This window comes from Theropithecus gelada, chromosome X, assembly GCF_003255815.1.
Source record: "Theropithecus gelada isolate Dixy chromosome X, Tgel_1.0, whole genome shotgun sequence".
In the NCBI taxonomy this organism is placed as follows: domain Eukaryota; kingdom Metazoa; phylum Chordata; class Mammalia; order Primates; family Cercopithecidae; genus Theropithecus; species Theropithecus gelada.
The window spans coordinates 148,854,429-148,926,517 of record NC_037689.1 but is presented as its reverse complement, the minus strand read 5'-3'; the positions used below and the strand labels follow the sequence as shown (position 1 = coordinate 148,926,517).

Below are 72,089 nucleotides of genomic sequence, written 5' to 3'. Positions count from 1 at the left end.
TGGAAAGAGGAGGGCATTGCAGATGGCGTGGGGTAGGTCAGCTGTGCTCCTGGCCCAGACCCTGGCAGCTTCCTTTGCAATGGCTCCAGAACTCGGGGAGTCCATTGCACAGCACCTATAGTGGTTCTCTTAGCCAGAGAACTGAACTGGTGGTATGTTATTAATTCTGTAGTTTAGTTTCAAGACAGTAGACTGACCAGCAAAGTTAATCTGAGCTTTATTTTGATAGCCTTTAGTTCTGTCCCAGGTTTCATCAATTAAATGATGGCAGGCCAAGCACTTGAGTTGAAGGAGAGATCAACTAAATTGAATTAATGTCTCAGATATGCACTGAAAATAGCACATGATCCAGTATCCCAGCTGGCTCCATTATCACCACCCATACAAACAGAGTAGATAATGCCATATACACAGGCTCTGAAATATGACTGCCCAGCTCTGTCAAAGCTTCTCCATTCCAAACAGTTGCAAGCAATTTAATCAAGTTATAAATGCTTTTTTCTTACTGAAAAAAATGTGGGACATTTTAATCAGGTCTTGAATTATGTTTATATTACAAAATTGAAAATGTATTATTAATGAGGAGGGATGTTCCAAGATTCTAAGCTTCCTTTCTAGAATAAATGTCACTAAATTAATCAAAGACAAAAGGACCACTGATTATTCATGCCTAGGATTCAATTCTGACTGGGTCCACATACATCAGAGCAGGGAAGTTTTTAACATCAGAAATGTGAAGCTGGCTAATGATAGCAATACTCTTCAATGGCCACCTTGGGAGCCCACCTTGGGGTGCATGGGCCTGGCTTGGAAGGCCCAGTCCAACTGTAGTTCTGGTTTGGCCAGCTGACTCAGACCTGTCCTGGGCCAGCTGAGAAGCTCCGTGCCCTCCTTTACTAGGTGAGTTTGCAATGGACTAATCTTTTTTCCAAGCTCCTCAAGGCGATGAGCTTCCCAGAAAGGGACTCAGGGGTTGCTGGTGGGATTGGTGGGTGTGAGAGAATATCGCTGAACCCCCAATACACATGTGCGTGCACGCACATATACACAAACAGGCATGTGTGCTTGCATTTCAGCCAGGGTAGCTGTGCTCACTAAACTTTCCCATAACAACCTGTGGGTTTTTTTTGTTTTGTTTTGTTTTGTGACAGGGTCATGCTCTGTCACCCAGGCTAGAGTGTAGTGGCAAGATCTCAGCTCACTGCAACCTCTGCCTCCAGAGCTCAAGCCTCCCAAGTAGCTGGAACTACAGGCATGTGCCACCACACTCAGCTAATTTTTGTTATTTGTTTTGGTAGAGACAGGGTTTTTCCATGTTGCCCAGGCTGATCTCGAACTCCTGGGCTCAGGCAATCCTCCCACCTTGGTCTCCCAAAATGTTGCATTAAGTTTGTAAGGAAAAGAGGTTCTCTTTAAAAGGAGAAAAAACAATAGTTGAGAAACTTCTAGATTCATCAAGCTCTAAGATTATGTGATCTCTTCTGCAGCTTTGTTGGTTCCAGCTTTGTTGATAAGAAGTCAGTGAACATACAGCCATCTAATAAGAATTTGGGAAGCAGCTGTTTTTTGTTTGGTTTTGATTTTGATTTTTGGTCTTGTTTTCCCAATTGCCAAATGCCTCCAAGGTGCCTTCGTACAGAACCAAAACAAACTGCTCAGGTAAATGACAGCCTGACACTTTCATATTTCTGATTCATTTGATGTTAGTCATATCTTTCCCCATTGGGAAGATCCATATTTTTGTGACAAGAGTTTCATATTAATTTTAAAAGTAGATTCAGTGATGTCATAATTTCTCATTTTGTTAAGTCCTGAAGCAGTCATTCCCTGTAGAGAAGGGGGATGCATTTCACCAGATAATTACTGATTTTTATTATGCAGGCAGGAAGAATAATAATATCTTCTTTTTTAGCATATGCCCCTAGTTCATAAAGGAGATGAATAAAAGATTAAGGAATAATGAGGGGGTAGTCGTTATTATATTATGAATCATTCTTTTATTTACTGTTTGCAGGTACTTGGTAGGAAAGAATGTTATACTCAGAAAGATGAGAAGGCCTTCCCGAGACTTTTGCAGCTAATCCCTAATATTCAGCAGCAGTTATGTATCGACGGCCTGGGGGGGCAGTGAGGTTCACTTCTCAAATTCACTAGGTGAAGAACCAATGTCAGGCTTTCTTTTGGATTTCTTTTAGAGTTTGCTTGAGGAATGACCAATGGAAATGATGAGAGGTTTCTGCTGTACTATCTGAGTGTCGGGCCTGGTAAAGTGATGTGACTTGGATCTGTCTGTCTATTCCCAGGCCTGTGGTTAATAAGCATTGTCAGCAAACAGCTTGGGAGGTAATTGTGCTGTGGTTGGAAGGGTAATGAAATGGGTGCAGACTCAAAGGTAGTTGTATTAGAGGCTCATATTCTTAGATTGCAGTTGTTTTCTGTAGAATGTAGCCGTTGAGTGAAAGCTGTCATCTCCAAAAGTGTACTATGCTAGCACTGAGAAAGGATTTTCATTTTGTTTGGGGACTTTTCCAGAATTGATTTTAAAATAAGAACCATTAATCAGCAAATAGAATAATTCAAATAAAGGCACCTTGAATTCACCCTTGCAGCATACAAAGCAACTCCCACATGTCATCTGGCTGACCTTTGTACAAATCCGTGTGCAACACATGGGTGTTGTCTCCACTCACCCATGAGGACTGTAAAGGACAGAGTGATTATGAGAATTAGCCAAAAGCATCCTTTGGGACCTGTAACACTGTATACTTCTTAATACTTTTCCATCAGACATGCCCCTTGAAAATGGAAAAAAATAAAAAGTGGCAGATGCAGGGATTGGAAGAGACTGTCAGGGTTATGGGGCAGTTAGGAAGGGAATGGCAATATATTTCAGTAGATCCACTTTGATGGCTTTCTGGAAAAATAAAACAAAAGGGCTACTTGGACATCCCCTGAAACCTACTTCGACTAGAAGACCCCAGTGAAATGCTCACTTGGCCCATACACAACTCAGAAAACAAAACCACAATGTTCACATTAGTGAATGCAGGCTCCAAGTTTCCCTTAGTTCAAAGCCAACCTTCCCAAATCCATGAAAAGGCATCCTGAATCCCTCCCATGGCTCTTCCTTCCACCCCTGTCTGTCATGCTGGTGTCCATTCATTCAGCCATTCTTCCTGTCCCTAATCCTGCAGGTGTGCATTCAGCAAACATTCATTGCCTGTCTACTGTGTGGTTCCCAACTGCCAAAAAGTTTCTAAGTATAAAATAATAAATGTTTGACAAAATGACAACTTAATTCAGGATATTGTTTCTACTCAGGAAACTCCATCATCCTGCCACACCTTACTACCCAACTTTACCCTCCCCTAGTCTCCCACCATTCAGGCTGGCTGGGCTCCTTCCTATTCCTTCAATATGCCAGGACCCATGCATTGCTAAATAAAGAGTCCTTTAGGGTATCTTCCCTATCCCAACACCACCAAGCAACCTTCTCTGTCAGAGAATCACACCCATGCATTAGGGAGCTCAATGCCACCCAAGCCAGCTGGTACCACCACTGGGCATCTCAGAGAATCAGTGTTTCTTCAGGTTGAGCCAAAATCCGCCTTCCCTGCACCATTTATACAACCCGGGGCACAAAGATGCCAGTTTTCAATGCCTCTGTCAACAAGAATGTTTGGGCACCAAAAGAAACATGGCGGCTCTCTCCTATCTAACTCCACATCCAGAATAACTTGTTAAAGACGTAAGCAAGGGGTAATTTTCTTCATTTGTTTTCTTTTTTCTTTTTTTTCCTTTCTGTATAAATCACATTTAAATTACCTGCTGGGGAGGAATATAAATGAGACTCAGTCAGACCTCATGAGTCATCTTGCAGTGGGAAACAAAGCAGCCTTGCTTCAAAAAGCAATTTAATTAACTTTGTTATGTGCTGTGGAAATAAGCTTTTAAAGATGAATCGAAACAGTTGCATGCAATTGTTTAAAAAATAAGTGAACAGCACAAATTACTGTCTGGTTTTTAGGTATGAAAATAATAAAAGAAATGAAAGATATTTTAAAATGTGAAATAACGTGAAGTTTGCATGCAATATTAAAGAAGAAAAAAACAAAGAGGGCTCTTACCTGAGTATACGTCAAAGAAAAACAAAAGTAAACATGTCAACCTTTAAAGACAGTGCTCTTCTGTAGGGACAGCCCTGTTCTGACCTAGGAGGAGAGGACACAAAGTTCCAGTCTAGCCTTTGACTGTCCCCTCTGTGTCCCAGTGTTTTCATGTGTCAAATGCAGATGAATCCAGTTGTACCTATTTCCCAGAGTTGAGGGTCAAATGAAATAGTGGATATGAAAGCACATTGTAAACTGCAAAACAATGGACCCATATATGACATTGTTCTTGCTCACGAATAACTCCATTTCTTCAGAGTAGGGAAAAAAAACAAAAACAAAAAACAAAAAACAAAAAACAAACAAAAACACTAGGAGTTATAGCTCTTTTAAACATAAACACTCAACTTACTTTTCTTCCCTCAATATTATACATGTCGAAACACAAAGAATTGGTGCATCACTTTTGTGGATTATGAAGGGCAAACAGCCACATGAGTAGGCCATAGTTCATCCCATTGTTCCTCTCCTGGGAGGGAAGTGGGTTGTTTTTCTATGGTTTCCCTCATGCCCAAGGAGAAAGTTCACTGCAGCACAGTTTGTAGTGTCACTTCTTGCTCTTGGTAAGGAAGCTTTCTGAGAGTACAGGTTTGATCTTGTCCCTCTCCTGCTGAAAACTTTTCGCTGGAAACCTGTTGTCTACTTTCCTGCCCCTTAGCCCTGCACTTCTGCCCTGGCCTCTCTGTCCTTCCAGCTCTGCTCTGGCCATTTCGAAGTTCTTTCCCTTTGGCCAAGCACAGCATCCACAGGGTCCTCTGTATCCTGGTCCTGTCACCTCCCCAATCCCAGTCCTTCTCACCCTTTCCTACCCTGGTATCACACCTCCTCCTCTGCTCTGGACCTGAAATGCCCTTTCCCAGATCCTATCCTACCCCTACCTCCCACTGCCAACTCCATTACTTTCTCCAAGCAACTAAGTGTCATCTCACCTATAAAGCTTTTAGTGAACTTCCTCTGATCCTAGGGAAATTGATTCCTGTGTGTTCCCCATAGAATTGATTCCCATCTGCCTATCACTTGCATATATCAATTGGAACCCCTCAAAAAAGGGGGTATCCCCACTTACTTCTCATTTTCCCTCTCCAGTCCGGGAGCTATTCATGTTCAAGCACCACATCTTTCACGCCTCTCTGTACCCCAGCACATGGCACATGGAATATACTCACTAAATATTTCACAAATTAATATCTGGATGAATGAATAAAAAGTCTGACCTCTACAGCATCAGCCCCAGAGAAATGAATTCAAGAATGACACAGACTAGGGTGAGACTGATGGAATTCAATCTAATCAACTCCTCCCCATAGATATTGAAACCAGTAAAAGTACTGCTATTCGTAGCCTCCGAAGTTTTACTCTAGTTGGATGATTCAACCAATTATTGTATTGCCCTAAGTTTTCTTAAAATTCATTTAGAACTATTCTGAAACATAGTCAACTTATTTATCTTTAGTTCAGGCACACTTCTTGTGAAAGTATGTAAACTTCTAGAGAAAAGAAAATCCATATCTACTAGGAAATGAATTTATGAAAAGGATGAACAGACAATAACTAGTAGCCTAGCCCAGGGATCCAAGAGTTAATGTTACCTCCAAAAAGTGTTAATTGGCTCCTTATTCAGCAGAAGGATCCAAGGATCCATTCTAATCACTCATTAGTGATTTTGTTTCTACCAACTCTGAGGAAAAGCCTTTCTTAGTACTTTATGCCACAGCAGAAGTCCATATGTGGTGTTCCATGAAGTTATAACATTAAATTTGTGTATCTTGTAGAAATCAACCTTGCTGATTTATATAATCTAAAAGCGTCTCATTTACTGAGGACCAAGAAGGGACATATAAGTAAAGTTTTAAAATATTTTAATTTACTCCCTTTAAATCCAAGGGCTTATACAGTCAGACCATTTGTGATAGCAATGTTTTTAAATGTTTTGTACATTTCGTAAGCAGATGAGACAGAATATTTAACATTCTCGTGAACACTCAACATTATCGCCAAGAACTCTGATGCCAAGGGGCTCCTGAGATACCAAGAGAGCTGGTCTGGGAGTTGGAGAACTAAGTTGTCATCCTGGCTTTTTCATGACTTGATGTGTGACCCTCAACAAGCTACTTCTGCCCTCTGGGTCTTATCGGTACAATGAAGAGTGAGACTAGATGATTCTGAGATGGTTTCTTCCAATTGTGTGAGGTATTTATCAAGTTTTCAAGTACATGGAATGTTATGTTACTATTTTACAAAGGGAATATAAGCACTTCCATCCAGTGTCTTCTAGAATTTGGTAGGCTAGAGAAGTATAGATTAAACTGAACACAAGAGACAGCTATTATTAAACATTGCCATGACATATAATTTAATAAGACTAGGGTATATTGAAATAATACGCAAACTGCGTATAATGACCTGGCCATACTTTTCAGACCTAAACTCCTAGGTTTTTTTTTTCCCTGTGATGTACTCATTTGGTAAGTGGAAAAAAGTAACTTCAACACTTCTGTCACTCCAAGTATCTAATTCCACAAGCAGAGACTACAATTAATATATATGTCCATAGGGAAATCTATTTCCATAAACTACCTATGAAGACGGTTCCAGAGTGCAAAACAAGTTCCCTAAGCCCCTTCCAACTATGGAAGCAATGACGATTAACAACTGATTTGGTGGAAAATTACTTTGTGCATTCAAAGCCGGAAATGCTGCCAAAATGGGAGATAATTAGCAAAATAACATAGTCAGGCTAGATTGAATCCACAGGAAATATTATAGAAGAGGCACTTAATGAGCTGGGCAAAGGATGCTGCTTGCTCACCAGGTGAGGCTAATACAAGATCCTTTGCCCAAGCTTTCCATGAAAATGCATTGCTAATTTTCTCAAGAAGAATCTGCTCCAGTGGTGAGTCACTGCCCTTTTACTGGCATTATTTTAATGATATGGGATAGAAGAAAAGGTCACAATTTAGATCAATGCCATCTTTGGATGACGGAATAGGTGAGTCATCAAATGAAATTAACGCTGAAGCATCGTTGCCATTTTTGCTGTCTATACTCTCTCCTAATACTCTCTACAAACAAAAAAATTCAATGAGATATTTCAGGAGAGCTGGTTGCTAGGTTTCAGCCTCATTCAAAGCTCTTCATCTCAGCACGGACAAGAAACATGGAAAATTTTCACGATAACGATATTAAATGTATCATGAGGCAGTCAAAAGGCTCAGATGTTTATATGTTGACAGTGGTCACTCTGGCGACTCACATAAAATACAAAAACAAAAGAAACTCAGAGCCGCAAGAACTTTAGAAATCATCTTAGTCCTTCCCTTTACTTTACAGAAGACACCAAGATTCAGAAAGGAAAGTGACTTGCCTAAAAGATCACACACTTAGAGGCAAGATGAAATGGGAAGCCAGGTCTTTCATCTCCTTAATCAATGTGCTTCCCAAACATCAGGCATTTTTCATTCATATATTTCATTTCAGACTTTAGATTTTACAAAATGTTTCTTATTACTGGTAACAGGAAACAGCAACCAAAACAAAGAAGATGACTTTTTTAAAAGATTTGAAAAGATTCTCAGTTTTTTAAAAGTCTTGATTAAAATATTTGTTATTAAAATGTGCTGTAACACCCCTCTAAAGAAGATATACAGATGGAAACAAGCACAGGAAAAGATACTCCATATCATATGTTATCAGGAAATTATAAATTAAAACAACAATGAGATACTGCTACACACCTATTAGAATGGCCAAAATCCAGAACACCGAGAGCACTGAATACTGGTGAGGGTATGGGGGCAAGAGGAGTTCCCATTCATTGCTGGTAGAAATGCAAAATGGTACAGCCAGTCTGAAAGACAGTTTGGTGGTTTCTTATAAAACTCAACATATTCTTACCATATGATCCAGCAATCTTGCTCCTTGATATTTATCCAAATGAGTTAAGAACTTATGTCAACACAAGAACCGGTACATGAATGCTTATCCTAGCTTTATTCATAATTGCCAAAACTTGGATGCAATCAAGATGCACTTCAGCAGGTGAATGGATAAATTGTGGTACATCCAGACAGTGGAATATTACTCAGCAATAAAAATAAATGTGCTATTAAGCCACAAAAAGACATGGAAAAAGCTTAAATGTATATTGCTAAGTGAAAGAAGCCAGTCTGGAAAGGCTACATATTGTAAGATTCCAACAATATGACATTCTGGAAAAAGGCAAAACTATGTAAACAGTAAAAAGATCAGCGGTTGCTAGGGACTTGGGTGGAGGAAGGAATGAATGGGTAAAGCACAGGAGAATTTTAAGGCAGTGAAACGATTCTGTGTGATATACTATAATGGTGAATACATGTTATTATACATTTGTCAAAAATGTACAACACCAAGAATGAACCCTAATATATACTATGGAATTTAGGTGATAAAGATGTGTCAGTGTTAGGTTCATGTTGATGGTAGGGATGGCTGGGGGTGTGCGAGCAGGTGAGGAGGACATATGGAAACTCTGTACTTTCTGCTTAATTTTGCTATAAACTTAAAACTCCTCTAAAATGTAAAGTACATTAATTTTTTTTTAATGCTGTCATTTTCTTTTAGAATCTTATACAACTCAAAGATTTTGGATTAGGAAGTACAACACAGCCCACTGGGCTAGCTTACAAGGGAAAGTCTGATAGCTTCTAAGAAAATCCACTAAACATTCTTTAGAATATGAAAGATAATCACTTTATCCCAAAGAAGTTAGAAAGAAGATCTCATGAAATGCACTAAAAAAAAAAAAAAGCATATTTATTTTTATTTATTCATTTTCTTAAAAAAACAAAAACCTACATTCTGGCTGCTATAACACACATTGCATATTTATAATGAAAATGAAAAAAATTAAATATTCAATATACCAATGTTTACTTTGTTCAAATGATTATATGTATTTTATTATGTGGTCAGAGTTCAGGAAGCTTGCTCCTTGAGTTCAATGTGACAAGCAAAACATCTGTTATTTCTAGCTAGAAGGGTCCTCCTAAAACAGCCACCCCAATGGTCTATGGTTGGATTATAGATAATCATAACATTATATGAAGGTTATTATAAAGAGTCATTATTAGTAGTAATAATCAAAGCTAAATGAAACAGATAACAACCAACATTAAAATGATCACTTGATATTTTGAAATAGCTACAGATCAAACTTGTAAAACCTACTGCATTAACAGAAAGAACATACATCTTCTAAAATGAAAATGACATCGACTTCTGAGATATAAATAACTGTGTGGTCAAATGATATTAGTTATGAAGAATGTGCATTATGTAGAAAACATTGTGTTGAGGACAGAGATGGGGCCTAGTTCTGGAGGTCATTCACCACTAGTAGTCCCCTACATGTCAGGCCTAGCTGCCTTAGAGGCTTAAGAGAACAGAGCACATATTAATATGAAACTAAATAGAAAGATTTCTAAAAAGGGACATAATATGGAATGGCATCCATTCATTCACCGCATGCCTTAGACACCTATTCTGTGCCAGGCACTGGGCAGCATGAGAGGAAAATGTATTGACATGGTGCCTAACTGCATGGAAATGCATGGACCTCTAGAATTCACCCAGGCAGAAATGGGAGTAGGGGTTGAGAACCATTTCATGAGGTTCCCTCTCAAACTCTTCAGCACACCATTGTGTCGTTGGTGTTTTGAGAAGCTGGTGACCTAGCCAGAGAACTGTGATCATGGGATTCCAGCTTTTAGAGGCTGCCCACAGCCCCTGGTTTGCAGCTCTCCTCCTCCATCAGCCAAGCCAGGAATAGCAGGTTGAATCCTTCTGACATCACATCACTCTGACTTCCTCCTCAACTTCCCTCTTCCACTTTTAAGGACCCGTATTAGTTCCTTGTGGCAGCCATAACAAATTGTCACACACTTGTTGATTTAACCCATTTATCCCTAGTGTTTCACTATTGGAACGCTAAGCTTATAGGAGTTATTTATATCCTACTGCTCAAGGTCATCACCAAGGTCTGATTTTTCACACACAAAAAATCTGCAACTTCTGGCATAAATGGGTCAAAACAATAGAAATGTATTCTCTCATAGTTCTAGAGGCCAGAAATCCTAAATCAAGGCATCAAGAGAGCCACACTCCCCCGAGAGGCTCTGGGGGAGAATCCTTCCTTGCCTCTTCCAGCTTTTGGTGGTCCCAGGCTTCCTTGGCTTGTGGCTGCCTCACTCCCATCTCTGCCTCCATCTTCACATGGCTACCTCCTCTCATGGGTATGTCTCAAACTCCCTCTGCTGTCTCTTATAAGTATGCATGTGATAGCATTTAGGATTTTAAAAATTATCAAGAATTATCCCATCCAGATAATCCAGGATAAACACTCCCTCTCAACATCCTTCATCACTTTTCCCGTATAAGGTAATACTCATTCTTTTCCTACATAAGGTAATATCCACAGGTTCTAGGAAATAATAAGTGAATATATCTTTGGGGCACCATACTTTTAGCCAATCACAAGAGCCTGTGACAAATAACACTGGGCCCACCCCAAAAACTGATAATACTCTGTCTTAAAGTCAGCTGAGAGGCAGACTTAATTCCATCTACAACCTTAATTCTCCCCTGCCAGATCAAGTAACATATTTACAGGTTCTGAGGAATCAGATGAGCATATTTGATAGGTCATCATTCTGCCTAGCACACCATGTAACATAACTGTTATATACCAAATTGTGTCCCCTCTAAAAAATTTGTATGTTGAAGTCCTAACCACTAGTACCTGAGAATGTGACTATATATGGAGATAGGCTCTTTAAAGAGGTAACTAAGGTAAAACAAGGTCATTAGGATGGGCCCTAATCCAGTGTGACAGGGGTCCTTGAACACAGTGATTAGGACACAAACGCCACACAAAGGGAAGATCAAGAGAAGACACAGGGAGAAGATGGTCATCTACAAGCCAAGGAGAGAGACCTCAGAGGGAACCAGCCCTGCCTATACCTTGATCTTGGACTTCCAGCCTCCAGAACTGGGAGACAATGCATTTCTGTTGTTGAAGTCCCCCAGTCCATGGTACTCTTTTACAGCAGTCACAGGAAACTCAGTACAGTCATCTAATCAAGGAAGCTGTAGGGAAGGGGACAGGGAATGGGAATCTTGGAGCATCTTAAAATTCTGTCTACCACAGGTGACAGTCCCCACCAGACTGTTCAAGCCATTTGGAAGAACTTGTTTAACTTTTCTTGCTTATTCCATTTTCCTGGGCTTTCTATTCATTTCCCACTCAACTTTTTATCTTAATTCTAATTGGTCTGAAGTGAGTTCGGAGGGAGGGTGAGTAAAGGATGGAAGAGGACTGTGTCTCTAGCTAGCTACAGCAGAAATGGTAGAGGAAAAAATGCATGGTGCCCTTGGCCTGTCCTACACACAATTCTTATGAAAGAAATGGTAGACATGTGAACAGACTTCATTTTTCACAGCCCCCAGTTTCATTTTCTATTGTGAATATTTTTAAAGCAACAAAATCTGGCTATCCAATGTATATTTTTCTTTAAAATGTATATTTTTATAATTTACACATAGCTGAGAAAATCATATTGTTTCTACTCTAATTCATTCTGTTTATGTGCATGTTCACAGGCCAGAGCTAAACATGATAACATGGCAAATAATTGCAGAATCGCAGCAACAGAGCAAGAGAAAGAGAACTGGTGGGTCTTCCCGGACCTGTGTCTGCAGGACACATCAAGAGCATTCTATGAAACCATGCTAAATGGGAAAGCCCTGCCCCCACATCCATGAAGAGCACATCCAGCTTCCCTGCTGCTTTGCTTATGTGCAAAAAACCACAGATGTGATGGTGAGGGATGGGGTTGGGTGTGGTTGAGAAAGGGGGGTGTGTTTTAGGGCTTCAGAGCAAAATGCAGAGTCCTGGGAACAGAGAGCTACAGATACAAATGGGAGGGAAAAAATCTGATATCCCTCCAACCATTTCTTCCTGAGGCAGAGCAGGCAATTTGGCACAGGGGGCGTGTGTGGTTATCTTCCCACTTAGTAGGGGCTGGCCAAACTCTCATGCAACTCTGAGGTCCTAGGGATTCAGTGATGAATAAGACAAAGTGCCTACCTTCCTGCATTTACATCTTAGTGGAAGGAGGTGGCTAGTAAAATAATTTCATGCAGTATTAAGTGTTGTGATAGCAATGGGGGTCTCACTGCTTTAGGTTGTCAGGGGAAACCTGAGGTGGCATGAGCATTGCGACCTGGAGGGTGAGGAAGCGCCAGCTGTGAGAATATCTGGGAAGACGGTACCAGGCAGAGGGAACAGCTAATGGGACTGAGTATGGGAGGTTTGGTGAACACCAAGAAGTCCAGGAGGCTGGCGAGTGGTGAGCAAGTGGGGTGGGAATGAAATGAAGGGAAGTGGCCTGGCTTGTGGGCCACATAGGGAGTCTTAATCTTCCTGAGTGAGATGGGGAGCCATTGGGAGGATTTTGAGCAGAGGCATGGTATGCCTGATCTATTATTTTTAAAGGAAACTTCTAGTTGCTTGTGGCAGTGACCACAGGCACAAGAAAGGCAGCAGAAACCAATTTGAGGCTCCAGGCGAGGATAAAAGCTGGGCTCCAGGCGAGGGTGTGCCATTTGTAGTATCCCTTCCCTCAGGGCTGCTGGATCCTCTTTTGGAGGAAAAGCATCCCTGGGTTGCCAGGTTGCAAACAAATGTTCTCCTATATTTACCAAACATACACGGAGAGGCACAATTCTAAATCTCCACCAGTAGTTCTCAATCCAGCTTCATGTTGATCACTGCCTGTTCGAAAAAGCTTTTTTTTTTTGAGACAGAGTATTGCCAGGCTGGAGTGCAGTGGTGCGATCTCGGCTCACTGGAACCTCCACCTCCCGGGTTCAAGTGATTCTCCTGTCACAGCCACCTGAGTAGCTGGGACTACAGGCACACACCACTGTGCCCAGCTAATTTTTGTATTTTTAGTGGACTTAGGGTTTCACCACGTTGGCCAGGATGGTCTCGAACTCTTGACCTCATGATCCGCCGCCTCGGCCTCCCAAAGTGCTGGGATTACAGGCGTGAGCCACTGCGCCCAGCCCCAAAGAGCTTTCTAGGCCCCCACCCCCACAGACTCCGATTCAGAAGGTCTGGGTTGGGTTTGGGCAATCAGTTATTTTTAATAAAACCTACAAAGTGATTCCAGCAAACTTTCAGAACCGCTGTCCTGTGGTTTCTGCAATGCCATTACCTGTTTCCTGAGTTCCCTGGACATCTCATAACCTATAAAATTTTTTGATACTGAGATGTCTCAAATGTGGGAAGGAGATAATATTAATATTTATTAATAAGAATTTGCTGGAGTCCTCAGAAGCACAGGAAGGAGCTGGAGTGCAATCAACGGGTGATTAGAGGACAGAGGACACAGGACATTAGTCATGAGGGGATGGCATGTGGGCGTCGTCAGGAATTATCTACTCCCACATTTAATTAGCCATAAGTATTTCTCAACTCTCCTTTAGGGGCATTTGAAGCCCACCCCAGATGAAGTATAACCAGCCCTTTACAGCTCAACAACCCCCCCTGCCCACACTCCCAATCAGTTTGAGCATTTCTGGTTGACATTTACTGCATAAAAACTTATCCTTGACAGCTCTCTATATAATCTACATAGCACAAACAGAGGCCAACGAAAAAATTTTTAAAGTGAGCTCTGTACATAATCTACATGTTATAAAATGAGAAGCAAGCAAACAAATTTTTAAAAAGAGCGGTTAATAAAACATTAATTGAATCAGGACACATCAAAGTAGCACTATAGACACTTTTTTTTTAATGACAACAGACGGTAAATTTGTACAAATTACAGGCTACAATATAGTGAATACAAAATCCATCCAGATAATGGTTAGAAAAGCATCACTTAACAGAAGTAAATCGGATTCAAGTAGCTAAAGAACTCAAGCCCCCCATTTTGATGATTATACACGGCTTGAAATGCAGCACATCTAAATCCTCCCCCTAGTCAGGGCACTATTCAATACTACAGCATATTCAATGACTCTAGTGATTTAAAGATTCTAACACTTTTAGCATCGACGTCAAGAGACATCTCGTAACAGGTTCACTATGCAAAACTCAAATGAGAATGTGTGAACGTTCTTTGCAAACTGTAAGGTGCTGTGCAGATGTTGTTAGCTATTGCTATTATTACTGTTCAGTGAGATTACACTGAACGTGGGAAAAAGGAAGACTACTCTGTATAACTGACAAATATGACTTATAGAACATCTTAAAAGGAATGCAGATATTACTTTCAAATACACATAGCAACAACACAGGCAAGTAAAGTGTGGCCAGGAGTGATGTCGAGGAATTCCTATTTTAAGGAATATATAAAGAATTAAGCTATTCATAGATTATGTGTAATACTTATCATTAGATTCCCAAAGTCCCTGAAAATAATTTATTTTTAAGGTGACCCTTTCCCCCTGAAAAGGGAAAAAGAAATCTTGTCAGGTTACTAATGTGCTGCTTTACCAGCTCTTGTAAAAATTATCTTAAACACAGGAGTAGGGTCTGAATTAATAGTTATACTAATCTGGTGGGTGACACAGAGTGCTTGACAGCAGAGAAACCTGCCACTGATCTCAGACAAGTGACAAATTCTGTGTCAGAGTTGAACCATAAGTTTACAACTTCACTTGGGCATAAACAATAAAAATGAACTTGTCTAGAGATAAGAAATACACACTAGGTACATCTGAAATGCGATTTAAATCCTTTTTATGTACTTTTGGGTTTCATCTTTCTTTGGATATACCCTATTTAACTGATTTTAGTGGTCTCCTTGGGTATTCTAACTGTATACATAAAATTGACATGAAAATGGAAAACAAACGCCAAACAAGTCAATTGGTTGTTTCTTTTGGCAAAGCTGATGACATTTTCATGATGAAAATGTTCTAATTATTAGGCCAGGCACGGTGGCTCATACCTGTAATCCCAGCACTTTGCGAGGCAGAGGCAGGTGGATCACCTGAGGTCAGGAGTTCGAGACTAGCTTGCTAACATGGCGAAACCCCATCTCTATTAAAAATACAAAAATTAGCTGGGTGTGGTGGCACGCACCTGTCATCCGAGGTACTCAGGAGACTGAGGCAGGAGAATTGCTTGAACGCAGGAGGTGGAGGTTGCAGTGAGCTGAGATTGCACACTTGCACTTCAGCCTGGGCATGAAAAGCAAAACTCCGTCTCCAAAAAAAAAAAAAAAAAAAAGAGAGAGAGAGAAAAGAAAATGTTCTAATTATTACAATGTATTTCTGTTAGATTTCCATGAAACATGGGGTTTAATGGCAGGTTTCAATTTTTTTTCACTAACAACCCCAAACCAAATTCTACTGTTATATGTACAATGGTACCCATTTGAAGAACTAATGACATCAGATGCATTCTACAGCAGACTTTTCACTTCTCAACACAACTGAGAAAAAGGACTACATTCTCCAGAGCAAAACAGGAGGTGAGAAAGGTAATGTGTTACCGTAAATCAGGTTAAATCAGTAGTTTGGACTGGCATTTCAAGTTATATAATTGAGGTTATTCTTACAATCAGTTTTCAAACAATAGGGAACATATTTCTACCTTAAAACATGTATAAGGGCTCAACTGTAGCTTTCCTTTCTATATATCTTGAAGTATATACATTGTGTAAAAGGAAACTAGTGAGACCTTTTGAAAAGTAAATCTATTTGTCAAATACCATATGTTATTTAACATAGTCAAAAACAGCAGCGAACTAGTGAGTTAACAGTTAAAACTCTAGGAATAAACTAACTGCTTTGAAAACAAGCCTGTTTTATTATAATCCTAAATATCAACCCTAGCATTCGATTTTAACCTTCAAACATTTGGCGCTTCTTCCAAGAGGAAATTACAACTGCCTCTGCATGTGCCCCTGGTTTAAATACTTGCAGAAAAATACCCATATATAATTACCTATTCAGCAAATGCCTGAAACCAAACATAATAATCCAACACTGGACAGTAACATTTTACAAACAGCATAAGATCCCAAAAGCACAAGAAAAACCTTGGCATTATATAAAAAGAAATTAGGTGGACCATTCTAAATACAACAATACATTTTAATTAGGGACCATCTAGAAATCTACCACACACTACCCTAGACTCAAACGTCATTATACTAAAATTGTAGTCTTTAAGCAAGAATTAAACAGTTCCATAATAATCATAGCAACCTTCCACTTTTCTCAACAGTTAAACACGAATGCCTATTTGACTTTTATGACTAATCATCCCTCTATTCCTTTAGTCCAGTTTCACAACACAAAAAATAATAAATGTGAACAACAAATTGGTAATGGTTTCACATGCTTAAGCAAGAATCCTAAGTATTAGGATTATCAGTAACAGAAAATTTGAATTTTAAGAGAATAAAGATAGAATGTGCTTATTTAGAAAATGGCCAATAAGGCCAAGCGCGGTGGCTGACGCCTGTAATCCCAGCACTTTGGGAGGTCGAGGCGGGTAGATCACCGGAGGTCATGAGTTCAAGATCAGCCTGGCCAACATGGTGAAACCCCGTCTCTACTAACAGAAAAAAAATTAGCCAGGCGTGGTGGCGGGCACCTGTAGTCCCAGCTATTTGGGAGGCTGAGGTGGAGAATCCCTTGAACCCAGGAGGCGGAGGTTGCAGTGAGCCGAGATCGCACCACTGCACTCCAGCCTGGGTGACAGAGCAAAACTGTCTCAAAAAAAAAGAAAAAGAAAATGGCCAATAATCACTCATCTGAAAAAATGCAAACAGCTGTCAGGAAAAGCTGGCAGAATTTGAACTTGTAAGCTGAACTTTTAGTGTGTATCAAACTAGCATTAAGAAATGGCTTTCAAAAATGCATACGGGATATAAACCAAAATAGAGGTTATTTTCAGATGGCAACATCATGGGGAATTTTGATTTTTTTTCCTGTTTGAATATGTATTTTTCCAGTTTTCTACAAAGAACATATATTATGATTTTATAATTAAAAAACAAACATTTGGGGGAGTGTTTTTAGATTACACACAATTAGTACCAAATAACTAGAAAGAACACAGACTAAAGATACGGAAATAAAATCAAGGTTTTTTTCCATCAGATAAGCCCAAGGAGAATACTTTTTGGGTGAAAAAAAGATGCTTTCAAGATTGTTGCCACTCCTAACATATGCAAAAATGAACATATTTAAATGCAAATTCCTATCATATACACTACAATTTTTAAAAATAGTAGAAAAAACAATTTTAAATGGAGCCTCCTCGAACCTTTTAATTGAAGCCTAGCTTCAATGTTGAATGAGGAAGCAAAGTATCTCATTAAAAAGTTGGTCTGCAAAGCACAAAGCTGGCCTGCAAGGGGACTTGAAGGAAGCAGGCTGAGTGTTTGAGTAGTGAGATCTTTGCTTTGCTCTTTTGATCCTTCAGTAAGCTAAAGTCCTTTTACCTGAATGGATGTAATTTAGCCTAGTTTTCCCATAAAATAATGTGATGGAAAATTCCTATTGACTAGGGCTTACACTTCATGTGAAATTCCTTAGTGACATTCAGATTAATTCCAGTGTCCACAATTTAAGCAACTTTCCATAGGAAATTAAAATCCCAAATCCAAGGACCTGGTATTTTCATGCTAAGGAAAGCATTCCAACGTAAAGTGGAGTTTAATTTGCTTCACTGTGTGCCTCTTAATATATCCAAAGGAGTAAAAGTCAAAAGCAACCGTAAGTCAGAATACTATAAAACACGTTTTGTTGAAAGAAGATAAAATTCCTTCCAGAATATTGTGTAATTAACATATTTATTTGTAACTAATTTAACTTTTCCAAATTCTCATTTGCAAATCAGATTCATACAGTTAAAACTGAATATACAAACCAACACATTAGAAGGATCAAAATTTACACTACTCAAACGTGACTCCTTAAGCCTGACTTTAACATGTTCTTTCAACTTTATTCAAATCAGATGTCCCCCCTCCAGCATTTATCATTTTAAAAAATGAATTTAATGCTATCAAAAGGTGATGTTCACTTTAATCCTGTTTGCCTTCACGCCACTGTCGTGAGCCTTCGTTCCAGGCCACATACACAAAGAGGGCCAGGACCACATGGACGGCGACCACTGCAACAATAGCAGCGTAAAAATAGCTGTCCCTATTGGACATCCCAAGGGCGCCTATCAAGAGAAAAAAAAACAGTTTCCATTTTATTGCAAAATTTACCAAAGTACAAAAAAAACCCAAATCATCCTAATTTTTATGATATATTTATTTAACTAGTCAGGCAATTAAAAAGTAATACTTTGGGTGGTAATGAATAAAGTATTCACTAAAAGATATGAGTACCTTCTATATATTAAGAACATTATTTTAAACAAAACCATAATTATAAAGACTTCAGGCCGGGCATGGTGGCTCACACCTGTAATCCCAGCACTCTGGGAGGCCGAGGTGGGTGGATCACCTGAGGTCAGGAGTTTGAGACCAGCCTGGCCAACATGGTGAAACCCCGTCTCTACTAAAAATATCAAAAATTAGTCGGGTGTAGTGGCAGGTGCTTGTAATCCCAGGTACTCAGGAGGCTGAGACAGGAGAATCGCTTGAACATGGGAGGTGGAAGTTGCGGTGAGCCGAGATTGCACCATTGCACTCCAGCCTATGCAACAAGAGTGAAACTCTGTCTCGAAAAAAAAAAAAAAAAAAGACTTCAACATCAAAAAGGGGACTTCATTCTCTCTTCCTTCCATTATCTGACACTAGAAGTCCATTCCCCCAAATTCTTCCTCCCATGTCAGCCAATTCCTATTCTTTAAAGGGCACTAAGAGAAAGGATTTGCAAGCTATTTCACAGAAAACCGTAAGAAAACTGTCAAGCTGAAATAACAAGTTATTTCATAAAGACTCATTATGAGCAATATGATTTTTTGAAAGGCTAAACAAGAAAAAAAAATAAGAATACCCAGTTTACAGATATAAAGAGGTCATAAAAGCACAGATTCTTAAATCAGGGGAAAACGTCTTGTTTTAATGGGTCTAAGATTACCTTCAAATATATAAGATTTAGTTGTGAAATATAACCCAATAGGAACAGTGATCATTAAAGCTGTGAAGAACAGGAGCGTCTTCAGTGTAGATGCTAATGAGCTTTCATTTCTGGAATAAAGTAAACAAAGAGAAAATCAGAACCTGCATAGCCATATCCAAACACTCTTATGTCCCTAAAACTATAAACATCCACAAATGAGATGCTATATAGGAGGAAGATCACAGGCAGAGACTCGTAATCCGAAGATCCTAGAGAACCAGCTGTGGGTAGTGGGAATTTCTTGAGCTGGAACATGAAGATTATACACCACCTTCAGGGACTGTCATTCATATCCAGTGTGAGACAAAGCATCAGGGCGCCTCAGATCAACTGCCAACAAGCTGGGTGAACAAACTAAGTGAAGAAACTCAGTGCCCCGCCTCTGGAACTGGAGCTTCTACCCAGGGAAGCCACGGTGGACAGTGGCACCAGTGCCCGACCCATGCGGCAAGCGTGTCCACCAGCACCAGACACCAGACCTGGGAATGCAGTAAGCACCATGGGTGGATCAGCACGCCCTCTCTTGCTGGAATCGGAGCTTCCGTCAGGGGAAGCCACCAGCTTGCTGTCCTCCAGCATGAAACAGTAGACCAGGGAACTAAGGAGGCAGACACACCTGTGTGCCCTCCCGCACTGGAATCAGGGCTTTTGCCCAGGGAAGCCACTGTCACACTGGTCCCTGAGCCCATGCAGCAACCCTGACCACCAGCACCAGACACCAGACCAGGGAACTTGGCAGGCACCACAGGTGGATCAGTGGACCAGCAAACTAACCAGGTGGAGCTGACGCACCAGCATGCCCTGCCCCACTGGAATCGGAGCTTTGGCCCAGGGAAGCCACTGCCACACCAGTCCCTGAGTCCATGCAGCAACCCTGACCACCAGCACCAGACACCAGACCACAGAAGGAGGTAGGCAGAGCGAATGGAACAGTGCGCCCACCCCAGCTGGAATAGGAACTTCTGTTATGGGTGAAAAATCGAGCTAGAGGGAATACTTGCAAGCATGTTTTAAGAGACTCGAATCACCTTGATACCTAAGCCAGACAGACACAGCAAGAAAACTACAGGACATCATCATTGATGAACACTGGTGCAAAATTCCTCAATAACATATTTTCAAACCAAATTCAACAATAATCAGGCCAGGTGTGGTGGCTCACACCTGTAATCCCAGCACTTTGGGAGGCCAAGGCAGGCGGATCACTTGAGGCCAGGAGTTCGAGATCAGCCTGGCCAACACGGCAAAACCCAGTCTCTACTAAATATATAAAAATTAGCTGGGCGTGGTGGCATGTGCCTATAGTCCCAGCTACTTGGGAGGCCGAGGCACGAGAATCCCTTGAACCTGGGAGGCAGAGGTTGCAATGAGCCAAAACCACACTCCAGTCTGGGCAACAGAGCAAGACTCTGTAACAAACAAACAAACACAACCAATACAACATCCTGGCTAACATGGTGAAACCCCATCTGTACTAAAAATACAAAAAATTAGCTGGGTGTGGTGGCGGGCGCCTGTAGTCCCAGCTACTCGGGAGGCTGAGGCAGAAGAATGGCATGAACCCAGGAGGCAGAGCTTGCAGTAAGCCGAGATCACGCCACTGCACACCAGCCTGGGCAATACAGCGAGACTCTGTCTCAAAAAATAAAAAAATAAATAAATAATAAAAAATAAAAATAAAACCAATACATCAAAAAGATTACATATTATGACCAAGTAGGATCATCTCAGTTGATGCAGAAAGAGCACTTGACAAACTTCCGCATCCTTTTTACTGAGCTGAAAAAGAAATCAAGAAAACAATCTCATTTATAATAGCATTAAAAAAATACTTAGGGGCCAGGCTCAGTGGCTCATGCCTGTAATCCCAGTACTCTGGGAAGGCTGAGGCTTGAGGCCAGGAATTTGACACAAGCCTAGGTAACATAGCAAAAACCTACCTCTACAAAAAAAATTTTTGATAATTCGCTGGGCGTGGTGGCACGTGCCTGTAATCTCAGCTACTCAAGAGGCTGAAGTGGGAGGACTGTTTGAGCCCCAGAGTTCAAGGCTGCAGTGAGCAGTGATTGGGGCACTTTACTCCGGCCTGGGTGACAGAGCAAGACTCTATTTAAAAAAAAAAAGAAACAAACAAACAAACAAACTTAGGAATAAATTTAACCAAGGAGATGAGCGACTTGTACACTGAAAAGTATAAAACACTGATGAAAGAAATTGAAGATGACACAAATAAATGTAAAGATATCCTGTGTTCATGGATTGGAAGAATTAATACTGCTGAAATGTCCACAGTACCCAAAGCAACATACAGATACAACATAATCTCTATCAAAATTCCAGTAGCATTCTTCATTAAAATAGAAAAACAATCCTAAAATTCATCATACAGAACCACAAAAAGCCCCAAATAGCCAAAGCAACACTGAAAAAGTTGTAAGCGTCACACTTTCTGATTTAAAATATTACAGTTATGCTAATCAAAACAATATGGTATTGGCATAAAAACAGAAACATATAACAATGAAACAGAATAGAGCCCAGAAATAAATCCAAACATATATGGCCAACTAATCTTCGACAGCGGTGTTAAGAGGAACACAATGGGGAAAGGATAGTCTCTTCAATAAATGGTACTGGGAAAACAGGATTTCTATATGCAAAGAACAAAACTGGACTCTTAAACCATAAACAAAAATCAACTCAAAATGGATAAAATAATTAAAACACAAAGATATAAAGTTTTAAGACATAAAAGAACACAGAGGGAAAGGCCTCGGAAATGATTTTTTGGATATCACACCAAAAGCTCAGGCTACAAAAGAAAAAATAAATAAAAGGGCTTGCATCAAACTAAAAAGCTTCTGTACCACAAAGGAAACAATCAACAAAATGAAAAGCCAGCTTACAGACTAGGAAAACATATTTGCAAACCACCTATCTGAAAAGGGGTTAATATCCCAAAATTTATAAAGAACTCTTACAACTCAGCAGAAAAACCACCTGATTAAAATATAGACAACAGCTGGACAGACATTTCTCCAAATACATAAAAATGGCCAAGAGATAAACAAAAATGTGCTCAACATCACTAAATCATCAGGGAAATGCAAATCAACACCAGTATGAGATATAACCTCACACTTCTAAGGACAGCTATTATCAAAAAAGCAAGTGATAACAAATGTTTGTAAAAGTGTGGAGAAAAAGAAACCCTAGTACATTATGATGGAAATGCAGATTGGTATAATCATTATGGAAAACAGTTCCTAAAGAAATTAAAAATAGAACTACCACACAGCCCCGTAATCTATCTTCTGGAATATAACCAAAGGAGATGAAATCACTACCTCATAAAAATATCTGCACTTCCATGTTCACTGCAGCATTATTCACAATAGCCAAGATTTGAAAACAACCTAAGTGTATGTAGACAGACAAAATAAAGAAACAGTAATGTATATATACAAGGGAATATTTTATTCAGCCTTAAAAAAGGACATCTACCATTTGCCACAACATGGATGGACCTGGAAGACATTATTTTAAGTAAAATAAGCCAAACACAGAAAGACAAATACTACATGAGCTCACTTACATGTGGAATCTTTAAAAAAAAAAAAAAGTCAACTACACAGGGACAGAGAATAAAACAGTAGTTACTATGGGGGTGGGGGTGGGAGGCTGGAGGGGAGGAAATAGGGAGATGTACATCAAAGGACACAAAGCAGTAGATATATGGATTAACAAGCCTAGATATCTAATGTACAAGAGGACTATAGGCAATAAAGTTGCATGGTATTAGGGACTTTCGTAAATAAGATTTTAGCTGCCTCTGGTCACACACACACAAAAGTATGTGAGATGACAGATATACTAATCTGCTTCACCACAGTAATCATTTTACTATATGTATGCCATAACATCATGTTGTGAACCTCAAATACACACAATGAAATTTATTTAAAAATACCTGAACAAAAGACCCACAAAAACATTGAGTAAAATATATATTAAATATAACCTCATGCCTATTTCTTGATCACATGCTCTGCACGTGTGAGAAATTAAATGTTTATTACTGTTAAAAAAAAGGTTCTAATATTTTATTTTGGTACTTAAATGGATCATCTTTTAACAGGCCTCATTTTGATTACTGAGCTATACAACTCTCATTTAATATACATAAGCTCCCTTAAACTGTTTCCTACTAGTAAATATTTAGGGGAATTTATTGTGTAATCCTCATGAAGAATATGAGTGTCTGCAGTGCAGAATCTACAAAAAATACAGAGAGTCACTAATTGGCCAATTATTTTGTGGACCCTAAAAAAAGCACTTGACTTTGGTGTTTCTATGGTGAGTAAAGAAGTATGTTTTAGGAATCCAACTTTCAGATTATCTAACTTGTTAAAGGAAAAGAAAGGAAGTGTTAACTGATTGTTTTGTTCTTTACATGACCTCTCTTGAGTATCTATTATCTGGCCTGGCTTTTACAAAGTTTATTATTGAAAAGATGATGTAACACCATAAAAATGTTTTAAAATAAACAAAATCACTTATAATCCCACCACCCAAATATAACCTTTCTACATGTTAATTTCTAGCCCCCACACAATCTATACACAGCATACCTTAATAATTTATAGTTAATTCCTTCTCACTTCTCTCTTTACCTCAAACTTCAAAAATGTGACTACTTTTCTGTGTTGTGACCTCACTAATATGGGACTAAGCATTAAGCCAAAATGTACATACAAACTTTTGAAAACTAGCAAACTTCCTCTACTGTTTATGGGACATTTTCTCCTTGGCTTCCAGCCACAAGAGCTGTTGGTTTTGCTGACACAAGCCACCTTGGGTAAAATCAGTGGCTTATTCCAAGACAAAGCAACTAATGCTATTCAACTGCTTTATCCTATGTATCTTTGGGTGTTACTGAGCAGAGATTTGTTGGAAATGAGGAATGAGAAAGGCTGGAATTAAAGTTGTCCCCACACAAAGGAAAAAGTTCAGGATGAACCTTACTCTGCCTCCATTTATAACACCACCTAGTTTTCCCACTTCATACAAACTTCTGCAGCTAACATTGAGCAGACAGAGCCTACCACATTCCCTTCTGTAGCAAGTAAGACAACAGGAATTCTTTCTTCCACAGCCAAAATTTCACTGCAAATTCCATTAGGAAACCAGAATCAGTCTAGAAGGACTATGCTCTAAGTGTATCTAATAAAAATATGTTGGTATTCTCATAAATGAATAATTTTTTAAAATCCCACACTGAGGCTGGATAAAGAAAATGTGGTACATATACACCATGGAACACTATGCAGCCATAAAAAAGAAGGAGATCATGTCCTTTGCAGCAACATGACTGGAGCTGGAGGCCATTATCCTAAGCAAATTAAGAAAGGAAAAGAAAACCAAATACTGCATGTTCTCATAAATGGGAACTAAACAACAAGAACAGATGGACACTAGGAGAGGAACAACAGACACTGGGGCCTACTTGAGAGTGCAGGCTGGGAGGAGAGAAAGGATCAGGAAAAATGCCTATCGCGTACTACGCTTATTACCTGGGTGACAAAATTACCTGTACACCAAGCCCCCGTGACATGCAGTTTCCCTATATAAACCTGCGCATGTACTCATGAACCTAAAATAAAAGTTAAAAAAAAAAAAAAAAAAACCCACAATGACCCTGTCGGAAAGAGAAAGCATCACAGCGCTCCAAAGATCGTGGGCTTTGGAGTCAGTGAGCTTGAGCTTGCTCAAACGTTAGCTTCAATTACTAACTTTGTCGCCTAATTCTGTAATCACTCATCCTCAGTTTCAAGTCACTTACCCTCAACTGCATCCTCTTCAAAATTGGGAAATCAAGCAGTCAGATAAATTAAGAATTCAGATAATGTATCTAAAGCACGTGAAATGAGCCTGGTATACAGTAGGTCTTAACAAATGGTAGCTAACTCTCTCACCACTACCTTGCCTACTGAGGTGGGCCAGAACCACCTGCTCTCTCATACATTCCTTCAACTCAGCCACCAGCCTCTATCTTACTGATTCCCCAAGTGAAACAGTCCCACACCAGGGGGACTACTGTATACCTTATACACTGTATACCCCTCTACTCCTTCATTCATACGGCAAACATTTATTAAGCCCCGACTACGCAGGCCCCCTAGGGAACACGGAGATGAAGGAGACCGCGTTCCTGTCTCAGAAGGCTGACCCTGCAGTAATGAAAGACACTGCAATATAGACGATAGCGAGAGGAAGTGCTAGGATAGAAGCATGAGCTGAAGGCCTACTGACCTATTCCCCATGACCCCGGATCCCTTGTTCCAGAGCGAAAGGTCGGGGCCGGGCGTTTAGACATCTCAGGCCCCACCTGCTTTCCCCGCCCTGCGACCAGGTCCCCGGAGTCCAGGTCCCCGGAGTCCAGACCTCACGCCCACCCATTCAGCTAGAGCCTTCCCTCAGGCCCTGCTCCAGGCTGCAGCCAGTCCGCCTCGCGGTCCAGGCCCCGCTCAGGGCTACCTGAACTCAGGAGGCTGCAGTGCGTTCAGCGCCGCTTTATCTGGGCGCTCCATGGTGTAGCTGTGCCGGCACAGGCGCTCGGCGGTGGAACTGGGCTAGGCGGCGGAACTCGGCTCGGCGGCCGCGCTCAGTAAGCTCCGCAGGTGAACAGTCGAGGCGGTTCGCACCGGAAGTAGTGGTTCGCGCCGGAAGTGCCGGTTCGCGCCGGAAGTGCCGGTTCGCGCCGGGCGGCGGGCCACAGTACGCAGGCGCGGCGCGGCGACGCAGAGCTGTGGCAGGCGCGGGCGCGGGCGCGAGCGCCGGATACTGGGCGGGCGCTCACATGACTTACCGGCGGTGGCTCCGCGGCGTGCGCCCTGCCAGGAGGGGCCTGTGCTCGAGGAGCAGGCCTGGCGAGTAGCCCAGCCACTCCACGTTGAGCCGGGACTTGCCGCGCAGCATGGTCCTCCTGGGCGGGCGGCGGCTACGCCGCCCCCTGAGCTCGGGCAAACACTTGTCCTCGTCTGCGTCCCGGTCGCCGAGCGGGGGGCGGCAAGGAGACCCAAGCAGATGAGCCGCGAGGAGGGACTACCAGCCAGAGAGCTGTGGTGCTAGGCAACTGAGCGTATTCCGCCGACGACAACACAAAAAAGCAATGCGCATTATTTCGCCACTACTTGAGCAAATAAGTGCCTCATTAATTACTGCCCACAGTGGTAGGAAGTCCAGCCCTTGGCAGCTGGGAGGAGTTAAACACTCACCCGAGTCCGTGAAACTAGAGAATGTCAGAGTTCAAAGAGCTCTTGGTGAGAGTGACTGTTCCAGACTTGATGCCAGTGACCCCCAACTTCCACTTAAAAGTTAAAAACATATTTTGCAGCTGCTCAGAAAGCCGCCAATGAGACAACAGGGACTCAAATAGTAAGAACAGATGGGCCTCCCGGGCCTGCGCAACCCGAGAGAGGTGAAAACGAAAGGGTGGGTAAGCCTGGAGTCAGGCTTGACAAAATTAGGTTGCCACTGGCTGCTAATAAGAGGACAGCCCTTACATGGTCAGCGCCTGGAAAGGGCCGCTGATCACACAGCTATTTTCTGCACCACATGGATACAAAGACCACATCTGAAATCATGACTAAACCAGCAGCTTAGAGTGGTGGAAAGGGCAATGGACTGGGCGGCAGGAAGTCCGGGTTTTAGTTCAAACTGAATAATCCCCCTCTAGGGCTGAGTGTGCTGGCTCACGCCTGTAATCCCAACGCTTTGGGAAGCTGAGGCAGGAGGATTGCGTGAGGCCGGTAGTTCCAGAGCAGCTTGGGCAGCATAGCAAGACTCCCGTCTCCAAAAAAAAAAAAAAACTGTAAAATATTTAATAAAAATAATAGTAATCTCTCTCTGGGCCTCATCTAGACCTTTAGGTGAATAAGAACCACCTAATGTAAGAACTTGGGGTACAAATAGAATCTCGCTCTAGGGTAGGCAAACTGAGCCAGCAGACCCAATACATGGAGCCTACCACCTGTTTTTCTACAGCCCTGAGGTAGGAATGGTTTTTCCATTTTTAAATTGTTGAAAAAGTCAAAAGAATAACATGACACGTGAAATTTATATGAAATTCAAATTTCAGCATCTATTGATAAAATTTTATTGGAGCTCAGCCATTCTCATTTGTTTGTATTGCCTACAACAGCAATGTTGAGTAGTTGTGACAGAGATGGTATGATCTGCAATGCCCAAAGTGATCTGCAATACCCAAAATTCTCACCATCTGATCCTTTTATAGAAGAGTTTGCTGACCCCTGCTCTAGCTAATCAGCCTGCAGTGAGGTCCTAGGGACCCATAAATGTAGTAATCGTCGTTCTGAAGGCAGTTTTTAATATTTTTAAAAACCTAATGAATCTATTTACTTTCTATAAGGCATCCAAAGCTACTTAAAATATCACCGTTCTTTGATTTTTGGCACTTACTATATCATGATGAGGTTATCCTAGTTATCCCATAAGAAAAGACTGTTCACAAATTACTATGAAAATAAGCCACAGTATACTTAGTAGAATAAATCTTTTAAAACATAGAATGAACATAAGTAGGGGAGCGGAATTGTGACTTATTATTCCCCAATACCTAGAGTAGGGCCTGGTATATAGTAGGAACTAATAAATATTTGTTAAATACATAAATTGGGTCCACAAAAGGAAAACGAGCAAAATAGTTCTTGATGGTGAAAAAATTTGGAACCAGCTTGGCATGGTGGTACATGCCTGTAATCCCAGCTACTCAGGAGGCTGAGGCAGAAAATCGCTTGAACTCAGGAGGCGGAGGTTGCAGTGAGCCAAGATCGTGCCACTGCACTGCACTCCAGCCTAGGTGACAGAGTACGACTCTGTCCGCCCCCACAAAAAAAAATGGGAACCACCGTTGTTGTAGTTTGCCAAGGCTGCCATAACAAATGCTACAAACTAAGTGGCTTCAACAACAGAAGTGAATCATCTCCCAGTTCAGGAGGTTAGAAGTCTGAGATGGGGATGTTGGCGAGGCTAGTTCCTTCTGAAGGTTGTGAAGGAAGGACTGTTCCAGGTCCCTCTTCTATTTTCTGGTGGTTTGCTGACAATCTTTGGTATTTCTTGGCTTGTAGAAGCATCACCCTGATCTCTGCATTTTTCTTCAAATGGCCTTCTCCCTGCGTCTGTGTTTCTGTCCAAATTTCCCCTTTTTATAAGGATACCAGTCATAAAGCATTAGGGGCCCACCCTACACCTGTATGAACTTAATTATTTACATCTGCAGCGACGCTGTTTCCAAATAAAGTCACACTCTGGGGTACTGGGGGGGCTAGGATTTCAGCATATGAATTTGGGGATGGTGTGGGTGACGGGACCGGCAATTCAACCCGTAACAGTAGTCTAAACATTTCCTTGTACAGATGAGAAAACTGCAACCCAGAGAGGGGACAGGACTTGTGGGAAGTCACACATTTTTCTAGTGGGACGTAGCTTGACTCCTGACTCTCAGGCTGGCACTTTTACACTCCCACATTAACAGCCTAAGTTGCACTTGTGTGATAACTCAAACAGGAACCATTCATAAATGAGATTTGCTGTGGGACAAACTGCTCATCTAATCTAATTTACATAGTAGTGTTTTTAAATATAAACAAAAGCTCTGATATCTCTTATTTTTTTATTTATTTATATTTTTTGAGACAGAGTCTCACTCTGTCACCCAGGCCGGAGTGCAGTGGCACGATCTCGGCTCACTGGAAGTTCCGCCTCCCGGGTTCATGCCATTCTCCTGCCTCAGCCTCCCAAGTAACTGGGACTACAGGCGCCCACCACCACGCCTGACTAATTTTTTGTATTTTTTAAATAGAGATGGGGTTTCACCGTGTTAGCCAGGATGGTCTCGACCTCCTGACCTCATGATCCACCCGCCTCAGCCTCCCAAAGTGCTGGGATTACAGGCGTGAGCCACCGTGCCCAGCCATATCTCTTTTTTATGCTGACTTACACACTCTACCAATATTTACTGTGAGCTCACGGAGGTAGACAGAGAACTTTAAAAATAAACTCAGAATCTGTACGAGAAGGAAAGAATCTAGCCAGCAGTCAGCCCTCTCAACAGAGCCCTAAAACCTCCTACCTGCAGTGCTACAAAAGAATTAGAGGCAAGTGGAGCCCATACAGAGCCGTTGCCATGGGAATGAAATGGTGTGTTAGGGGGTGTGGCCACTACAGAAAAACCATAGTAGCGGTTTCCTACCACTGTTGCCCTAAAGCATGTGTCTTGTGCTTCATTTTACTGAGCATATTCACAATCCCTACAATTTATACCATCCCCACTTCATAAGTGGAAAAACTGAAGCCAGGGAAAAATTCAGAGTCTGGTGAAGACTTCCCAAAGCCCCTTAAAGTCAGAAACTGATTCTCAAACTGAAAGAGCCCCAGTTTGGCACTTTAATTTTACTTGAGAAAACTGACAGCTACAATGGGAAGTGATTTGCCCCAAATTCCCTAGGTCAGTGATAGAATTAGAGAATGTATAGTTCCTAATTCTGTCTAGCGTTTTCTCCACCATCTTGTTGTAAACGTCTGTACTACTTGTAAGGCACGTTTTCTCCACCATATTGTTAAAAATTCTGTATTAACCCAGTGACGTGAAAAGTATACACCCAAAGACATGTTTTTGCAACCCCAAATTGCTTTACTTACCTGAAAAAACTTAAGTTTCTTGAAGTTTCCTTTTGGGTGGCTGGCTGTGGGATTGGATGGAACAACCATATTGAAACACCAACTGATACTTGCCAAGGCCTATACCTGAACAGCACTGTGTTTTTAAAACTAAGACATAAGGAAAATAGAAATAAGCTCCACTGTACAATCAACAAAACTCATATTAAAAGAGAGAGAAAGAGAGAAACTCTGGCTTCTTTGTAATGTAGGCTGTGATGTCTTTTAAAAAAAATTGGTAAAATATGTCCCCTGGTGAAAAAGCATAGTTCCACTTATAGAAAAAAAAAAATATCTAAGGGGTTATTATAGTTAAAACCTTCATTGTCAGCGCCGCCCTTCACCCCAGGCGATGAATTGGGTTTTACTCAAGGGTCTTCCTTACCTCACATCAACCTCTGGTCACCACTGCTGCCCTAAAGCATGTGTCTTGTGCTTCATTTTAAATAGCGTGTTCACAATCCCTACAATTTATACCATCTCCATTTCATTTCCAGAATGAAATGAAATACTGAAATACTAGAAATACTGAAACTAAGGGAAATTTCAGTCTAGTGAGGGCCTCACAATGCTCTTTGCCTCCTGATTCTTGAATGCCCTAAAATTTACGTCAGGCTACCTCTTCCAGCTCTGTCTGCCAGATAGCTAAGCTGGAATCTCTGAGCTGGTGAAGGGACTTGCCAGTGGAGTCAGGGAATGCTCAGGGTTCATGCCTCAGGACTGTTCTCACTAACTTGACCCACCTTTGGGGCGCTAGTGGAGCCCATGGGCCTTCCGGCAAACAGAAATAGGCACTGGGGGTCAGGAAATGGGCCCCACCGCCTGACCAGCGTGGTGCCAGCTCAGCCTAGGATCCCATGTCCCCTGGCACACCAGTGGTTTGCTACAACCAGAGGATCTTCTGCCTGTGAGGGGCGGCAGCGCTCCAGTTACCAACCCCCAGGTGAAGGATCCTGGATCAAGTGCTTTCCTGATTGGCCTGCACCCAGAGGCTACCCTACCAGAAGAGCAACTGGACAAGGGCACCCTGAGGACAGATGTGACAAGGCCATGCCCCTTTTCCTCGAAAGGCCCAGGCTCTGAGGAGGCGCTTGCAACCAGTGGGCTGAATAAAAGAGCAAGTGTCGGCGCGGAGAGAGCTAGGCCTGGGCTCACCAAGACAGAGCCCTAGGGTTCTGGAAACACTGTTCACGGTGGAGCACGGGGCTCCGCAGCCAGAGACCTCGGAGTTGGGTTTCCACGAGGTTTTTCCCAGCGCCGAGTGGGCGGGGCAGGGGAGGGCGGGGCAAGGCCTGCTCCCAGCTCGGGCCACTCTGATTGGTCCGGAGAAGCATGTCTTTCCTGCCGACCGTGGGCGGGTCTGGGCAGGCGGAGCAGCCTCGCCCACCCGCAGCCCAACGCGAAGGGGCGGGACCTAGAGCTGGCTGCAGACTGAGCGCCCTGCACCTAGCAGGTGCCTGGGTAAAATCAGAGTGTCTAGTTCCTCATCCCGTGGAGGCTGGCACCCCTGGCCTGAGTTGCGCTCGTTGAGTAAATAAATACATAATTGGTGAATGCGTGAGTGGATGAGAGAAACCCAAGGGAAAACCCAAAATTCTTGCAGAATTTCAATGCGAAATAGCTATAGATTTTGTTTTGGTTGTTTTCGCTGTTCTTGGTTCTTACTTTTTCTATAATTGGGTGGAAAAAGTTAGAAACACTCGAGAGAGGAAAAAAACTGCTGCAAGAGGCAAATGAAACCCAGGAGAAGCAAGGCAAGGAGGAGCTGGTGATTCGAGCATGTATAATAAAAAGATGTAAATGATGAATAAAGTGCTCCAGGCCTGGGCATGCCTGGTCCTTGGCTTCTTGGCTTAGTGGTCCCAGGCTGCACCTCTAGCTCCTGTCCTGGGAAGAAGAAATCGCCTTCCAAGAGGGGCAGAGTGAAGGGAGTGTGTGTGCTAGCTTGTGGGGCTGTGTATATGAGTGTGTGTGCATTTGAGTATGTGAGTGTGCTTCACTGTGTGTGTGAGGGTATGTGTGACTGTGTGTGTGTGTGCATGCATGTGAGTTTGTCTACATCTTGGGGGAAATAAAAACAAAATCTTCTCCCAGCCCAGATAACCTCTCCGTAAAGGTAGAAGAGAAAGAAAACAATTTTCATGAATAAACTTTAAATCAGAATGTGATATGAATCACAGGCAACCAACTAAAAGTACTACAAGAACAGAAAGAAACCTCACACTAGGCATGCCTCAGAGATATTGCAGTTTGGTTGCAGACCGGCACAATAAAGCGAATATTGCAATAAAACAAGTCACATAATTTTTTTGGTTTCTCAGTTCATATGAAAGTTACATTTATACTATAGTATAGTCTGTTAGGTGTACAGTAACATTATGTCTACAAGCAACGTACATACCTTAATTTAAAAATATTTTATTGCTAGAAAATGCTAATGATCATCTGAGGCTTCAGGTAGTGGTAATTTTTTTGCTGGTGTAGGGTTTTGCCTCCATGTGGATGGCTGCTGACTGATCAGGGTGGTACTTGCTGAAGATTGGAGTGGCTGTGGTAATTTCTTAAAATAAGATAACTATGAAGTTTGCTGCATCGATTGACTCTTCATTTCATGAAAGATTTTTCTGTAGTTTGCAATGTTGTTTGATAGCATTTTATCCACAGAACTTCTTTCAAAACTGGAGTCAGTCCTCTCAAACACTGTTGCCACTTTATCAATTGTTTATAAAATATTCTAGGGACTTTGCTGTTATTTTAACAATATTCACAACATCTTCACCAAGAGTGGATTCCATTTCAAGAAACCCCTTCCTTTGCTCATCCATAAGAAGCAACGCCTCATCTGTTTAAGTTTGATCATGAGATTGCAGCAATTCAGTCACATCTTCAGGCTCCACTTTTAATTCCAGTTCTCTTGCTATATCCTCCACATCTGCAGCGACTTCCCCCACTGAAGTCTTGAACCCTTCAGAGTCATCCACAAGGGTTGGAATCAACTTCTTTTACTCTCCTATTATTGTTGATGTTTTGACCTCTTATGAATCATATATGTTCTCAACAACATCTAGAATGATGAGTCCTTTTCAGAGGGTTTTCAATTTACTTTACCCAGATCCATCATAGGAATCAGTATCTATGGCAGCTGTAGCCTCACGAAATGTATTTCTTAGATAATATACTAGAAAGTCAGAATTACTCCTTGATCCATAGGCAGCAGAATGGATGTGTTGACAGGCATGAAAACAACATTAATATCCTTGTACATTTCCATCAGAGCTCTTGGGTGACTAGATGCATTGTTAATGAGCAGTAATATTTTGAAAGGAATCTCTCTGGTTTCTGAGCAGAAAGTCTCAACAGTGGGCTTAAAATAGTCAGTAAACCATACTGTAAACAGATGTGCTGTCATCCAAGCTCTGTCCTTCCATTTATAGAGCACAGGCAGAGTAGATTTAGCATAGTTTTTAAAGGCCCCGGGATGTTTGGAATGGTAAATAAGCATTGGCTTCAACTTAAAGACACCAGCTGCATTACCTCTAATAAGAGAGTCAGCCTATCTTTTGAAGCTTTGAAGTCAGATGACAGTGGAGGTTAGGCCCATCTTCTTCCAGGAAACTGGGAGATCAGACATTATCTTCCTTGATAATCACATTACGAAAAGATGGCTCCCAGGTCCCTGAGGAAACATTCTTGACTTATGATAGTGGCAAGAAGGTTATGTAATCACTGAGAAGATTTATATACATTTGAAAACAACAGAAAAAGAAATTTTTTAATAAAATGGAACAGGAGGAGTCACTTCTCTTATTTTTCAACAGAAAGAATTAAGTATCTTAATTTGTATTTGCCTTTACAACATAGATGTGCTAAAAGCCAAGAAGTGTGTGAGTGTGTGTGTATCTGTGTGTGTCTGTCCTACCCAAAATGTGGCCCCACCATACCCACCTCTCCAGGGTGCTCTCCCATACACAGTTCCTCCCGTCCCTGCACTCTCCATACTGTCTCTTCACCACACACACACCTTGGATGACTTTGTAGGAAAACCAAAACATGCTGGTCCTCAGTGGACTTGTGCTGTGTCTGCCTCTGAAGTGCTGCTGCTGCTGCCCCAATTTCTGCCACCTCCCAAGTGCCATCTCCTTTTTCAGCATCTATGGCACTTGGGCCTACAAGTTAGAACTTGATCTCTTCTAACTCCTATTACAACTAGTTGGGACTTCTAGTCTCTCCCACTAGACTGTACACTAGTTGGGGAGAGGAGGTCATGGCTGGCGGCTTTTTTATCTCTGTGCTGCCCACAGCACAGGGTTTTGAACACATACTCTCAGTTAAAGTTGTGACATTGAGTTGCAGTGAGAATCTTACTAGAGCCACTTTTCTGGCTCCCATCCCTCACCTCCAACCCTCACCCACCCTGTTCCTGCTCCTCTGCCCACTAAACTCTGCTGTTATAAGAACTCTAATAACCTAGTTGTTAAGGAAGGGTTAAGGAATGTATTGAAGCCAGAAGAAGGAGAATTTACAAAATGTGTTCCAAATGTAATTCCCCATTAGATTCTTTGGGTACATATCTGATCTAGTGCACTTAAAATGCACATTACCTTGGGAGTGTCACCTCCACTTTGGTGCCTCATGTTCCATTTGGACATATGACACTGGAACCAGGCTTTCCATATGTCTCAGGGCTGGGCCTAGACAGCCAGAGTTCCCTACCTCACCTCTCAAAAAGGCCCTGAGAGCTACAAGACAAGTTAGAGCAGGTGCTGCCTCTGGGAATACATGGGGCCGTGGAAGCACACGACACCACACACACAAAAATCCTTTCTAGAATTGCAGACTGCCAACTGGTAATCCAGACTCTATATACCCCTTGCCCTCCAGGAACAAGGAACTCTGTGTTTTCCAAGATAGTCTACTAGCATGTCTTGCCTCCATGAGTAGTCCATCAGTGGCAGAGGTCAGCATAAAGTGTCCTCTTTCCCCATTCAGGATGCTCACCTCTGTTAACCTTGCCTGAGACTTGTCGGTGACCATATCACACTGCCTTGACCTGACTGTCAACAAGCCCCCCAAATATCTATGCAAGCACTGCCAAGTCTTCTCTGACCTCCCCCTGGTGGACTTTTTAGAGTCAAATGTGTGTCCTCACGTTGATCCTTGGTTCATCTTACCTATGTGTCCACAAGGAAGACACACAGGATCCAGTGGGAAAGCAGCTAGGTTGCAGTGGAGCGAACTAGACTTGGAGTTGAAGGCCTGTACTTGAGTCTGGGTTCCCCCACCATTTTCTAGCTGTGGGATCATGGACAAGACACTATCTCTTTCTGAACATTTGTTTATCTTATCTGGAAATGGTTTATTATGAGGATCTGATGACCTAATGGGTGCAATAGTCACCTGATCAACTGCAAAGACCTGATGAAAGAAGCAGGTTGGCCATAGGAGAAAAATAACTGGACTGGAGGTAAAAAGATCTGAGAGCAAATATGTCTCTGGGCTCCTATGTGACCTCCTCAAGTGTCAGAACTAGATGAGGGTGGGACTAGAGGGACTCTAACTATGAGACTTTTCGAGCTGTGGTTTAATGACTTCTGTCCCCTTTGTGGGCAGTAGGTGGAGCAGAGAGGTTCTTGCCCTAGGGTGGAGGAGGGGATGGATTACTCTAGATGACTAGTCCCTTCCTCCACAAAGTGGATGATTTTGTGTTCTCTGAGCCTGTGGTGAGATCAGGCATATTTTTTTATAGCACCTAGTACAGACTTGTGTACACAGTTGGGCTTAGCTGAATGAATGAATGAATGAATCTTTCTTCATATAACAGGGAAGGCCTGTGATGGGGTGTTATCCTTGGCCCCTGACACCAGGGTAATGATGGTGTCCCACGGTAAAACATTTTTGTGTGTAAATATCACTTAAGTCTGCACAGCAGTTGTCAAACAGTGAGGCCCTGACAGAAGCCAGTGCACCAACCTGGAAACATTTTTATGGTAATCATTTTCCTACAGAACTCGGAGCTTCAAAAGGAGGGCATTCAGTTACTCCCCTAGAAGGTTGCAGCTGGAACTTTCAAGATCACAGAATCCAGCCCTTTCATTTCCCAGATGGTGAAGCACCAGCTGCAGGGGGTGAGGAGAGGGGTGCCTTCCCTGGCCCAAAGCCTGGCACATAGTAGGAACATACCAGAGGCTTGCTGCTGCATGCCTGCCTGCTTGACAGTGTGCCGAGTGAGGCCATAACAGTGGGGTGAGAAACCAGCCACTAACCAGGCAAGGCAGCAGGGCCCAAATTAGACCCAGGAGTGGCTGGAGGTAAGAAATCAATATAGACATGAGCTAGAAATGAGACCGTGGCGGGGGGAGAAGAGAGAGAGAGAGAGAAATAGAGAAGAAGGAAGGAAGGAGGAAGGGAGGGAGGGAAGGAAGAAGGAAGGGAGGGAGGGAGGGAAGGAAGGAGAGAGGGAGGGAAAAGACAATAGAGGACCCAGTTGGGTTCCAGTGACATAACATAAGCAAGAGTAACAGTGAGATGCCCAGCAGCCTATACCTGGATCAGGTGTGACATGGAAGTTCAAGGAAAAACATCTTCCCTGTAGGGAGGGTGCTGGGAAATGCTGAACAGGTGCCACAGGTCTGCAACTTGAGGCAGACCCTGGGAACACCTTCTTTGGCCAACAAGCATGGCCCACAAGCCTAGTCTATATCCTCTGAGGGGACCATCTCTTCTGGGGATGCACTACCCCAAATTTACAATTCCAACAGCCTTCAGGTGCCTCGATTTTCCCATCATTTGGAATGCACATCCCATCGATGTTTTTCAAACTCCTGTTCATACTTAACAGTTCAGCTAAAATGCCACTTCTTGCATGGAGTAATTTTTAGTGTCCAAGTCCTAACTCATCGTTCCCATGGACCCTAGTTGTCCCCCTTCTTCAACAATCATCTCAGTGTGCTTTAATATCAGAGTTCTTGGGAAGTGTGTCTCTCCCAGCCCCAACCTCCCTTCAGATCACTCCTTTATTGCACTCAAAGAATTGGTTTCATGTATGTTCCTGGTTCCTTTAGTGCCTGCATTACAGGTGCTCAGAGGGCATTTGTGGCCCAAGGGAAAGAATGATCGGAGAGGGGCTGGCTGCCCGGCTATAGCACTTTATGAAGCAGCACTCCCTCTCCAACATCACCCAGGAAAGGAGGGAAGGAATGTAGAGAAGGAGAGGAAATGGAGGGAGAAGTGAAGGGAGCAAAGAAGGAAGGGAAGGAGAGGAAGGAAGGGAGAGAGGAAGGAAAGACTGGTGAGAAAATAAGAGTCTCCTAGGGAGAGGTAGTTGGGGAGGGTGGCTGTGGTGGTGGACTAGCAGATCAGATTCCCCACACAAGGCAGGCACTTCGTAGTTTCATGCATGGATTTACTCTTACATTCATTTACTGAGTGCCTACTATGTGCAAGGCACTGTTTTGTTTTGTTTTGTTTTGTGGTGGTATATCCTAGTGGTTAAGGAAGGGTAAGCCTGTGTTCAAATCCCAATTCTATCATTCACTAGCTATGTGATCTTACACAAATTACTTTGTTCTCTGCGCCTCAGTTTCTTTATCTATAAAATGGGTATCCTAATAGTGCCTTCCTCATAGGTTCTTATGAAGATTAAATAATTTAATTGATATGAAGTGTGTAAAACAGTGTTTGGCACAGAGTGTGCGTTATATAAGCCCTGGCTATTATTTTATGCTCTGTGAATATATATTCTGCTCACATCGGTGAACAAAGCCAACCAAAATTTTGCTCCTATTGAACTTAAATTCTAGTGGAGGGAGACAGACAATTAACAGCAACAAAGTAAATCATGTTAGGTGGTAAGAAATGATGTCCAGAAGCAGAGCAAGTAAAGGGAAGTTCAGAGTAGGAAGGTGGGAGTCTCGATTATAGATAAGATGGTCAGAGTGTTTCTCACAAAGAGAAGACCTGTGTGTTGACTGCCTCAGCTGGGACCTGCAGCATGGGACTGGCCAGCTCACCATCTCTCCAACTTTGATAGGGCACCCAAGGTTGCATGCGCTTGTGAGCGTCCTTTGGGGACAGGAGGACATCCTTAGAAAGAGAGCTCTTAGAGGCCAGGTGCCTTGTGGGTGAAAAGCTGTTTGCTGTTGAGTTAGAGAAGGCACAGAAGCTGCTGAGGAACGGGGGCCTTTGCCAGCACAGCAGGGTAAACACTTGTGGCCAAGTCTGGCAGCAGCCGAGCCTCTGCGGAGCAAACATGACTCTTGCAGCTGGCACGGAGGCAGCTAGGGGAGCCAAAGCCCTTTGGTGATCTTAGCTAATGAGGGCCTGCAGTATGAAGCTTGGCTCCCACCTTTCCGTTCGATGGGACCACATCACTTTTTTCCTAACCTGGGCTTCCTCTTACCTGGGAAGGCTGGTGGAACAGACTTGGAGTGCTCTGGATTTTTAATGATGCATGAAGTACAAAGGGTTTTGCTGTGGGGCATTCAGAGAGACTTTTCTGAGTTTCTTGGGCAATGACTCTAGAAAGAGCTATAGGATAAAGTCATGTTCTGCAGGGATATGAGAGCTATAAGAAAGATCAAGGCATATCCTAATCTGCAGCCCCACAACTCCAGTTATACAAAAGTATACTCAAAAGTCACTTTGCCAATCCCAGCCCCGCCCTTTGATTCCTGCCTCAACACCTATCTCCTGCCCCACATTCTGTTCCAATGCTGTTTGTGGTGACTAAGGTGCTATTTCATTTTTGGATTGTGTCCCTGCAATTTGATCGTAAGGTCCTCAAGATCATGAAAGTTTTTGAGAAGGTGACAAATTCTACAAGGACCACTCAGGAAGATATATTCAATCATTTATTCAATAAATATTTGTTAAGCACCTACTAAATGCCACACATTGTTCTCAGTGTTTAGGAAACAACAGTAATGAACAAAGCAGGCCTAAATTCTTTCCTCATAGAGTTCCCTATTCTAGTGGGACAAACAGGCGATAAATATAACACATATATAAGACAGTGTCAGGCAGCAAAGCTGGCCATGAAAAAAACAGAGCAGAGTAAGGGGACTTAGAGTGATGGGGGACCATTTCATTTGGAGTAGACTAGGAAGGTTGGTACAGTTCTGTCACTTCACTCAGGTAGGAATTAAGGTCAAAAGAGAGAAAGTGTCTTTTCCAGGGCCACACATCGAGGAGCGAGTAAGTGAATGAGAGATTCTGACAACTATGTATGACCTCTGTTCATGTTTTATGTATTTCCTTCCAGATATATAAACATATGCACATGTGTGTGTATGTGTGCATGTAAATAGACACTGCTTTAGTCAGTCCTGGCTGCTAGAGCAGAATACCATACACTGGGTGGCTTAACCAACAAACTGTATTTCTCACAGCTCTGGAGGCTGCATGTCTTAGATTAGCGTGCCAGCATGGTCAGGTTCTTGGTGAGGGCCCTCCTCCTAGTTTACAGACAGCTGCCTTATCGTTTGCTCAAGTGATGGAGAAAGAGATCGTCTCTCTTACATCTCTTCTTAAAAAGACACTGATCCTATTCACCAGGCCTCCGCCCTCTTGACCAAATCACCTCCTAAAGGCCCCAACTCCTCATACCATCACATTGGGGATTAGGATTTCAACATAGGAATTTGAGGGGGACACAAACTTTCAGGCCATAGCACACACACATACCATTATTTTTCCCTCAATTGCTGTGTTGCAAACTTTTTTTTTCATTTAGCCATATTCAATTTCCAATGTCAATACACATCGATCTACATTGTTATTTTTTTCAAGTTAGTGTTTGTACCAATTTTAAATTTTTCTTTATTTATTGAGTTAAAATTTACTTACAGAAAAATTCATCCTTTTTAGGTGTACAGTTCTATGAATTTTGACAAACGTATGCAGCCATTTATCACCATAATCAAGGGAGTGAATTTTCCGATTATTACAACTAGTTCCTCATGCCCCTTTGTAGGCAATTGTCTTCTCCCACCTCCAGATCAGATCCCTGGCAACCAATGATCTGATTCCTGTCCCAGTAATTTTAGTTTTCCAGAATGTCATATAAATGGAAGCATGTAGTGTGTAGACTTTTTTGTCTACCTTATTTATTTAGAATAATGCCTTTTGAGATTAGTTTACATTGTTGCATATCAGTAATTTATTCTTTTTATTGCTGAATAGCAGTCCATTTTATGGATATATTGCAGTGTGTTTATTGATTCACCAGTTGAGGGACACCAGATTGTTGCCAGATTTTAGTGATCATTAAAAAATCATTATAAACGTCACAGACAGGGTTTTGTTGTTGTTTGTTGCTTGTTTGTTTATTTTATTTGTTTGCCTTATGGCCATGTCTTTATTTTTCTTGGGTAAATATCTAGCAGGGGGATTGCTAGGTTGTATTGGAAATGAGTGTTGAACTTTATAACAAACTACCAAACTGATGTCCAATGTGGCTGCATCATTTTGCATTGCCACAAGCAAAGTATGAGAATTCTAGTTGTTCCACTTTGTGATATGTATTGTTTTAATTTTAGCCATTCTTGTAAGTGTGTAGTAATATCTCACTGTAGTTTAAATTTGCTTTTCCCTAATGACCAATGATGTGGAGCATCTTTTCATGCGCTTTTGGCCTTTTTCTTTTTCTGTTTTCTTTTTTCTTTTTCTTTTTTTTCTTTCTTTCTTTCTTTTTTTTTTTTTTTTTTGAGACAGAGTCTCACTCTGTCATCTAGCATGGGGTGCAATGGTACAATCTTGGCTCACTGAAATACTTGACCTTCCAGGCCCAAGCGATTCTCCCACCTCAGCCTGCTGAGTAGATGGGACTATAGGCATGCATCACCATGCCCGGCTAATTTTTATATTTTTTTGTAGAGATTAGTGTTTCACCATGTTAGCCAGGCTGGTCTCAAACTCCTGGGTTCAAGCAGTCCTCCCACTTTGGCCTCCCAAACTGCTGGGACTACAGGCGTGAGCCACTGCCCTGGCCCTGCCATTCTTATCTCTCTTATCTCCTCTTTGGTGAAATGTCAGTTCAAGTTTTTTGCTGCTGATTTTCTGGTTAGACTATTTGCTCACTGCTGAGCTATATTGGCTTGCTAGAGCTGTTGTAACAAATTACCACAAATTTAGTGGCTTAAAATAACGCAAATATATCCTCTTACAGTTCTGGAATCCAAAAGTGAGAACTGAGTCGTCTGAGGTGTTAAGATGTCAGCAGAGCTGGTTCCTTTTGGAAGTCCTAGCATAGAATTCATTCTTTATCTCTTCCAGCTTGCTGGCATTTCATGGCTTGCTGGTATTGCATGGCTTGTGTCCTCATCACCCCAAACTCTGCCTGTGTGGTCATATTGCGTTCTTTTCTGTAGTCAAATCTTCTTCTGCCTCCCTCTTGTCATGACACTTGTGATTACATTTAAGGTCTACCTGGATAATCCAGGATAATCTCCCTGTCTTGAGACTCTTAATTTTATTTTATTTTATTTATTTATTTATTTTGAGATGGACTCTCACTCTGTCACCCAGGCTGGAGTGCAGTGGCATGATCTCGGCTCACTGCAACCTCCACCTCCTGGGTTCATGCCATTCTTCTGCCTCAGCCTGACGAGTAGCTGGGACTACAGGCACCCACCACTGTGCCCAGCTAATTTTTTGTATTTTTAGTAGAGAAGGGTTTTCACCGTGTTAGCCAGGATGGTCTCGATCTCCTGGCCATCTGCCTCGGCCTCCCAAAGTGCTGGGATTACAGGCATGAGCCACTGCGCCCAGCCAAGACTCTGAATTTAATCACATTTGCAATGTCCAGTTTTGGCACATGAGGTAACATTCACAGGTTTCAGGGGTTAAGACCTGGATAACTTTGGGGACTTTATTCAGCCTACCATATAAGCTTAGAGAGTTCTTTATGGATTTTGGTTACCAGTTCTTTATTAGATATGTGCTTTGCAAATGTTGTCTCCTTTTCTGTGGCTTGTCTTTTTTATTTTCTTAACAGTATATCTTAAAGAGCACAAATTTGAAAATTAAAATTCTTATTTTGATGAAGTTCAATTTGTACATTTTATCAATTTTTTTCTATTGTGGTTTGTACTTAGTGTGCCCTATCTAAACAAAATCATAAAGATTTTCTCCTATATTTACTTTCAGAAATTTTATAGTTTTAGGTTTTACATTTAAGCCTAGGAAAAATTTTGAGGTAATTTTTGTAAATGGTGTAAGATATGGGTTCAAGTTCATTACTTTGCACCATCTGTTAAAAATTCTATACTTTCTCCTTCTTTTCTTCACATCTTGTCAAAAACCAGTAGACTATGTTTGTTTATTTCTGGACTTTGTTATGTTTGATTGATTTATATGTCAGTCCATTCACAAATACTACATTGTCTTGTTTACTGTAGCTTTATAGTAAGTCTTGAAATTTAATAGTCTCAGTCCTCCAACCTTGCTCTTCTTTTTTAAAATTGATACTTTTTAAAAATTTCAGTTTGCAGTGGCTGTTTTGCTAGTATATAGAAATACAGTTGATTGTGTTGCATATTGTAAATTGGCCTTGTATCCTGTTCTAGTAGCTTTCTTGCAGATTTCTTGGGAGTTTTTCCATAGACAATCATGTTGTCTGTTTATATAGACACCTTTATTTTTTCCATTCCAATCTGAAGGTACTATCTATTTTCCTTGCCTTATTGCATTGACCGGGACTCTCAGGATGATGTTGACTAGGAGTGATGTGAGTAGACATCTTTGATTTACTTCAAATCTTAGGGGGAAGCATTTAGTCTTTCATTACAAATTATGTTCTTAGGAGCATATTTTGTTGTTGATGATGCCCTTAGTCAAGAAGATAAGGTTCTCTTTTATTCCTAGTGTGCTGAGAGTTTCATTATGAATGGAAGTGTGACCATGTGGTTTTTCCTTCTTTTTTTTTTTTGCATGTGATTTTCTTTTTTAAAAAATTAATTAATTAATTAATTAATTATTATTATACTTTAAGTTCTAGGGTACATGTGCATAACGTGCAGGTTTGTTACATATGTATACTTGTGTCATGTTGCTGTGCAGCACCCATCAACTCGTCAGCACCCATCAACTCGTCATTTACATCAGGTATAACTCCCAATGCAATCCCTCCCCACTCCCCCCTCCCCATGATAGGCCCCGGTGTGTGATGTTCCCCTTCCCGAGTCCAAGTGATCTCATTGTTCAGTTCCCACCTATAAGTGAGAACATGCGGTGTTTGGTTTTCTGTTCCTGTGATAGTTTGCTAAGAATGATGGTTTCCAGCTGCATCCATGTCCCTACAAAGGACACAAACTCATCCTTTTTTATGGCTGCATAGTATTCCATGGTGTATATGTGCCACATTTTCTTAATCCAGTCTGTCACTGATGGACATTTGGGTTGATTCCAAGTCTTTGCTATTGTGAATAGTGCCGCAATAAACATACGTGTGCATGTGTCTTTATAGCAGCATGATTTATAATCCTTTGGGTATATACCCAGTAATGGGATGGCTGGGTCATATGGTACATCTAGTTCTAGATCCTTGAGGAATCGCCATACTGTTTTCCATAATGGTTGAACTAGTTTACAATCCCACCAACAGTGTAAAAGTGTTCCTATTTCTCCACATCCTCTCCAGCACCTGTTGTTTCCTGACTTTTTAATGATCACCATTTTAACTGGTGTGAGATGGTATCTCATTGTGGTTTTGATTTGCATTTCTCTGATGGCCAGTGATGATGAGCATTTTTTCATGTGTCTGTTGGCTGTATGAATGTCTTCTTTTGAGAAATGTCTGTTCATATCCTTTGCCCACTTTTTGATGGGGTTGTTTGTTTTTTTCTTGTAAATTTGTTTGAGTTCTTTGTAGGTTCTGGATATTAGCCCTTTGTCAGATGAGTAGATTGCAAAAATTTTCTCCCATTCTGTAGGTTGCCTGTTCACTCTGATGGTAGTTTCTTTTGCTGTGCAGAAGCTCTTTAGTTTAATTAGATCCCATTTGTCAATTTTGGCTTTTGCTGCTGTTGCTTTTGGTGTTTTAGACATGAAGTCCTTGCCTATGCCTATGTCCTGAATGGTATTACCTAGGTTTTCTTCTAGGGTTTTTATGGTATTGGGTCTAACATTTAAGTTTCTAATCCATCTTGAATTAATTTTCGTATAAGGAGTAAGGAAAGGATCCAGTTTCAGCTTTCTACTTATGGCTAGCCAATTTTCCCAGCACCATTTCTTAAATAGGGAATCCTTTCCCCATTTCTTGTTTCTCTCAGGTTTGTCAAAGATCAGATGGCTGTAGATGTGTGGTATTATTTCTGAGGACTCTGTTCTGTTCCATTGGTCTCTATCTCTGTTTTGGTACCAGTACCATGATGTTTTGGTTACTGTAGCCTTGTAGTATAGTTTGAAGTCAGGTAGCGTGATGCGTCCAGCTTTGTTCTTTTGACTTAGGATTGTCTTGGAGATGCGGGCTGTTTTTTGGTTCCATATGAACTTTAAAGCAGTTTTTTCCAATTCTGTGAAGAAACTCATTGGTAGCTTGATGGGGATGGCATTGAATCTATAAATAACCTTGGGCAGTATGGCCATTTTCACGATATTGATTCTTCCTATCCATGAGCATGGTATGTTCTTCCATTTGTTTGTGTCCTCTTTTATTTCACTGAGCAGTGGTTTGTAGTTCTCCTTGAAGAGCTCCTCTACATCCCTTGTAAGTTGGATTCCTAGGTATTTTATTCTCTTTGAAGCATTTGTGAATGGAAGTTCATTCATGATTTGGCTCTGTGTTTGTCTGTTACTGGTGTATAAGAATGCTTGTGATTTTTGCACATTAATTTTGTATCCTGAGACTTTGCTGAAGTTGCTTATCAGCTTAAGGAGATTTTGGGCTGAGACAATGGGATTTTCTAAATATACAATCATGTCATCTGCAAAGAGGGACAATTTGACTTCTTCTTTTCCTAACTGAATACCCTTGATTTCTTTCTCTTGCCTGATTGCCCTAGCCAGAACTTCCAACACTATGTTGAATAGGAGTGGTGAGAGAGGGCATCCCTGTCTTGTGCCAGTTTTCAAAGGGAATGTTTCCAGTTTTTGCCCATTCAGTATGATATTGGCTGTGGGTTTGTCATAAATAGCTCTTATTATTTTGAGGTACGTTCCATCAATACCGAATTTATTGAGCGTTTTTAGCATGAAGGGCTGTTGAATTTTGTCAAAAGCCTTTCTGCATCTATTGAGATAATCATGTGGTTCTTGTCTTTGGTTCTGTTCATATGCTGGATTATGTTTATTGATTTGCGAATGTTGAACCAGCCTTGCGTCCCAGGGATGAAGCCCACTTGATCATGGTGGATAAGCTTTTTGATGTGCTGCTGAATCCGGTTTGCCAGTATTTTATTGAGGATTTTTGCATCGATGTTCATCAGGGATATTGGTCTAAAATTCTCTTTTTTTGTTGTGTCTCTGCCAGGCTTTGGTATCAGGATGATGTTGGCCTCATAAAATGAGTTAGGGAGGATTCCCTCTTTTTCTATTGATTGGAATAGTTTCCGAAGGAATGGTACCAGCTCCTCCTTGTACCTCTAGTAGAATTCAGCTGTGAATCCATCTGGTCCTGGACTTTTTTTGGTTGGTAGGCTATTAATTATTGCCTCAATTTCAGAGCCTGCTATTGGTCTATTCAGGGATTCAACTTCTTCCTGGTTTAGTCTTGGAAGAGTGTAAGTGTCCAGGAAATTATCCATTTCTTCTAGATTTTCTAGTTTATTTGCATAGAGGTGTTTATAGTATTCTCTGATGGTAGTTTGTATTTCTGTGGGGTCGGTGGTGATATCCCCTTTATCATTTTTTATTGCGTCTATTTGATTCTTCTCTCTTTTCTTCTTTATTAGTCTTGCTAGTGGTCTGTCAATTTTGTTGATCTTTTCAAAAAACCAACTCCTGGATTCATTGATTTTTTGGAGGGTTTTTTGTGTCTCTATCTCCTTCAGTTCTGCTCTGATCTTAGTTATTTCTTGCCTTCTGCTAGCTTTTGAATGCGTTTGCTCTTGCTTCTCTAGTTCTTTTAATTGTGATGTTAGAGTGTCAATTTTAGATCTTTCCTGCTTTCTCTTGTGTGCATTTAGTGCTATAAATTTCCCTCTACACACTGCTTTAAATGTGTCCCAGAGATTCTGGTATGTTGTATCTTTGTTCTCATTGGTTTCAAAGAACATCTTTATTTCTGCCTTCATTTCGGTTTTTCCTTCTTTAGACTGTTGATAGTTCATAGGGTGGATTACATTGATTTGCTTTTTAAATATTGAACCAACTGCATTTTCAGGATAAATATCACCTGCTCATGACATATTATTATTTTTGTATATTACTTGATACATTTGCCAATATATTGTTAAAGATTTTTACACTATGTTCATGAGGGATATTGGTTTTTTGTTTTTTGGGATTTCGTTCTTATATTGTCTTTGTGTAGTTTTGACATTGGAGTAATGCTAGCATCACAAAATAATTTAAGAAGTATCCTCTCACCTTCTATTTTCTGGAAGTTTTTGTAGAGTAGGCATTACATATTCCTTAAATGTTTGATAGAAGTTGCAAATCAAGCCATATGGGCCTGGAGCTTAATTTGTGGGAAGATTTCTAACTCAAATTCTGTTCAATTCATTTAAAAGATGTAAGACTTCCAGTTATCTATTTCTTCTTGAATGAATGTTGGTAGTTTGTGTCTTTCAATGCATAAGTCTATTTCACCTAAGTTTTGAAATTTATAGGCATAGTGTTGTTTGTAGTCCCTTATTATCTATTAATGTCTGTAACATAGTATCATTTTTAATGGTTGCCGGATATGACATTATGTGAATATATCATAATCTATTTAACCATTCTGTTATTGTTGAACATTTAGGTTATTTTTGTTTTTTCACTATTATAAATATCTGTGTGATGAACATACATGTGTACACATGTTTTGTAGAGATGTCTAATTCCTTCAGATACATTTCTAGAAGTGGGCTTTATGCTTGTTATCTATTGTTCTGTAATGATTACTCCCAAAACTTCATGACTGAAAACAACAAAGGTGTCTTATCTCATGGTTTGTGTGAGTCTGGATTCTAGGCATTGCTTGCGTGGATCCTCTATCTCAGGGTCTCTCACAAGGCTGCAATCAATGTGTTGACTGGAGCTACAGTCATCTCAAGGCCTTACTTGTGGAGAATCTACTTCTATACTTACTTACATGATTGTTGGCAGGATTCACTTCCTCCCAGGCCAGTGAGGTGAGGGCCTCTAGTCCTCACTGCCCAGTTGTGGCTCAGTTCTTTACCACATGAGCTTCCCTGTAGGGCAGCTCACAACATGGCAGCTGGCTTCCATCAGAGCAAGCAAGGAATTGAGAGACCAAGACAGGGTAAGCAAGATAGAAGTCATGGTCTTTCTATAACCTCACCTTGGAAGTGGCATCCCATCACTTCTGCCATATTCTATTTGTTAGAAATGAATCACTAGGTCTAGACCACATTCTAGGAGAGGGGATTGCATAAGGACACAGATCTGAGCAGGTGAGGATCTTTGGAGGGCATTTTAGAGGCTGTCTGGCAAGGAATGTTGGTTGGGAGAACAAGTAGAATCCTTTCATTGTTTGTAAAGAATTGTGATTATTAGTTCAGCTCAAAACTCTTTTTTACTGTTCCTCAGATGCCTAGTTTTTTTGATGATCATTTTAAAATAAAATAGTAAATAGAAAATATTTATAAACTATATGCAAGACAAAAAGAATAACATCACTCACATTATTACCACTCAAGTTTATTTTTTAAAAATATATCCCTTTCCTCTCTCTCCCAGGACTAATCACTGTTCTATTTTTATGTTTGATATTCCTTTGATTTTCTTTAAGTTTAACACACATATGTATTTTTAAACATTATATTGCTTAGTTTCATTTGATTTTGAACTTTATATTGCATTGCATGTGTCATTCTGACTTGATTTATTTTTGGCCAAAAGTGGTGCTCCTGAGATTAATCTATGTTGTTGCATATAACTGTCTTTCATTTATTTTATCTGCTAGACAGGATCACATTGTATGCATCTACTATAATTGTTAACACTTTCAACAATGACAGACATTTGCTATAACAAACATGCAGTTATGAATATTCTTTTTTTTTTTCTCGAAACAGGTTCTCACTCTGTTCCCCAAGCCAGAGTGCAGTGGTGCAGTCATGGCTCACTGCAGCCTCAACCGTGCAGGCTCAAGTGAATCTTCCACTTCATCCTCCTGAGTAGCTGGGACTACAGGCACACAACACCGTATCTGGCTAAATGTTTTACTTTTTATTTTTGTTGATAACAGGCTCTGGCTATGTTGCCCAGGCTGGCCTTGAACTCCTGGGCTCAAGCAACCCTCTTGCCTTGACTTCCCAAAGTGCTGGGATTACAGACGTAAGCCACTGTGTCCAGCCCCAGTTATTAATGTTCCTATACATATACATATCTCCAGGTGCCTAGGTGCATAAGTTTCTCCTGAAGACAGACATTGCCATTCTGGTGGATTAGGGGCTGAATCGTGTCCCTTCAAAATTCACATGGTGAAGTTTTAACCCCCAGTACCTCAGAATGTGATTATATTTGGAGATAGAACCTTTAAAGAGGTAATTAAGATAAAATAGATTATATGGGTGAGCTCTAACCCAACGTGTCGGTGTCCTTACAAAAAGAGATTTGCACACAGACAACACACAGACCGGGTGCTGACCATCGGCAATTCAAAAAGAGAGGCCTCAGAAGAAACTAAACCTGCTGCCATCTTGATCTTGGACTTCTGGCCTCCAGAACCATGACAAAATAAATTTCCCTTGTTTAAGGCACCCAGTCTGTGCTATTTTGTTATGGAAGCCCTAGCAAACTAGCAAAACATGGGTATTTTGCTGTGATCGTAATTTGCATTTATTTAATTTGAGCATCCTTTTAGATGTTTATGGACTACTTGGGCTTCCCCCTCCATGAAGTACTTGGTCATGCCATTTGCCCATTTGTTGTTATTGTTATTGTGGGGTTATTTGCCTTTCCTTGTTTGTTTACCACTTTTCTCTATATATTCTAGACTTTAATGTATTGCAACCTATATAGTCTCCATTGTGTGGCCTGTCCTTTCACTCTCCTAATTTTTCACTTTTCTCATTGGTTCATGCTAGAATATCTTATGTCTTATTCTTTTTTTATTTTAATAACATAATAAATACTTGTGAACCCACTGCCAATCCAAGAACTAAAGCATTAATAGTAAATTCACTTAACAGCTTTCTCACCTATTCCATCCCTCTGCCATTCATTTCCTCAAAATAATACTAGTAGCTAACACTTTTCTGGCTCTCCCTAGGTGCTAGGTGCTGTTTTATGCACTTTATGTTTACTAACTCACTTAAACCTCACCATAACCCTGTGAGTTAGCTATGTTATACACACAAGTCACAGAAGCACAGAGAGGTTAAGTTACTTGCCAAGGTCACACAAGCATGTGGTGACAAAGCCAGAATTTGATTGAAGCCAGGCAGTCTGCTCCTTAACCATTTTACTATGCTGCTCATTGTTAATCACTATATTAAATTTTGTGTTTCTCAACACAAAATTACTGTTTAATTACTGTTAAAAAATTCTTACATATTTATGTATGCCTAAATCATATAGTTTTAAGTTTTGCTTATTTTATTAACTTTATTAAAAAGGCCCCATGCCATATGCTGTTCTGGGAAACAACATACGGGGTTATTTTGATTAACAGAAGTTCCTAATAGTAGCATATTTTACATTATCAATCTTTTCCCTTATGGTTTGTGTTTTTGTGGGTTTTTTTTCATCTTGTGTAAGAAATCCTTTCCTAACTCAAAGTTACAAAGACATGGTCTTGTGTTGCCAAACAAAATACCTGTAGCTTTGCCTTTCACTTTTGTGGTTTCATTTTTTTTATTTTGAAGTAATTTTAGACTCATAAAAATTGAAAAAAAAAAAAAGCACCTCGAATTCTTACACTCTTCCCAAGCTTTCCTGAATGGTAATGTCTACCCAACCATAATCTAATGATCAAAACTGGCAAATTGACATTGGTATGATACTATTACCTTTAGATCTTATTCGGATTTCACCAGTTTTTACATACATACTTTTTAACTTTAGTGCATAGTTCTATGTAACTTAACCTATGTATATATTTGTTTAACCACCAGCACAATCAGTATACTCCATTATACTATCCTTCCCTCAACCCTAACCCCTGGCAATCATTGATATGTTCATTATGGTTTTATCATTTCAAGGTTGTTATACAAATGGGATAATACAGTATGTAACCTCTTTAACACTGGGGTTTTTTTTTTCACTCAGCATAATGCCCTTGAGATTCATCAGTGTTATTGCATTTATCAATAGTTTGTTCCTTTCTATTGCTTGGTAGTATTCCATTATATGGGTGGATCATATTTTCTTTATCCATTCACCCATTGTCTTAGTCTGTGTTTCTATTGCTTATAACAGAATGCCAGAAAATGGGTAATTTATTTTAAAAAAAGGAATTCATGTATTAAAGTTATGGAAGCTGAGAAGTCCAAGGTTGATGTGCCATATCCAGTGAGGACCTTCTTGTTGGTGGGAACCCTCTGTTGAATCCCAAAGCCCTGCAGGTCTCACGTGGTGAGGGGACTGAGTATGCTAGCTTAGATCTCCCTTCCTCTTCTTATAAAGCCACCAGTCCCACTTCTAGGATAACCCATCAACCCATGAATGGATTAGTCCATTTATGAGCGTAGCGCCCTCATGACCCAGTCACATTTTAAGGGCCCTGTCTTTCAATACTCTCACATTGGGATGAAATTTCAACATGAGGTTTGGACAGGGCAAACGTTCAAACTATAGCACCCATTGAGTAGCATTTGGGTTGTTTACAACTTTTGCCTATCACAAATAAACCTACTAGGAACATTCATATACAGGTCTATGAATGAACATAAGATGTATCTCTCTGGGATACATATACAGGAGTAGGATTGCTAGGTCATATGATAATTGTATATTTAACTTTATACGAAAATGCCAAACCTAAGAAACTGCCAAATTGTTTTCCAGAGTGGTAGTAGCATTTTACGTTCTCACCAGGTATATATGAATAATTCAGTTTCTCCAAATCCTCAGCATTTAATATTATCACAATATTTTATGTATTTTTTTTTTTTTTTTTTTTGAGACGGAGTCTCGCTCTGTCGCCCAAGCTGGAATGCAGTGGCCGAATCTCAGCTCACTGCAAGCTCCGCCTCCCGGGTTTACGCCATTCTCCTGCCTCAGCCTCCCGAGTAGCTGGGACTACAGGCGCCAGCCACCGCGCCCGGCTAGTTTTTTGTATTTTTAGTAGAGACGGGGTTTCACCGTGTTAGCCAGGATGGTCTCGATCTCCTGACCTCGTGATCCGCCCGTCTCGGCCTCCCAAAGTGCTGGGATTACAGGCTTGAGCCGCCGCGCCCGGCCTATGTATTTTATTATTTATTTATTATTTCTGTTTTAGCCATTCAAGTGAGTGTGTACCGATGTCTTATTGTGGTTTTACGTTTTCCTAATGAGTAATGCTAGCCAACATCTTTTCATGTGCTTATTTGCCATCCTGATTTCCTCTTAGGTGAAGTGTCAGTTTAAGTCTTTTTGTCCAATTGAATTGATTGCTTTCTTACTGCAGAGTTTCGAGAGCTCTTTATATATTCTGGATACAAGTCCTTTGTCAGATATGTGACTTGCAAATATTTTCTCCTAATCTGTGGCTTGTCTTTTTATTCTTTTTAGCGATGTCTTTTGCAGAGCAAGTCTTTTTGATTTTGAGGAAGGCCAGTTTATCACATTTTTAATGGATATGCTTTTGGTTTCATGTCTAAGAATCCTAGAGCAAGAAGATTTTCCCCTGTTTTCTTCTAAACGGTTTATAGTTGTATGCTTTACATTTAGATCTGTGATTCACTTTGAGTTAACTTTTGAATAAGATGGGGCCAGGTGAGGAGGGGGCGAGGCACCAGCTCACTAGCGCAGGACAGGGAGCACTGACAGGGCTCTACCTCCCAGTCTCAGCAATACCAAGTGGGCGGGTATTGCAGGTTCCTTTTGTGTTGTTTACCTGGAGCACGGAGATTAATTAAAGGGTTTTTTTTTCCTGTAGGGCTGCCTTTTTCCCAGTTCTAGAGAGGACTGACCACAGAGTATAGGATTTCCTTAGGACTTTATGTTTCTAAGTTGTGAGCTGTTCTAGTACCTACGTTATGAGGCAAAACAAAAAAAACAAAAACAAAAACAAAAACACATCCAGAGAACTCACAGCTTGGTCTTCCCTCAGTCCCGAGGTAGCCAGTACACCCTCTTTTATCCATCTTTCAGAGTCTTCAGATAATTAAATATTTTGTCCATGGTTTTCCATTGTAATTAGTGGGAGGAATGCATTTCCTCTGTTTTTTCTGGACCTGGAAACTCATATTTAATCCTTTAATTCACAAGGAATTTATTTTTCTGTATGCTGAGAGTTAGGGATCCAAGTTCACTTTTCTATATATATATATAATCAGTTGTTTCATTGCCAATTTGTAAGTAGTTCATTCCCCTTTCCACCCCAATGATCTAAAAAGACAGCTCTGATACCTGGTAAGGTCAGGCCCCTCACCTTATTCTCCCTCAGAAATACCTTGGCATTTCTTGTGGACATTTGTTCTCCCATAGAAACTTATGATTCTGCTTGTCAAGTACAATAAAAAAAAATATGTTGGGATTTTTATTAGAAATGCATTGAATCTGCAAATCAGTTTGGAAGAGAATGAACATCTTTACATTGTTGAGATTTCCAATCCATTAACATGATATATTTCTTATTTTTTTTAGGCTTTCTTTAATACTCCTGCACATCTCTTGTTTGATTTATTCCTACTTGCTTTAATTTTTCATGAGCCCATTAAAAGAGCCCATTGAAGAATTATTGGCACCAATGCAAGAGCTCTGTAAAGTGACTGGGCACAAACTAAAATACACAAAAATCCAAAACTTGCTGATAATATAATTTGGCAACAATTAGTTTGAACACATAATGGAAAATAAAAGCTCCCATTCACATCTCAATATAAAATACCCAGTAATGAACCTAACCTGAGAGATACAATTGGCAGTAAGCACTTGGAGCCAACATTACAGACCAAGGAATAATATCCTTAAAATAAAACAGTATCACAAATTAATAAGGACAGCACAGACCTCCCAAGAGGAAAGTGAGTAAAAGGTTAGAATAGAATAATCACACAGGAAGTAATAGAAATGAATAGTAAACCACAAAAATAACACAATGGAAAAAATAACAAGACTTTTTCACCCATAGGTCTGGCAAATATTTGCTTTTTGCTTCACAGTGTTGACAAGGGAGAGAAAACATCTACCTCTTATACTGCTGATGGGGGTATAATGTGCATGTTTCTGTAGGACACTTGGCCATGTATACCAGTCAATTCTATTTCAGGACATTTGTTCTAAGGAAGTCATCAGACTAGCACGTCTCATTTTTCTCATCTGCAAAATGGGGCTAATCGTGCATTCATCATAGTGTAATGATGAGCATTAATGAAACAATTCCTTTAGGGCTGCTAATCTATATGATGCTTTAGGGAAATACAAAAAAGTCACCCTCACTCTGCTTATAAATTGCTTCTTTTCCAGGCAAATGTCCAGGGGCTTGGCAAATGGACAGGGTGTTTGTGCAAAGATAAAGGCCGTGCCTCTTCCTCCAGGCTACTCTGCTTGTAGAGTGAAGAATGGGCTTGATTTAAGCACGCACTTCACACCCTAGCTAGCACCTTTGCTAAGGACACATATACGATGACCCTGAATCCATGTAAAGTTTTTAGCAAAATGTCTGGCATTTGATCATTAAATATTACATATCACTGTGTTCAAAGGCATTTAATACAGTGATATTAATAAGGGTGACAATTTGAAAACTATCTAAATGTACAGAAATATGGGACTGGTTACATTAATTTGGCATACTCATATAATGGAGCTGTTTTAATTCATGTTTTAAACCACTATTGAATGGTATTGGGAAATTTTCAAATCATGTTAAGTTTGAAACATCAAGATCCAAACTGGATAGTGAGGGTAACCCCAATTTTATAAAATCCCAGTATATTTACATAGATACGTATGTATGTATATATGTTATTTTTATATATATATTATATATATATGTATTACATATGCAACAAAAAGTTGACAGTGGTTCACACTGGTTGGGGAGTGAGAGGTATTTTTTGTTTCATATTTTACCCTTGCTCGTGGTTTTACGAATTGTCTGGAATGTGTATACTTACTCTTACAAGCAGTAAAAGGTCATTTAAGAAATCTCTTCTGTCCCCAACCTGTCTTCCCTGTCTGTGGCCCTGGTCATGGAGAGGGTAAGGACATCCTGGAAGGCAGGTTTCTTTCTTTCTTTCTTTCTTCCTTCCTTCCTTTCTTTCTTTCTTTCTTTCTTTCTTTCTTTCTTTCTTTCTTTCTTTCTTTCTTTCCTTCCTGCCTGCCTGCCTGCCTGCCTGCATTCCTTCCTTCCTTCCTTCCTTCCTTCCTTCTTTCTCTTTCTTTCTTTTCTTCTTTCTTCTTTCTTTCTTTTTTTTTTAGGGTCTTGCTCTGTTGCCCAGGCTGGAGTGCAGTGGCGCAATCACAGCTCACTTCAGCCTTTAACCCCTGGGTTCAAGGATCCTCCCACCTCAGCCTCCCGAGGAGCTGAGACTACAGGTGTGAGCCACCACACCTGGCCCTGTCAGGTGCTCTTCGAGGGCAGTGTCCCGGAGGGCAACTGCAGCCCTGGAGGCAGCGGGCGATGATTTGTTTAACCTGGCTCCAAGCCATCTTTAATCTCCCCCAGCCTAAGTGAGTCGCCTGGGAGCCAATGGGCCACTCTGCACATTCCCATATCAGGAAGAATGCTGTGCTTTTCAGCAGGCCCAGGCGAGGTCTCCAACTCCAGGGAAGCCGAGTGTCGGTGGAGTACCACCCTGCGCTGGGCGCAAGCGAAGAGGGGTGGGACCGCATGCAGGGGTCCCAGCTCGGCCCCCTCCCATTCTCCTCTGGGTTCTTTTGATGTCGTAAGAAGGGGGGAAAACTAAACGGCAACCCAACCATCTTATTTGTTTAGGAACCAGGTGTCTGTGTCTTGCTTTAGGAACTCCTTGAGAAATGCACCGAGAAAAAAAGTGGACAAAATCCATCCATGCAACAATCTCATCGTTAGATCTCTATAAGAACTAGTCCCCTTGATAGACAAAAACGGAATACCCTCCCGGGGGCATAGGGGAGACAGGTCTTGGGAGGAACAAATGCCTGGACTGGGGCAGCTGCCTGGGTGACATCCCCCTTGCCCACTTTCCTCATCTGCAAAATGGGGCTAACCACGCCTTCATCAGTGTGGTGACGAGGATTAATGAGACAATTCCCTTTGCTAAACTATATGATGCTTTAGGGAAATACAAAAAAGGCACTTCTTCCTTAGGGTCCTCTTATTTTAATCTCCATGATACTCTCTCAGAGGAAACCAAATGGAGGAGTTTATATTGGACTGACCCAAGGAGCAATTTCCCTACAATCAATGTGGGGGTTGGAATAATGGTCGGTCTCAAATGAGGGGATTGTAATGGAAAAGTTAACTTCTTTGTGATTTCATCAGTACAGAGCAGGTCTAGCCAGCAGGCAATAGAACTAAGAGATTTGCACAGGACATTCTGGAATCAGACCAGCTTGGTTCACATCTTCTCAACTTGGTAGCTGTGTGACACCTAACCTATCTGCTTCTGCATTCTATTCTGTGAAATGGGCAAATAGAGTCTACCTACCACTGACACTGATATAAGAGTGACATGCACTTCTGCTCATCATACAGTGCTAGGGCAGGGTCAGCCCTAGGGTAGGGGGCAATCAGTGGGGTCTGCTTGTTCTGCGACAAAGTGCTCTCTTCCTCCCCACCACCCACAGTGAGTTCCCCGCACCTTCATCCCAGTGCTTCTTATTGGAAGCACACCCATCTCAGATGTGAACTCTGGGGGCTCAAAATGCAGACTTGCTGGAAGTTCTTTGTAGATTCTGGATATTAGCCCTTTGTCAGATGGATAGATTGTAAAAATTTTCTCCCATTCTGTAGGTTGCCTGTTCACTCTGATGGTAGTTTCTTTTGCTGTGCAGAAGCTCCTTAGTTTAATTAGATCCCATTTGTCTATTTTGGCTTTTGTTGCTATTGTTTTCGCTGTTTTAGTCATGAAGTCCTTGCTCATGCCTATGTCCTGAATGGTATTGCCTAGGTTTTCTTCTAGGGTTTTTATGGTTTTAGGTCTAACATTTAAGTTTTTAATCCATCTTGAATTAATTTTTGTATAAGGTGTAAGGAAGGGATCCAGTTCCAGCTTTCTACTTATGGCTAGCCAGTTTTCCCAGCACCATTTATTAAATAAGGAATCCTTTCCCCATTTCTTGTTTTTGTCAGGTGTGTCAAAGATCAGATGGCTGTAGATGTGTGGTATTATTTCTGAGGGCTCTGTTCTCTTCCATTGGTCTATATCTCTATTTTGGTACCAGTACCATGCTGTTTTCTTTACTGTAGCCTTGAAGTATTGTTTGAAGTCAGGTAGCATGATGCCTCCAGCTTTGTTCTTTTGGCTTAGGATTGTCTGGGCAATGCGTGCTCTTTTTTGGTTCCATATGAACTTTAAAGTAGTTTTTTCCAATTCTGTGAAGAAAGTCATTGGTAGCTTGATGGGGATGGCATTGAATCTACAAATTACTGTGGGTAGTATGGCCATTTATACAATATTGATTCTTCCTATCCATGACCATAGAATGTTCTTCCATTTGTTTGTGTCCTCTATTATTTCATGAGCAGTGGTTTGTAGTTCTCCTTGAAGAGGTCCTTCACATCCCTTGTAAGTTGGATTCCTAGGTATTTTATTCTCTTTGAAGCAGTCGTGAATGTGAGTTCACTCATGATTTGGCTCTCTGTTATTGGTGTATAGGAATGCTTGTGAATTTTGCACATTGATTTTGTATCCTGAGACTTTGCTGAAGTTGCTTATCAGCTTAAGGAGATTTTGGGCTGAGACAATGGGGTTTTCTAAATATACAATCATGTCATCTGCAAACAGGGACAATTTGACTTCTTCTTTTCCTAATTGAATACCATTTATTTCTTTCTCCTGCCTGATTGCCCTGGCCAGAACTTCCAACACCAAACGTGGAAAGGAGCAACCAGTACCAGCCACTGCAAAAACATGCCAAATTGTGAAGATCATCAATGTTAGGAAGAAACTGCATCAATTAACGAGCAAAATAACCAAGTAACATCATAATGACAGGATCAAATTCACACATAACAATATTAATGCTCCAACTAAAAGACACAGACTGGCAAATTGGATAAAGAGTCAAGATCCATCAGTGTGCTGTATTCAGGAGACCCATCCCACATGCAGAGACACACATAGGCTCAAAATAAAGGGATGGAGGAAGATCTACCAAGCACATGGAAAACAAAACAAACAAACAACAACAACAAAAAAAAACCAGGGCTTGCAATCCTACTCTCTGATAAAACAGACTTTAAACCAACAAAGATCAAAAGAGACAGAGAAGGCCATTACATAATGGTAAAGGGATCAATTCAACAAGAAGAGCTACCAATCCTAAATATATATGCATCCAATACAGGAGTGCCCAGATTCGTAAAGCAAGTCCTTAGAGACCTACAAAGAGACTTAGACTCCCACACAATAATAATGGGAGACTTTAACACCCCACTGTCAACATTAGACAGATCAATGAGACAGAAAATTGACAAGGATATCCAGGAATTGAACTCAGCTCTGCACCAAGCAGACCTAATAGACATCTACAGAACTCTCCACCCCAAATCAACAGAATATGCATTCTTCTCAGCACCACATCACACTTATTCCAAAATTGACCACATAGTTTGAAGTAAAGCACCCCTCCGCAAATATGAAAGAACAAAAATTATAACAAACCGTCTCTCAGACCACACTGCAATCAAACTGGAACTCAGGATTAAGAAAGTCACTCAAAACCACTCAACTACATGAAAACTGAACAACCTGCTCCTGAATAACTACTGGGTACATAACAAAATGAAGGCAGAAATAAAGATGTTCTTTGAAACCAATGAGAACAAAGACACACATACCAGAGTCTCTGAGACACATTTAAAGCAGTGCGTAGAGTGAAATTTGCAGCACTAAATGCCCACAAGAGAAAGCAGGAAAGATCTAAAATCGACACTCTAACTTCACAATTAAAAGAACTAGAGGCCGGGCGCGGTGGCTCAAGCCTGTAATCCCAGCACTTTGGGAGGCCGAGACGGGCGGATCATGAGGTCAGGAGATCGAGACCATCCTGGCTAATACGGTGAAACCCCGTCTCTACTAAAAAATACAAAAAACTAGCCGGGCGAAGTGGCGGGTGCCTGTAGTCCCAGCTACTTGGGAGGCTGAGGCAGGAGAATGGCGTGAACCCGAGAGGAGGAGCTTGCAGTGAGCTGAGATCCGGCCACTGCACTCCAGCCTGGGTGACAGAGCAAGACTCCGTCTCAAAAAAAAAAAAAAAAAAAAAAAAACTAGAGAAGCAAGAGCAAACACATTCAAAAGCTAGCAGAAGGCAAGAAATAACTAAGATCAGAGCAGAACTGAAGGAGATAGAGACACAAAAAACCCTTCAAAAAATCAGTGAATCCAGGAGCTGGTTTTTTGAAAAGATCAACAAAATGGATAGACTGCTAGCAAGACTAATAAAGAAGAAAAGAGAGAAGAATCAAATAGATGTGTTAAAAATTGATAAAGGGGATATCACCACTGATCCCACAGAAATACAAAGTACCATCAGAGAATACCATAAACACCTCTATGCAAATAAACTAGAACATCTAGAAGAAATGGATAAATTCCTGGACACATACACCCTCCCAAGACTAAATCAGGAAGAAGCTGAATCCCTGAATAGACCAATAACAGGCTCTGAAATTGAGGCAATAATTAATAGCCTGCGAACAAAAAAAGTCCAGGACCGGATGGATTCACAGCCGAATTCTACCAGAGGTACAAAGAGGAGCTGGTACCATTCCTTCGGAAACTATTCCAATCAATAGAAAAAGAGGGAATCCTCCCTAACTCATTTTATGAGGCCAGCATCATCCTGATACCAAAGCTTGGCAGAGACATAACAAAAAAAGAGAATTTTAGACCAATATCCCTGATGAGCATCGATGCAAAAATCCTCAATAAAATACTGGCAAACTGAATCCAGCAGTACATCAAAAAGCTTATCCACCATGATCAAGTGGGCTTCATCCCTGGGATGCAAGGCTTGTTCAACATATGCAAATCAATTAACGTAATCCATCATATAAACACAACCAATGACAAAAACCCCATGATTATCTCAATAGATGCAGTAAAGGCCTTCAACAAAATTCAACAGTGTCTCATGTTAAAAACTCTCAATAAACTAGGTATGGATGGGACATATCTCAAAATAATAAGACTTATTTATGACAAACCAACAGCCAATATCATACTGAATGGGCAAAAGCTAGAAGCATTCCCTTTGAAAACTGGCACAAGACAGGGATGCCCTCTCTCACCACTCCTATTGTCCTTTATGTTCTACAGTTTAACTGCCATCTCCTTACAAAGAAATTCACTATGGACAGCTTCCTTTGAAGGCATTTTTCTCTAGTGAAATCTTGGGGCCAACATTTCAAGCTTTCTTTCTTGGCCTCTTTCTTTTTCCAAAGGGACCTCTTCTTTTTACTGGGATTTATGTCTGGCATATTTCCCATGTAAATACAGTGGCTTTGCTATTATAAAACAGGAAGGCAGCCCACTCGCAGAGACCACCTGAGTGATGTATAACAGGGCACAGAGTCATTGGGTGTGACTTTTTCAACAATAGGCACTTCTTATAGCAGATGCACAGCCCGGGCTATGTGAGGACCTCTCCACAAGAGAGTTGATTGCAAATGGGGGGAAATGAACTGAGTCTGGCTATTTATTTTCTGGGTAGAGCCATCACAGGAAGACAGCCTGTCCCCAAGCCTCCACTTTTGGCTGTTAGGAATTATCTACAACTATTTCAACAAGATAAATGATCGTATGGGTGTCTGACTTGTTTGTTATGGAACTTGGTGTCTCAAACCTTGGGCACATTGGATGGTAGCACCTATTTGATGTAGCGACTTACTATCAGCAGACTCTTTTTTTTTTTTTTTTTTTTTTTTTTTTTTTTTTTTTTTTTGAGGCGGAGTCTCGCTCTGTCGCCCAGGCTGGAGTGCAGTGGCGCGATCTCGGCTCACTGCAAGCTCCGCCTCCCGGGTTCCCGCCATTCTCCTGCCTCAGCCTCCCGAGTAGCTGGGACTACAGGCGCCGCCACCACGCCCGGCTAGTTTTTTTTTTTGTATTTTTAGTAGAGACGGGGTTTCACTGTGTTAGCCAGGATGGTCTCGATCTCCTGACCTCGTGATCCGCCCGTCTCGGCCTCCCAAAGTGCTGGGATTACAGGCTTGAGCCACCGCGCCCGGCTATCAGCAGACTCTTTTGGGTGCCTTACAGACATGACCCACCCATTTAATATGAGTTTTCCTAATTGCTGAAATTGGAGTGCCTACCCTGCCCGCTGGGCAAAAAGACTCCATGTAATTAATTGCAGGAGAACCCCAGGCACCCACAATGGTGGGGAATTCTCCCTTCATTGAAGATGCACTTGTAACTCCTTTGCGAGGATCTTGCCTCTTCTTCAGCTCATATCCACAGAATTAACTCCAAGAATTAAGTAGGACTTGAGTGATAAAGCTAAAATGCTCAAGGTTTCAATGTTACATTTGGTGCCAAAATTAAACCACAAATCTCTTTATGACAAAGTATGTGGTAAACAAGATGAAACCTGACCCTGGAGGCTGCAGTGGAAAGGATGCAAGACAGATTTCTGGTGTAAAGATGATAGCTGCATGCCTTGCTCTAAATCCACAAATGTGAGAGAACAAAAAGAAAAGTTCATATACACACACAAAGGTATGCTGGAAGTAAGAAGAGAAGCTCTCAGTGGACCTGAAACTGTGAAAAATAACTGAAATACAAAAATACAGAAAACAGACAGGAGCAAGAGATGTGGGGAAATTGTGCCAAGAAAAGTGGTGGCTTGAGTACTTTTCTTCCTTTAACTTTTATGTTTACTGTCCAAGTTTTGCATAATTAGTATGTGTATGCTTTATGATGAAAAAAATAAGTTTTATTCCTGAAATAGACTTGGTAAATACACAAAGAAAGGGAAGGGAAGGGAAGGAAAGGGAAGGGAAGGGAAGGAAAGGGAAGGGAAGGAGCAAATCAGAAGTCAGACTTGCTGGGTACTAGGCCCAGCTCTGCCCCAGACTCCCTGCTAGCCTTGACCTTAGCCCTGCCCCTCTTAGGGCCTCCATTTTCTCATCTGTAAAAGAAGCAGGCAAACTGGGCCATCTTTAGAGTAAGGTCTTGCTCAGAGTTCAGATCACTTGGGTGTGGGAGGAGGGAGTTATGGGGAGCTTTTGTCCTGTGTCTGGGCAAGAGATTAGAAGGTGATTTGAAAATACTTAAGAATAACTTTAACCAAGGAGGTGAAAAGTTTTTCATACTGAAAACTATAAGACATTGATGAAAGAAATTGAGGAAGAGACAAATAAGTGGAAAAATAGCCCATGTTCATGAATTGGAAGAATTAATATTGTTAGACTGTCCATACTACCCAAAGTGATCCACAGATTCAGTGCAATCTCTATCAAAATCCTAACAGCATTTTTCACACAAATAGAAAAAGCAATTCTAAAATCCCTATGGAACTACAAAAAAAAAAAAAAAAAAAAAAAAAAACCCTGAATAGCCAAAGCAATCCTGGGAAAGAAGAACAAAGCTGGAGGCACCACACTCCCTAATTTCAAAGTATACTAAAAGCTATAGAAATCAAAACAGCATGGTCCTGGCACAAAAACAGACATAGACTATTCATGACTCGAGAGCCCAGAAATAAATCCATCCATAGACAGTCAACTAATATTTGACAAGGGTGCCAAGAATACGCAATGAGGAAAGGATAGTCTCGTCAATAAATGGTGTTGAAAAAACTGAATGTCCACATGCAGAGAAAAAAACTGGACCACAATTTACATCACTCACAAAACTTAATTCAAAATGGATTAAAGACCTAAATGTAAGACCTGAAACTATAAAATTCCCAGAATAAAACATAAGAGAAAAGCTCTTTCACACTGGTCTTGCCAATTTTTTTTTTTTTTTTTGGATATGACATCAAAAGCACAAACAACAAAAGCAAAACTAGACAAGGACTACATTGAGCTAAAAGGCTTCTGCACAGCAAAGGGAACGACAAAATGTACGGCAACCTATGGAATGGGAGAAAATATTTGCAAACCATATATCTGATAATGGATTAATATCCAACATATATATGGAACACATACAACTCAATAGCAAAAATAAATACTCTTACAAATAATCTGATTTTAAAATGAGTTAAAAAAAAAAACTTGAATAGACATTTTTCCAAAGAAGACATACAAATGCCCCAAAGGTGCATGAAAAGGTGCTCAACATCACTAATCATAAGGGAAATGCAAATCAAAGCCAAAATGAAATATCACCTCATACCTGTTACAATGGTATTATCAGAAAGACAAGAGATAATAGTGTTGGCAAGGATGTGGAGAAAAGGGAACCCTTGTGCACTGTTCGTCCGAATGTAAACTGGTACAGCCACTATGGAAAATAGTATCGAGGCTTCTTAAATTAAAAATAGAATCACCATATGATCGAACACTTCTACTTCTGGGTATAGATCAAAAGGAAAGAATTCAGTACTTCAAAGAGATATCTGCACTCCCATATTCATTTCAGCATTATTCACAGTAGCCAAGAAGGGAAAAAACGAAATGTCTGTTGACAGAAGAATGGATTTTAAAAAATGTGAAACACACACATACACACACCATACACACACACAGAGAGAATATTGTTCAGACATTAAAAAAGGAAATCCTGTTATTTAGAACAATATGGATGAAACTTGATGGCATTATACTAAGTGCAGTAAGTCAGACAGAGAAAGATAACTGTTGTATAATCTCACTCATATGTGGAATCTAAAAAAGCCAGATTCATAGAAACTGAGAGTAGAATGTTGGTGATGGGGGCTGGCTGGTGGGGGAATTGAACAGATGTTGGTCAAAGGGTACAAACTTTCAGTTTGAAGATGGATTAACTTCTGGGGATCTAATGTATATCTTGGTGACTATAGTTACTAATATTATATTATATACTTGAAATTTGATTAGAGAATAGATTTTTTTTTTTGAGGTGGAGTCTCGCTCTGTTGCCCAGGCTGGAGTGCAGTGGTGCAATCTCGGCTCACTGCAACCTCTGCCTCCCAGGTTCAAGCGATTCTCCTGCCTCAGCCTCCTGAGTAGCTGGGATTTACAGGCGTGCACCACTACGCCCAGCTAATTTTTGTATTTTTAGTAGAGACGGAGTTTCACCATGTTGGTCAGGCTGGTCTCAAACTCCTAACCTCATGATCCACTCGCTTCAGCCTCCCAAAGTGAGCCACTGTGCCTGGTCACAGAATAGATCCTAAAAGTTCTCACCGCACACACACACACCACACACACACAGACACACACAAAATGTGAGGCAATGGGTGTGTTAACCACTTTGATTGTAGTAATAATTTTACAATATATATGTTATCAAATCATCATGTTGTACATCTTAAATTTATACAATTTTAGTTGGCAATTATACTCAATAAAGCTGGAAAAATTGAAAAAACAAAGGATAAATACAAATGGTTAATAAATATAGGTGAAAAGCAAAAGAAAAAAGTGGTTTGTTTCACTTCCATAATTGTTGTTATTATTGATTTTGCTTCTAAGTTTTATTGTTTTCTTGTGTAAATGTCTCTAGAGTCCCATATAGAACTTCTGCTCTGACACGGCCTCCTCTCCAAGCCTGGTGACCTGGGCTGGAAAAGCCCGTCAGAAGTCCCAAGACCCCTGGGATTCTTTTGTTTAATCATGGATCAAGTGAGACTTTTTCTGTACCTCATCAAACCCTGACAGCTTTCTAGAATCAAAGCTATCTCCCAAGTAGAAGAAGCCCCAAATTCACATGAAAGTGAAGGTGAACAAGCAATATCATTTCACTCTCTTCCTTCTTTTCTCCCTCTCTCTTCTTTTTTTGTTTTTTCCAACAAAGCTTTTTTAATATTTTCATTACACAAATAGTACTTATCATTGTACATAAATCAGAAAGTAAAGATTTGAATGTATCTGTACAAGGTAATAATATGCAGCTGTTGAAAAGCATATTTTTTAAAAAACATAAGGTAGATCTATGCGTATTGACATAGAAAGATGTTCATGACATACTATTTAGTGAAAAAAAGCAGGTTGGTTACAGCACAGTGTATACAGTGTGATCCTATTTATATTAAAATATACACATACATATATGTTTATGTGTGCATACAAATGTCTGGAAAATATATATACCAATCTGTTCAGAGTGATCCTCTCTGGGGAATGGGGTGGTCAGAGGGAAAGCCTCTATATACTTTTGTCGGATTTGAATTTTTACAACAAGCCTGTATTATTCTTATAATTAAAAAATATTCTAAGAAAGTAAAAGAAAAACTAAAGGTAAGAAAAGAGCCAGTATGGATATTTCTATGTTGAAATAAAAAGAAAATATCAATAAGCCAAAAAAAGTTAAAAAGGCAATGCATAATCTCCATTCCCTCTCAAGGCAATCATTGTTAATATTGTGCTGCATGACTCAATCTGTTTTTATCTATGTAATATATACATCATTTGTATTTACATAAAATAAATTACATTATACATACAATTTTCTTGTAACTTGTGTTTCTCACCTAATGATATCTCAGAACACCTTTCCAAGTTGATGAGAAGACACCTATCTTATTATTTTAAATAAATATATATTTACTTAAGTTGTTTCCTTTTTATGCCCTTATTAAAAACAAGACTACTGCAAACATCCCTGACCAGTTATATCTTTCCACACATTGTGTCTGTAGGATAAGTTTTTTAAAGTGACACTGCTGAGCACAAAGATGTGCAATATTTGTTAAGGCTTTTACTCCATGACACCAAGTTGCCTTCCAGAAAGGCCTTGCAACTGCTCCCTCCCATAGCCATGTGTGGGCAGGCCTGATCTCTGCCTCATCTGTCCCCTCCATGAGTTAGTTCTCTTTGAAATTTTTGTTCATTCGGTAGTTGAAAACAATATAATCTCTGTGTGGTTTTAATTAGCATTCCCTTGATTACTACTAAGGCTGAACATTTCTTAATGTTCCTAGTAGTCTGTTTGTCTTTTCATGAATTACTTGTTCATGTATTTTTCCTATCTTCCCACTGGAGCATTTGTCTTTTTCCTATTGATTTGTAAAAACTGCCTATATATTAAGGATATTAGTCACTGTCTTTCAGATGTGTGGTCATTTTCCAAGTACGTTATTTTGGTTTTTAACTTTATCAATACCTTTTTTTTTCTTTTAATGCACAAAAGATTGTAAATTTTGAGTGAAATTTATCAGTCTCTTTCCTTTATAGTTTCTGTGCTTGGTATTATATTTGGAATATCCTCCCTCCAAGCCTATACAAATAGGTACCAATATTTTCTTCTAGTATGACATTGCACTCTTCAATCCACCGGGATGTAATTTGAGTGCATGGTGCAAGGTGGAAGTTTCAATGTCCTTTTTAGAAATAGCTAGCTAGCTGTCCCAAGAATCTCACTGATGGTCCCTTCACTTCGGTTCTGTTGGGAATGCTATCTTTATCTCATCTACTGAACAACCCTTGCACTGGAGTGTGTTGCAGGACTTGCTCTCCTGTTTCTACCATTTGGTTAAGACTAGAGGTTTGGAGACAGCTCTTGGGTTTCTCCATAGCTGTGTGAGTCACAGTGGCCCTAAGTGTGTGCACTGGGGGTGGAGAGGTAGCTATAGAAGACAGGCTCCGAGGGTGTTGAATGTACAGCCATACATCCAGAAATGAACTTCTCCAAATATAGCTCACCCTGGTACACTTCCAAACCTCCTAAGTGCTAGCCATTGCCCAGCTAGCCTCCAAAGCCCGCAGAGACAAAAACTCTCTCCTCTGGCTGGCGCTGGAAGCCTCTAGGTGGCACTGCGGAGCCGTTGTGTGCTGCCTGGAGGGCACAGGCTGGGATACACTCCGGGGCTCTTTGGGCACCCTGGTCGTCTTGGGGCTCCAGGAACCTGGACAATGGGATGCAGGGAGAGGCTGCTGGTGGTGAGGACACCAGCTTGGTTTCGCCGCAGTCCTTGGCACGGAACTACACGCCACCTTCTTTAAAAGGGCAGGTGTGGCTAAGGCTCCACGGACAAGGCCATCATGAAGGAGTCACAGCCAAGGCTCTTTATAAATCATCCCAGCAGCAGCAGGAAGGACAGTTCGCTGGCTAGTTCGCCTGCGAGCTGACCTTGAGAACTAGGCCAGACAGGGGAAGGGCGGGGCGCCGGAAAGGGCTGGGATTGGTAGGGACACTCAGCAGATGCTCCTTCAGGTGCTCATAGCAGTGCCTCTGTCTTCACAATTTGCATTAGAGAAGGTCTTTCACAGCCAGGACCGCCTAGGGGTAATGCAGCTCCAAGCAAAATCATCTCCATTTTCTACATGTCTAAGGAGGGACCTTGGTACACAGCTCAAGAACAGTTTGTTAAACGAACAAGTGGGAAAATTTCTTATAGGAACTTCAGCAAGTTTATGTCCCTCTCTGATACTGTCTTTTCTCACCAGATAACTATAAAGTTATGCCAAATATGAGGATTTAAAAACAGGACTGTGCTGTGAGTGCATCCAACTGAAGCTCAGGGAAAAGCATTCTAGTTGGGAAGATCTAGCATGTTCTCAGGAGTGTATCCAGGCACAGGTTTCAGTGTGGTTGGCAGTCTAGGGTGCATGTTAGCAAGGGGTGGAAAGCGGGCCAAGAGAAGAAGGTGGGAGTCTGATATATGCTGGATGCAGGGTTCAGGGGGCTTGCTGGGCCTTCAGGTCCCATTAAGGGCTGACAACAGGAAAGAACAGATTAGTGCTCTCTTTGCAAAATGCTTTGAAAGGTTGCCTCTGGCTGCAGCAGGGAAAGTGTGTTGGGAGGCAGGAGGTGCAGGAGTAAGAGCAGCTGGAGGCTGTTGCTGCCCTCCAGGCAGGAGATGAAGGTAGCTCTCCTTGGACTCGAGATATACTTTGGAGGTAGCCCTAGGATTTATCGATAGATAGAATTTGTAGGGTATGGAAAAGAGAAGCATTAAGGATGGAATCTAGATTTTGTCCCAAATGTGGCAATCTCTCTCTCTCTCTCTCTGTCTTCATAGATTTATATATATATAAAAAATAGTAAAATATATATATTTCATTGTGAAAGAATAAATAAAAAAGTAACAAAATGTGCTGCCTATAGGTGAAGAGAGAGAGAGAATAGAAAATGGGGAGAGGAAACAGAGATGGAAGCTGAATTTCTTTTGTTTTATACTTTGGAACTTAGAGCCATTTAATATTTCATGCAATTTAAAAACAAAATCAAATCAAAGAGAAAAAACCAATCCCATAAAGCTGAAAACAAATTCAAATAAATGAATCTATCTGTATATCAAGTTGATGGCATAATCATACAAAACAGAATAATTTGAAGCTTTTTGAAACAGTGTTTTGACTGTATATCCCTGGTGGAATATATATTGAAGACAAGCAGAAAGAACTATTAAATTACATTTAGTCTTTTGTTAGTAGTTATGATGGTATTGTTATTTCAGCACACATATATTAGAATAAAACAAATGGTATATATGTGAATGCTATTAGGAAAAATGATTTTCAGCATAAGAGAAAAATGATATCCATTACAGATAAAAGATATTAAGTAAAATGCACTATAATCTTTTTCATTAATTGAAATGTTCAGTATGAACTCCTTAGTTTGTGCTCTCCAAAAGGTATATTTTTTCTAGCTCTGTCCACTGAAAAGACAAAGATATAATGCAAGCCAGTAGTAAAGAACATTCCTCATGCCCAGCTAGTGGTCTTTAAATACTATTTCTCATTGAAACACGCCAGAGCTCCTTGAAAATGGTTTATTCCAGGTCTCGAGAAGAAAATATGCAAGATGAGCTGAAGATCTGTTGTGCTGCCTAAAATTACCAAATATTACTAGAATCAAGGCCAAATGACATAGGAGGAAATTTACTGATAAAGCCAGAATTGCTTTTTGCAGACAGACCTTTTTGCTGAGAACAACTAGAACAGCTGAACAAAATTTGGCAAAAAAAAATACATTTGAAGACAGTAGGGAGCTACCAATGCAGCAAGGACTAAAGAGACCAAGGTGCCAAAAAAGAAGGGAGACAGAGAGGTGAGCCTGACATTTGACACAACTTTTCTACTAAAAGCTTTTGCCAATTCCAAGCAGTGGCTAAGAGGCTGGGGGTCTGAGTAGATTTCCACAGTCTTTTGAGGTTGGAGGGTCGAACATTGGCAATTAGGGCCCACCAAGGAGCAGATCTTGTAAACAGGTTTTAGGTTGTGATTGCTAAAGGGCTACAACTAAGATTAGGAGTGAAGAAGAAAGTTACTAATTCTTGCAAAGATTGAAGCCCAGCCTTGAATAAGCTCATGACTTCCTTAGATTTAGGTGATCTGCTCCTACCATTATTACCTGTAAGAAGGCAGAGTAAATTCTCTTCAAGAAGACAACATCATCTGGCTCCTCAGATTATCTCTTGATTTTATATGCATAAACAAAGTCTAGTATTTAATTAAAAATTTTCAAGCATACCAGGAAACAAAATCATGTGTCCCAAAACCAAGAGAAAAAAATAAATTATAAAACCTTATCCATACAAGATATAGCTTTTAGACCTGTCAGACATGGGCTTTAAAATAACTATGATTAATAGGTTCAAGAAATCACATGGCTAATTAGAGATTATCAGGAGAGAACTGAGAGTCATATAGAATAATTAAATGGAAATTCTAGTACCGAAAGATAAAGTAACTGAAAAAACTGTTTGATATATGAGTTTAGCAGCAGATTAGACATAGCTGAAGGAAGGTCAATAAGCTGGAAGATAAAAGAAAAAAATCATACTGAAACATGGGCAAGAAGAAGGTAAAAGGTACAGAGAGGTGTATAAAAGACACATGGGGCACAGTTAAAAGTTATATATATTGGCTTATGTCAGGTGGATAGCCTGCATTCATCCCACCTCTTAATTAATTGGGGGAAATTCCTTGAAGAATTCAAGACTCTCCTTGCTATGTACTGTCTTAAGGGAAATTGTCATCACTGAACTCCTATGATTATTCCCTCATACCATGGTGTAAGAGGATTGCTGTCTGCATGCATGGAATTAAAATTGGAAGCAAGTATTGACATCCAGTGGAAATAATAATCTTGAAAGAAAAGAAGAAGGAAGGAAGGAAGGGAGGGAGGGAGGGAAGAGGGAATGAGAAACAAAAGAAAAAAGAGAGGAAGGGACGAAGGAGAAAGGGAGAAAAGAAGGAAGAGAAGCTGGGAGGAAGGAAGGGTGAGAGAATGGGAGGAAGGGAGGAAATAAGCAAACCAATCTGCTGCAGTACAGCATCTACCAGCTGTAACACAAGACACAGGCACTTTTTTTTGGTAAGTTCCAGGATACATGTGCAGACTGTGCAGGTTTGTTACATAGGTATACATGTGCCATGGTGGTTTGTTGCACCTATCAACCCGTCATATAGGTTTTAAGCCCCACATACATAAGGTATTTGTCCTAATTCTCTCCCTCCCCTTGCCTCTCATCTCCCAGCAGGCCCCAGTGTGTGATGTTCCCCTCCCTGTGTCCATGTGTTCTCATTGTTTAACTCCTACTTACGGGTGAGAACATGTGGTGTTTGGTTTTCTGTTCCTGTGTTAGTTTGCTGAGGATGATGGCTTCCAGCTTCATCTATGTCCCTGCAAAGGACACGATCTCATTCTTTTTTATGACTGCATAGTATTCCATGGTGTAAATGTACCCCATTTTCTTTATCCAGTCTGTCATTGATGGGGATTTGGGACAGTTCCATGTCTTTGCTATTGTAAATAGTGCTGCAATAAACATATGTGTGCATGTGTGCATGCGTTTTTATAGCAGAATGATTTGTATTCCTTTGGGTATATACCCAGTAATGGGATTGCTGGGTCAAATGGTATTTGTGGTTCTAGGTCCAACACAGGCCCATTTTAAGATTTGTATTGTCACCAGGCACAACCATACAGCTGCTGGTTTTAAGAGGAAACCCTGCAAAGTATTTCTAAATATAGAACCACAGAATGACAGAGCTAGAGGGGATATGCCCACTTTACAGATGGAAAACTTGTGGCACAGCTCTCCAGTTGTTCTGATCAGATAGTTAGATTTTTCCTCTGAACAACATCCTGGGCAGAAGGCCAGAAACATGTCCAGAGGATTGATGACTAGTTGGGGAGCCTGGGCCTCAAGGAACAGTTAATCCTAAAGGCGGTACCCAATCTTCTAATTTCCTGCTCCTGAGGGATAAACTGGCTTTCTGGCCCCCACTTGTTTCCATCTTCAGCCAAATAAAAGGGACACAAACAAGCACATAATATTAAAAAGAAAAGACCCGAGAAGTGAGATCCCAAAGGATTTAAGGCCTAAGCCACACAAGAATACCTCCATTTGTCTAATTGCTCTCAGAAGCCCTGTTTCAATTTGTGTCTGGACCTGAAGAAAACTAACTATTAATCATTGTACAGGTGGCCCTGTTTAGAAGAGGCATGTCTTCTTTGCTGCCTAGGAGAATAATTTAAAGATTTTCACAAATGAATAATTGCTCGTTAGAAACTAATACATTCACACAACTGTGCAGTCTTAGGTAACAAAAAGTCATGCTTTTTGAATGTTCAGATGCTTGAGTCCTCTCCTAAAAATCTTATGTGGTTATCCAGCCTGGGCTTGAATTCTTCAAGAAAACTTGCCACCACCTGGAGTAGCTAACCAAGGTAACTATAGCCTCTGGGGATCATTGGTATGAAGAGATGCAGGGGGAGGATTGGAGTCATGTGTTCCTCTAACAGCGGAAGATCAGTTTTTTCTCTTTTTTCTTTTTATCTTGGGAGAAATGCCATGGACTTTCTTGGTCTCTGCATCTTATTTGTATATGTCACAGCAATGTACTCCCAAAGCGTTGCCAGTCTGTGTTACCAACCAGCCGATCAGCAACCAGTTCCAGGCTGGTCCCAAGTCAGTTCTTTCTATGGTACATAGAAGAGGCATGTCTTCTTTGCTGCCTAGGAGAATAACTTAAAGATTTTCACAAATGAATAATTGCTCATTAGAAACTAATACATTCACACAATCATGCAGTCTTAAGTAACAAAAAGTCACGCTTTGTGAAATAATAGATGATATGATTGAATTCAAACAGTTGATAGATACTTACAACTGGCTTATGCATGTGTTCTTAGGATCAATGGCTTGCCATTTATTGTGCCTGAAACCATAACCGTCACCATAAAAGATTATGCAGCTTTGGCACTTACTTAGCAAGTGGTACATAATTGTGGTTACTACTCAGATTGTCCATTCTTCACTTTAGAGATGAGGTGGTTCCATTGAAATAGAACCTGGTATCCATGTTTAGTTCTTCTAAAATGGGGTCCTCACATTAGTAAGGATTATTGAATGCTGTTGGTGGATGGTATTGCACAGTCATTCAATCATTTCCATGGGCCCTGATGATAATTCAGGGCATTCAGAGACTCTCAATGGAGACAAGACCTTTCTATTTTCACTTTGGTACCATTAGACCAGGGAGGGAGGTGATGACAGTGTGGCTCATGTTTGAACATGAAGCATCCC

The 72,089-nt window shown here is 40.8% G+C and overlaps 1 protein-coding gene across 1 annotated transcript; it reads right to left on the bottom strand.

The window, feature by feature from the left end:
• Positions 1–13,982: 13,982 nt before the first annotated feature.
• Positions 13,983–26,045, bottom strand: VMA21 (VMA21, vacuolar ATPase assembly factor). The gene is made up of 3 exons (XM_025372952.1): positions 25,851–26,045; positions 19,272–19,381; positions 13,983–18,405 (listed from the first exon to the last, which is right to left on the bottom strand). Exons 1-3 carry the CDS (start codon positions 25,901–25,903, stop codon positions 18,263–18,265), a joined length of 306 nt encoding a protein of 101 aa, XP_025228737.1. The 5' UTR covers positions 25,904–26,045; the 3' UTR covers positions 13,983–18,262.
• Positions 26,046–72,089: the final 46,044 nt, after the last annotated feature.

What these genes read in the sequence shown, in the direction of transcription:
- VMA21 (XM_025372952.1), bottom strand. Translation starts at nt 25,903, where the DNA reads ATGGAGCGCCCAGATAAAGCGGCGCTGAACGCACTGCAGCCTCCTGAG. An exon ending in CTGCAGCCTCCTGAGTTCAG is followed by an intron (nt 19,382 to 25,850) that starts GTAGCCCTGAGC and finishes ACTTTATTCCAG; the next exon opens with AAATGAAAGCTCATTAGCAT. An exon ending in TAAATCTTATATATTTGAAG is followed by an intron (nt 18,406 to 19,271) that starts GTAATCTTAGAC and finishes TTCTCTTGATAG; the next exon opens with GCGCCCTTGGGATGTCCAAT.